This window comes from Elephas maximus, chromosome 3 (genome assembly GCF_024166365.1).
Source record: "Elephas maximus indicus isolate mEleMax1 chromosome 3, mEleMax1 primary haplotype, whole genome shotgun sequence".
NCBI classification, from domain to species: Eukaryota; Metazoa; Chordata; class Mammalia; order Proboscidea; family Elephantidae; genus Elephas; species Elephas maximus.
This window is the reverse complement of record NC_064821.1, coordinates 23704752-23776840: the sequence shown is the minus strand read 5'-3', so window position 1 is coordinate 23776840 and position 72089 is coordinate 23704752. Positions and strand designations below refer to the sequence as shown.

General features: G+C 39.5%; 1 protein-coding gene and 1 pseudogene across 1 annotated transcript; both read right to left on the bottom strand.

The window, feature by feature from the left end:
* Positions 1-20560: 20560 nt before the first annotated feature.
* On the bottom strand, positions 20561-21493 carry LOC126074094 (olfactory receptor 7E24-like). Its single transcript, XM_049881427.1, has one exon. It carries the CDS (start codon positions 21488-21490, stop codon positions 20561-20563), a length of 930 nt encoding a protein of 309 aa, XP_049737384.1. The 5' UTR covers positions 21491-21493.
* A 14457-nt stretch (positions 21494-35950) lies between these two features.
* LOC126071105 (olfactory receptor 18-like) lies at positions 35951-68904 on the bottom strand (annotated as a pseudogene).
* Positions 68905-72089: the final 3185 nt, after the last annotated feature.

Sequence of the window (72089 nt, the reverse complement as noted above, 5' to 3'; positions counted from 1 at the left end):
AAATCAGAAATTCAGAAGATTAACAATAAAATTACAGAATTAGACAACTCAATAGAAAGTCAGAGGAGCAGAATTGAGGAACTGGAAGTCAGAATTAGTGAAATTAAAGATAAAACACTTAGCTGCAATATAATAGAAGAAAAATCAGACAAAAGAATTTTAAAAAAGGAAGAAACCCTAAGAATCAGGTGGGACTCTATCAAGAAGAATAACTTGCGAGTGATTGAAATATGTGAACAGGAAGGGATAATAGAAAATACAGAGAGAATTGTTGAAGATTTGTTAGCAGAAAACGTCCCCAACATTTTGAAAGATGAAAGGCTATCTATCCAAAATGCTCATCGGCTCCCATACAAGATAGATCCCAAAAGAAAGTCACCAAGACATATTATAATCAAACCCGCCAAAACTAAGGATAACAGGAAAATCTTAAGAGTGCCAGGGATTAGTGAAAAGTCACCTACAAAGGAGAATCAATAAGAATAAGCTTGGACTACTCTGCAGAAACCATGCTGGCAAGAAGGCAATGGAATGATGTATATAAAGCATTGAAGGAGAAAAATTGCCAGCCAAGAATCATATATCCAGCAAAACTTTCTCTCAAATATGAAGGTGAAATTAAGACACTTCCAGATAAACAGAAGCTTAGGGAATTTGCAAGAACCAAACCAAAACCACAAGAAATACTAAAGGGAATTCTCTGCTTAGAAAAACAATAATATCAGACATCATCCCAACACTAGAACACAGGACAGAACAACCAGATATCAACCCAGTTAGGGAAATAACAAAAATAGATCAAGATTTAAAAAAATGCTCAAAGCAGGGAATCAGTGACGTCACTGTGTACAAGATGACAACATTAAATCGATAAAGAGGGACTAAATAAGGTAGGCATAGATCTTCCGTATGGAGAGGAAGTCAAGGCAATACAGGGAGATACAATTTGGGTTTAAACTTAGAAAAATAGGGGTAAGTATTAAGGTAGTCACAAAGAAGATTAATGATCCTACACATCAAAATAAAAAACATAAAGACTCAGCAAAAATGAAATCAACTACAATGAAAAGGAGGAACACACAATTTACAAAGAAAAACTACTCAGCACAAAAAAAGTGGAAAATGAAACTGTCAACAACACACAAAAAAAGGCGTCAAAATGACAGCACTAACCTCATACCTATCTATAAGCACGCTGAATATAAATGGACTAAATGCACCAATAAAGAGACAGAGAGTTGCAGAATGGATTAAAAAACCCTATCCGTCTATATACTACCTACATGAGATACACCTTAGACTTAAAGACAAAAACAAACTAAAACTCAAAGGATGGAAAAAAATATATCAAGCAAACAACAATCAAAAAAGAGCAGGAGTGGCTAAACTAATTTCTGACAAAATAGACTTCAAACTTAAATCTACCACAAAGGAAAGGAAGGACACTATATAATGATTAAAGGGACAATATACCAGGAGGATATTACCATATTAAATATTTATGCACCAATGACGGGGCTTCAAGATACATAAAACAAACTCTAACACCATTGAAAAGGAAGATAGATAGCTCCACAATAATAGTAGGAAACTTCAACACACCACTTTCAGTGAAGGACAGAGCATCCAGAAAGAAGCTCGATAAAGACACAGAAGAGCTAAATGCCGCAATTAACCAACCTGACCTCATAGACATATACAGAACACTCCACCCAACAGCATACAAGTATATTTTCTTTTCCAATGCATATGGTACATTCTCTAGAATAGACCACATACTAAGCCATAAAGCAAGCCTTAACAGAATCCAAATAACCAAAATATTACAAAGCATCTTCTCTGACCACAAAGACATAAAACTAGAAGTCAATAACAGAAAAATTAGAGAAAAGAAATCAAACACATGGAAACTGAACAACACTTTGCTCAAAAACTGTTAGATTATAGAACAAATTAAGGAGGAAATAAAGAAATTCATAGAATCCAATGAGAATGAAAACACTTCCTGTCAGAACCTTTGGGACACAGAAAAATCAGTGCTCAGGGGTCAATTTATATCAATAAATGCATACACACAAAAAGGAGAAAGGACCAAAACCAAAGAATTATCCCTACAACTTGAACAAACAGAAAGAGAGGGGAAAAAAAAAAAAAGAAATCTTCAGGCACCAGAAGAAAGCAAATAATAAAAATGAGAGCAGAATTGAAAGAAATAGAAAACAGAAAAACAATTTAAAGAGTTAACAAGACCAAAAGCTACTTCTTTGAAAATATTAACAAAATCAATAAACCATTGGCCAGACTGACAAAAGGAAAACGAAGCAAATAACCTAAATAAGAAATGAGATGGGCGATATCACAACAGATATCACCACTCTTATTCAACATTGTCCTGGAGGTCCAAGCCAGAGCAATTAGGCTAGATAAAGAAATAAAAGGCATCCAAATTGGCAAATAAGAAGTAGTAAAAGTATCTCTGTTTGCAGGTGACATGCTGTTATACACAGAAAAACCTAGTGAATCCTCAAGAAAACTACTGAAGCTAATAGAAAGTTTAGCAGAGTATCGGGATACTAGATAAACACACATAAGTCAGTTGGATTCCCTTACACCAAAAAAGAGAGCGCTGAAGAGGAAATCACCAAATCAATACCATTTAAAATAGCCCCCAAGAGGAAAAATACTTAGGAATGAATCTAACCAGAGATGTAAAGACCTATACAAAGAAAACTATAGGACACTACCACAAGAAACCAAACAAGATTTACATAAGTTGAAAAGTGTATGTTGCTCATGGATATGAAGACTCAACATTGTAAAAATGTCTATTCTACCGAAAGCCATCTATAGATACAATGAAATCATGATCCAAACACCAGTGACATTTTTTAACGAGATGGAGAAACAAATCACCAACTTCAAAAGGAAGGGAAAGAGGCCCTGGATAAGTAAAGCATTACTGAAAAAGAAGAACAAAGCGGGAGGCCTCACACCACCTGATTTTAGAAACTATTATACTGCCACAGTAGTCAAAACAGCCTGGTACTGGTACAACAACAGATATATAGACCAATGGAACAGAATTGAGAATCCAGACATAAATCCATCCACATATGAGCAGCTGATACTTTACAAAGCCCCAAAGTCTGTTAAATGGGGAAAAGACAGTCTCTTTAATAAATGGTGCTGGCATAACTGGGTATATCCATCTGCAAAAAAATGAAACAAGACCCATACCTCACACCATGCACAAAAACCAACTCAAAATGGATCAAAGACCTAAATATAAAAACCAAAATGATAAAAATCATGGGAAAAAAATAGGGACAACACTAGGAGCCCTAATACATGGCATGAACAGTATACAAAACATTACTAGAAATGTACAAACCCCAGAAGAGAAATTAGATAACTGGGAGCTCCTAAAAGTCAAACACATACGCTCATCCAAATACTTCACCAAAAGAGTAAAATGATTATCTACAGATTGGAAAAAAGTTTTTAGCTATGACATTTTCGATCAGCATCTGATCTCTAAAATCTACTTGTTACTGCAAAAACTCAACTACAAAAAGACAAATAACCCAATTAAAAAATGGGCAAAGGATATGAACAGGCACATTACTAAAGAAGACATTCAGGCAGCTAACAGATACATGAGGAAATGCTCACAATCATTACCCATTACAGAAATGCAAATCAAAACTATAATGAGATTCCATCTCACTCCAACAAGCCTGGCATTAATCCAAAAAAGACAAAATAATAAATGTTTGAGAGGTTGTGGAGAGACTGGAACTCATACACTGCTGGTGGGAATGTAAAATGGTACAACCATTTTGGAAATTGATCTGGCATTTCCTTAAAAAGCTAGAAATAGAACTACCATACGATCCAGCATTCCCACTCATTGGAAAATATCCTAGAGAAATAAGAGCCTTTACACGAACAGATGTATGCACACCCATGTTTTTTGCCTCCACGTGTCTGTCAGTTTGTCGTTCTGTGGGGGCTTGTGTGTTGCTGTGATGCTGGAAGCTATGCCACTGGTATTCAGATAGCAGCAGGGTCACCCATGGAGTACAGGTTTCAGTTGAGCTTCCAGACTAAGACACACTAGGAAGAAGAACCCGGCAGTCTACTTCTGAAATGCATTAGGCAGCGAAAACCTTATGAATAGCGGCAGAACATTGTCTGATACAGCGCTGGAAGATGAGTCCCCAGGTTGGAAGGCACTCAAAAGATGACTGGAGAAGAGCTGCCTCCTCAAAATAGAGTTGACCTTCATGATGTGGATGGAGTAAAGCTCCCGGGACCTTCATTTGCTGATGTGGCATGACTCAAAATGAGAAGAAACAGCTGCAAACATCCCTTAATAATTGGAACCTGGAATGTACGAAGTATGAATCTAGGAAAATTGGAAATTGTCAAAAATGAAATGGAACACATAAACATCGATATCCCAGGCACTAATGAGCTGAAATGGACTTGTATTGGCCATTTTGAATTGGACAATCATATAGTCTACTATGCTGGGAATGACAACTTGAAGAGGAACGGTGTTGCATTCATCATCAAAAAGAACGTTTCAAAATCTATTCTGAAGTACAATGCTGTCAGGGATAGGATAATATCCATACGCCTACAAGGAAGACCAGTTAATACTACTATTATTCAAATTTATGCACCAACCACTAGGGCCAAAGATGAATAGAAGATTTTTATCAGCTGCTACAGTCTGAAACTGATCAAACATGCAATCAAGATGCATTGATAATTACTGCCGATTGGAATGCAAAAGTTGGAAACAAATGAGAAGGATCAGTAGTTGGAAAATAAGGCCTTGGGGATAGAAACAATGCTGGAGATTGAATGATAGAATTTTGCAAAACCAGCGACTTCTTCATTGCAAATACCTTCTTTCACCAACATAAACGTTGACTATACACATGGACCTCGCCAGATGCAACACACAGAAATCAAATTGACTACATCTGTGGAAAGAGATGATGGAAAAGCTTAATCTCATCAGTCAGAACAAGGCCAGGGGCCAACTGTGGAATAGACCATCAATTGCTCATATGCAAGTTCAAACTGAAACTGAAGAAAATCAGAGCAAGTCCACAAGAGTCAAAATATGAACTTCAGTATATCCCAACTGAATGTAGAGACCATCTGAAGAACGGATTTGATGCATTGAACACTAGTGATCACAGACCAGACTAGTTGTGTAATGACATCGAGGACATCATCCATGAAGAAAGCAAGAGGTCATGGAAAAGACAGGAAAGAAAGAAAAGACCAAGATGGAAGTCAGAGGAGACTTTGAAACTTACTCTTGAGCGTCGAGCAGCTAAAGCAAAAGGAAGAACTGATGAAGTAAAAGAACTGAACAGAAGATTTCAAAGGGCCTCTCGAGAAGACAAAGTAAAGTATTATAATGACATGTGCAAAGAGCTAGAGATGGAAAACCAAAAGGGAAGAACACGCTCGGCATTTCTCAAGCTGAAAAAAAAAAAAAAAAGAACTGAAGAAAAAATTCAAGCCTTGAGTTGCAATACTGAAGGATTCCATGGGGAAAATATTAAATGATGCAGGAAGCATCAAAAGAAGATGGAAGGAATACACAGAGGCATTATGCCAAAAAGAATTAGTCGATATTCAACCATTTCAAGAAGTGGCATATGATCAGGAACCAATGGTACTGAAGGAAGAAGTCCAAGCTGCTCTGAAGGCATTGGCAAAAAACAAGGCCCCAGGAATTGATGGAATATCAACTGAGATGTTTCAACAAACAGATGCAGCACTGGAGGTGCTCACTCGTCTATGCCAAGAAACATGGAAGACAGCTTCCTGGCCAACTGACTAGACGAGATCCATATTTATGCCTAGTCCCAAGAAAGGTGATCCAACCAAATGTGGAAATTATACTACAATATCATTAATATCACACACAAGGGAAATTTTGCTGAATATCATTCAAAAACAGCTGTAGCAGTATATCAACAGGGAACTGCCAGAAATTCAGTCCGGTTTCAGAAGAGGACGTGGAACCAGGGATATCATTGCTGATGTCAGATGGATCCTGGCTGAAAGCAGAGAATACAAGAAGGATGTTTACCTGTGTTTTATTGACTATGCAAAGGCATTCGACTGTGTGGATCATAACAAACTGTCAATGGATAACACTGCAAAGAATGGGAATTCCAGAACACATAATTGTGCTCATGAGGAACCTTTACATGGATCAAGAGGCAGTTGTTCGGACAGAACAAAGGGATACTGATTGGTTTAAAGTCAGGAAAGGTGTGCGTCAGGGTTGTATTCTTTCACCATACCTATTTAATCTGTATGCTGAACAAATAATCCAAGAAGCTGGACTATATGAAGAAGAGCGGGGCATCAGGTTTGGAGGAAGACTCATTAACAAACTGCGTTATGCAGATGACACAGCCTTTCTTGCTGAAAGTGAAGAGGACTTGAAGTACTTACTAATGAAGATCAAAGACCACAGCCTTCAGTGTGGATTACACCTCAATAGAAAGAAAACAAAAACCCTCACAACTGGACCAATGAGCAACATCATGATAAATGGAGAAAAGATTGAAGTTGTCGAGGATTTCATTTTACTTGGATCCACAATCAACAACCATGGAAGCAGCAGTCAAGAAATCAAAAGACGCATTGCATTGGGTAAATCTGCTGCAAAGGACCTCTTCAAAGTGTTGAAGAGCAAAGATGCCACCCGGAAGACTAAGGTGCGCCTGACCCAAGCCAAGGTATTTTCAATTGCATCATATGTATGTGAAAGCTGGACAATGAATAAGGAAGACCAAAGAAGAGTTGATGCCTTTGAACTGTGGTGTTGGCGAAGAATATTGAATATACCATGGACTGCTAAAAGAACAAATAAATCTGTCTTAGAAGACGTGCGGCCAGAATGCTCCTTAGAGGTAAGGATGGTGAGACTGCGTCTTACATACTTTGGACATGTTGTCAGGAGGGATCAGTCCTTGGAGAAGGACATCATTCTTGGAAGAGTACAGGGTCAGTGGAAAAGAGGAAGACCCTCAACGAAGTGGATTGACACAGTGGCTGCAACAATGAGCTTAAGCATTAACAGCCGTTGTAAGGATGGTGCAGGACCGGGCAGTGTTTCGTTCTGTTGTGCACAGGTTTGCTATGAGTCGGAGCCAACTGGATGGCACCTAACAACAACAACCTGTTCATTGCAGCACTGTTTACAATAGCAAAAGGATGGAAGCAACCAAAATGCCCATCAATGGATGAATGGCTAAATAAATTATAGTATATTCACACTATGCAATTCTATGCATCGATAAAGAACAATGATGAATCTGTGAAACATTTCATAACATGCAGGAATCTGGAAAGCATTGTGCTGAGTGAAATTAGTCAGTTACAACAGGACAAATATTGTATGAGACCACTACTATAAGATCTTCAGAAATAGTTTAAACTGAGAACACATGCTTCTGTGGTTATGAGAGGGGGGAGGGAGCGAGGGTGGGGAGGGTTATTTACTGATTAGATAGTAGATAAGAACTACTTTAGGTGAAGGGAAGGACAGCACTCAATACAGGGGAGGTCAACACAACTGGACTAAACCAAAAGTAAAGAAGTTTCCTGAATAAACTGAATGCTTCAAAGGTCAGCAAAGCAGCGGCAGGGGTTTGGGGACTATGGCTTCAGGGGACATCTAAGTCAATTGGCAAAATGAAATCTATTAAGAAAATATTTTGCATCTCACTTTGAAGTGTGACATATGGGGTCTTAAAAGCTAGCAAGTGGCCATCTAAGATGCATCAAGGAGTCTCAACCTACCTGGATCAAAGGAGAATGAAGAACACCAAGCTCACAAGGTAACTTTGAGCCCAAGAGACAGAAACGGCTATATGAACTAGAGACTACATCATCCTGAGACCAGAAGAACTAGATGGTGCCCAGCTACAACCGATGACTGCCCTGACAGGGAACACAACAGAGAACCCCTGAGGGAGCAGGAGAACAGTGGGATGCAGACCCCAAAACCTCATAAAATAACCTGACTTAATGGTCTGACTGAGACTAGAAGGACCCCGGTGGTCATAGTTCCCAAACCTTCTGTTGGCCCAGGACAGGAACCTTTCCTGAAGCCAACTCATCAGACTTGGATTGGACTGGACAGTGGGTTGGAGAGAGATGCTGACAGGAGTGAGCTACTTGTATCAGGTGGACACTTGGGACTATGGTGGCATACCCTGTCCGGAGGGGTGATGGGAGGGTAGAGGGGGTTAGAAACTGGCAAAATGGTCATGAAAAGAGAGATTGGAAGGAGGGAGTGGGTTGACTCATTAAATGGGAGTGTGTAGTAAGGTGTATATAAGTTTATATGTGAGAGACTGACTTGATTTGTAAACTTTCACATAAAGCACAATAAAAATTATTTTTAAAAAAAGTCAGCTGTTTATGGTTTTTCCGTTATAGCAACACTAGGTAATTAAGACAACAAGCAAGGATATTTTCAGATAACGCATATATGAATGTAATATAATACAGCTTACCTTTAAGAAATTAAAATTGTTTTAACTGAAGACACTAAGACGCAGTCTTAGTATCCTTTAATTAAACACTTTTCTGTTTGTTTTTGGCTTTTTTTTGTTTGTTTTGGGATGTCAGAAAAGACTATGTAACTTGCTTTTTTAATATAATTTTTATTGTGCTTTAAGTGAAAGTTTACAAATCAAGTCAGTCTCTCAAACAAAAACCCATATACACCTTGCTACACACTCCCAATTACTCTCCTCCTAATGACACAGCCCGCTTTCTCCCTCCACTCTCTCTTTTCACGTCAATTTCGCCAGCTTCTAACCCCTTCCACCCTCTCATCTCCCCTCCGGGCAGGAGATGCCAACATTTTCTCAATTCTCCATCTGACCCAAGAAGCTCACTCCTCACCAGCATCCCTCTCCAACCCATTGTCCAGTCCAATCCATGTCTGAAGAGTTGTCTTTGGGAATGGTTCCTGTCCTGGGGCAACAGAAGGTCTGGAGGCCATGACCACTGGGGTCCTTCTAGTCTCAGTCAGACCATTAAGTCTGATCTTTTTATGAGAATTTGGGGTCTGCATCCCACTGCTCTCCTGCTTCCTCAGGGGTTCTCTGTTGTGTTCTCTGTCAGGGCAGTCATTGGTTGTAGCCAGGCACCATCTAGTTCTTCTGGTCTCAGGATATGTAGTCTCTGGTTCATGTAGCCCTTTCTGTCTCTTGGGCTTGTAATCGCCTTATGTCCTTGGTGTTCTTCATTCTCCTTTGATCCAGGTGGGTTGAGACCAATTGATGCATCTTAGATGGCTGCTTGCTAGCATTTAAGACCCCAGATGCCACCCTTCAAAGTGGGATGCAGAATGTTTTCTTAACAGATTTTATTATGCCAATTGACTTAGAAGTCCCCTGAAACTATGGTCCCCAGAACACTGACCCTGCTATGCTGGCCATCAAAGCATTCAGTTTATTCAGAAAACTTCTTTGCTTTTGGTTTAGTCCAATTGTGCTGACCTCCCCTGTATTGTGTACTGTCTTTCCCTTCACCTAAAGTAGTTCTTATCTACTAATTACTGAGTGCCCCTTTCCCACCCTGCCTCCCTCCCCCATCTCATAACCACAAAAGAATGCTGTCTTCTCAGTTTAAACCATTTCTTCAGTTCTTATAATAATGGTCTTATACAATATTTGTCCTTTTGCAACTGACTAATTTCACTTAGCATAATGCCTTCCAGATTCCTTCATGTTATGAAATGTTTCACAGATTCCTCCCTGTTCTTTATTGACCAGCATTATTCCATTGTAAAAGAATACAACCCTGACGCACACCTTTCCTGAATTTAAATCAATCAGTATTCCCTTGTTCTGTCCAAACGACTGCCTCTTGATCTATGTAAAGATTCCGCATGAGCACAATTAAGTGTTCTGGAATTCCCATTCTTCGCAGTGTTATCCATCCACAGTTTGTTATCCACACAGTCGAATGCCTTTGCATAGTCAAAGCACAGGTAAACATCCTTCTTGTATTCTCTGCTTTCAGCCAGGATCCATCTGACATTAGCAATGATATCCCTGGTTCCACATCCTCTTCTGAAACCGGCCTGAATTTCTGGCAGTTTATTTCTTTTTCTAGCCTAATTGCTCTGGCTAGGACTTCCAGCACAATGTTGAATAAGACTCATGATAAAGGGCATCCTTGTCTGGTTCCTGATCTCAGTGGGAATGTTTTCAGGCTCTCTCCGTTTAGGGTGATGTTGGCTGTTGGCTTTGTATAGATGCCCTTTATTATGTTGAGGAATTTTCCTTCTATTCCTTTTTGCTGAGAATTTTTATCATGACTGGGTGTTGAACTTTGTCAAATGCCTTTTCTGCATCAATTGATAAAATCATGTGATTCTTGTCTTTTGTTTTACTTATGTGGTGGATTACATTAATTGTTTTTCTAATTTTGAACCATCCCTGCATACCTGGTATGAATCCTACTTGGTCATGGTGAATTATTTTTTTGATGTATTGTTGAATTCTATTGGCTAGAATTTTGTTGACGATTTTTGCATCTACATTCATAAGGGGTATAGGTCTATAATTTTCTTTTCTGTGGTGTCTTTGCCTGGTTTTGGTATCAGGGATATGGTGGCTTCATAGAATGAGTTTGGTAGCATTCCGCCCTTTTCTATGCTCTGAAATACTTTTAGTAGTAGTGGTGTTACCTCTTCTCTGAAAGTTTGGTAGAACTCTGCAGTGAAGCCGTCTGGACCAGGGCTTTTTTTTGTTGGGAGTTTTTTATTACCTTTTCAATCTCTTCTTTTGTTATGGGTCTATTTAGTAGTTCTAGCTCTGTTTGTGTTAGTTTAGGTAGGTAGTATGTTTCTAGGAATTTGTCTATTTCTTCTAGGTTTTCAAATTTGTTTGAGTGCAGTTTTTCATAGTAATCTGATATGATTCTTTTAATTTCAGTTGGGTCTGTTGTAATATCGCCCATCTCATTCAGGTTATTTGCTTCCTCTCCTGTTTTTCTCTTGTCAGTTCGGTCAGTGGTTTATCAATTTTGTTGATTTTTCCAAAAAACCAACTTTTGGTTTGTTAATTCTTTCAATTGCTTTTCTGTTTTCTATTTCATTTAGTTCAGTTCTAATTTTTATTATTTGTTTTCTTCTGGTGCCTGAGGGTTTCTTTTGTTGCTCTCTTTCTATTTGTTCAAGTTGTAGGGATAATTCTTTGATTTTGGCCCTTTCTTCTTTTTGGATGTGTGCATTTATTGATATAAATTGGCCTCTGAGCACTGCTTTTCTGTGTCCCAAAGGTTCGGATAGGAAGTATTTTCATTCTCGTTGGATTCTCTGAATTTCTTTATTCCATCCTTAAGATCTTCTGTAATCCAGTCTTTTTTGAGCAGGGTATTGTTCAGTTTCCAAGTGTTTGATTTCTTTTCCCTGCTTTTCCTGTTATTGATTTCCACTTTTATGGCCTTATGGTCAGAGAAGATGCTCTGTAATATTTCAATGTTTTGGATTCTGCTAAGGCTTGCTTTATGACCTAAAATGTGGTCTATTCTAGAGAATGTTCCATGTGCACTAGAAAAGAAATTTTACTTGGAGTGTTCCGTATATGTCTATGAGGTCAATTTGGTTGATTGTGGCATTTAGATCTTCCGTGTCTTTATTGAGCTTCTTTCTGGATGTCCTGTCCTTCACTGAAAGTGGTGTGTTGAAGTCTCCTACTATTATTGTGGAGCTATCTCACTTTTCAATGCTGACAGAGTTTGTTTTATGTATGTTGCAGACCTGTCATTGGGTGCATAAATACTTAATATGGTTATGTCTTCTTGGTGTATTGTCTCTTTAATCATTATGTAGTGTCCTTCCTTATCCTTTCTGATGGATTTAACCTGGAAATCTATTTTGTCAGAAATTAATATTGCCACTCTTGCTCTTTTTTGATTGTTGTTTGCTTGATATATATTTTTTTCCATTCTTTGAGTTTTAGTTTGCTTGTGTCTCTAAGTCTAAGGTGTGTCTCTTGTAAGCATCATATAGATGTATCTTGTTTTTTAATCCATTCTTCCACTCTCTGTCTCTTTATTGGTGCATTTAGTCCATTTACATTCAAGGTAATTATGGATAGGTATGAAATTAGTGCTATCATTTTGATGTCTTTTTTCATGTGTTGATAGTTTCTTTTTCCCACTTGATTTTATGCGCTGAGTAGATTTTCTTTATATCTTGTCCTTTCCTCATATTTGTTGTTGTTGATTTTGTTTCTGCTGAGCCTGTATTTTTCCCTTGTATTTTATTTTGATGAGTACGATAGTTTGTCTCCTTTGTGGTTATCTTCTTATTCACCCCTATTTTTCTAAATTTAAAACTAACTTCTATTTCTTTGTATTGCCATGTTTTCCTCTCCATATGGAAGGTGTATGATTACATTTCTTAGTCCCTCTTTATTATTTTAATGTTGTCTTCTTTTATATAATAACATTGCTGTTACCCTGTTTCGGGCTTTTTTAAAAATAATCTTGCTTTCTTTTTTTGGATTTCCCTGTCTGAGTTGACTTCTGGTTGCTCTGCCCAGTGTTCTAGTCTTGGGTTGATACCTGATATTATTGATTTTCTAACCAAAGTACTCCCTTTAGTATTTCTTGTAGTTTTGGTTTGGTTTTTACGAATTTCTCAACTTGTGTTTATCTGGGAATGTCTTAATTTCACCTTCATATTTAAGAGATAGTTTTGCTGGATATATGATTTTTGGCAGGGTATTTTCTTCCTTCAGTTTTTTAAATATGTCATCCCATTGCCTTTTTCCTGCATGGTTTCTGCCGAGTAGTCCGAGTTCATTCTTATTGGCTCTGTTTTGTAGGTGACTTTTTGTTTATCCCTCGCTGCTCTTATAATTCTCTCCTTATGTTTGGTTTTGACAAGTTTGATTATAATATGTCTTTGTGACTTTCTTTTAAGATGTACCTTATGTGGAGTTTGATGAGCGTCTTGGATAGATATCTTCTCATCTTCCACAATATCAGGGAAGTTTTCTGCCAACAAATCTTCAACATTTTTCTCTGTATTTTCTGTTATCCCACCCTGTTCTGGTACTCTAATCACTCATAGGTTATTTCTCTTGATAGAGTCGCACATGATTCTTAAGGTTTCTTCATTTTTTTTAATTCTTTTATCTGGTTTTTCTTCAAATATATTAGAGCCAAGTGATTTATCTTCAAGTTCAGAAATTCTAGCTTCTACTTGCTCAATTTTGCTCCTCTGACTTTCTACTGAGTTATCTAATTCTGTAATTTTATTCTTAATCTTCTGAATTTCTGATTGGTGTCTGACTATGGATTTTTCCAGCTTATTAAACTTTTCATTATGTTCCTGAATAATCTTTCTAATTTCTTCAGTTGCTTTGTCTGGGTGTTCCTTGGCTTTTCTGCGTACTGCTCCCTTTCCTTCCTGATGTCTTGAAGGGTTTTGTATATTAAACTTTTGTATTTGGCATCTGGTAATTCCAGGAATGCACTTTCATCAGAAGATCCCTCAATTCTTTGTTTTGAGAGCCTGTTGAGGTGATCATGGTCTGTTTCTTTACATGACTTGATATTGACTGTTGTCTCCTAGCCATCTATAAGTTATTGTATTAGTTTTTGCTTGCTTACTGTGTTGTGGACACTTGCTTTGTTTTGTTTTGGTATACCCCTATGGGTTGCTTGAGTGAGCTAGCTTGATTATTTTTGCCTTTGGAGCTCAGGTGTCCTGTCCCCAGCTGACTAGAGCTGTTATCAGGTATATCAGTCTAGGAGTTCATTCAGTTTTCTTATATGAATTCAGCTCACATTTCCAGGTAGCTGATCATCAAATGTGTGCTACAGGCTCTGTCCTAGAGTTTTAGAGGGACAGGGGTGTTTGGTGTATATACCGATATCTGATTGCAGCAGGGGGTCACACTCTGAACAAGGTAGGGGGTTGAGAACTGACCCCAAAATATGTCTGAGGAAAACACATCTCTTCCCTAGAGTGTGCTGGTGGGTGGGTTCTGCAGAGGGACCATGGGCACTCAAAGTTTTTGGTTGTAAGTACTAGGAGCTACCAGTTATCTTTGAACCCCTGTCATGGGTTGCTGGGTAACCTGAGTTGAGCAACCAGTCCTTAGGTCCCTGATGTGGGTAGGTGAGGACCTTGTTTAATAGGCAAAGCAACGGCAAAGGTCAAACACCCATCTCTCCACCACACAGCTAAAATGGTTGAAGTTTGTCAACAAGGGCCTATTCTTCTGAAATAGGCCCACGGAGGTCCATGCAGAAGGAAAGGTGCTCAAAGTCCATGGACGGTTTATGCTGGGACAGGAGCTGCTTCTGTCCTGAGCTCCCCCAGTTAATGGAGCTAGCATATTATCTTTTCTCCCCACTTGCAATTTTTTTGCTTCCCCACAGCTGGGAGGATGGCTCTAGGTGCTCACCAGGGTCTATCTCAGGCCCAGGGATTCAGCTGCTGAAGCCGGCTTGGGGGTGGGGGTGGGGCGCAGTAAAATATACTCATGTACTTAGCTTTTGCCAAGAGCACAGTTCTCCTCAGGTTCCAGAGGTGTGAGTATGCCATGTGGTTAGCTGCTTCTCCCTGAGGAAACTGCAGCCGAATGCTAGTACCACTCCGCTGCCTCTGCCACTCCAGGAATGGTGCCTGAGGGCTCCCCGCGATTCAGTCCAGTAACTCCTCTCCACTTCTGAACTGTCTCTTCCTTCCCCTGCCCCTCAGTTCATTACCTAAGCTTTCCTTTGATGCTCAGGGCTCCCAGCTTGTCACAAATATACTCATTGCACTTGTTTTTTCAGGTCTTTGTTTTAAAGAGAGCTCGTTGGAAGCGTCTGTCTATTCCACCATCTTGGCTCTGCCTCTGAAACTTGCTTTTGAACATTGAGTAGCTAAAGCAAATGGAAGAAATGAGAAAATAAAAGAGCTGAACAGAACATTTCAAAGGATGGCTCAAGAAGATAAAGTATTATAATGAAAATGTGCAAAGACCTGGATTTAGGAAACCAAGAGAAGAATACTCTCAGCATTTCTCAAGCTGAAAGAGCTGAAGAAAAAATTCAAGCCTCAAGTTGCAGTAGTGAAAGATTCTAATATTGAATGATGCAGGAAGCATCTATAGAAAATAGAAGGAATACACGGAGTTACTGTAGCAAAAAGAATTGGCCGATGTTCAACTATTTCAGGAAGTAGCATATAATCAAGAACCTATCATATTGAAGGAAGAAGTCCAAGCTGCACAGAAGGCACTGGCAAAAAGAAGGCTCCATGATTTGTTGGAACACCAATTGAGATGTTTCAACAAACAGATGCAACATTGGAGGTGCTCACTTGTGTATACAAGAAATTTGGAAGACAGCTACCTGGCAAACCTACTGGAAGAGAACCATATTTGTGCCCATTCCAGACAAAGATGATCCAAAAGAATGTAGAAATTATTGAACAATATCATTAATATTACACACAAGTAAAATTTTGCTGAAGATCATTCAAAAGCTGTTGCAGCAGTACATTGACAGAGAGCTGCCACCAAATTCAAGCCAGATTTAGAAGAAGACATAGAAGAAAGGATGCCATTGCTGATGTCAGATGGTTCTTGGCTGAAAGCAGAGAATACCAGAAAGATGTTTACCTGAGTTTTATTCACTATGCAAAGACATTCAACTGTGTGGAACATAATAAATTACGGAAACAGTGTGAGGAATGGGAATTCCAGAACACTTAAGTGTGCTCATGCAGTACCTGTAGGTACAACAAGAAGCAGTCGTTGGAACAGAGTAAGAGAGGTGTGTGTCAGGGTTGTAGCCTTTCACCATGCTTATTCGATCTGTATGCTGAGCAAATAATCTGAGAAGCTGGATTATATGAAGAAGGAGGCATCAGGATTGAAAGGATCATTAACAACCTGCAATATGCAGATGACACAACTTTGCTGACTCACAGTGAAGAGGACTTGAAGCACTTACTTATGAAGATCAAAGACTACAGCTTTCACCTCAACATAAAGAAAACAAAAATCCTTACAACTGGTCTGATAAGCAGCGTCATGATAAATGGATTAAATATCAAAGTCATCAAGGATTTCGTTTTACGTCGATCCAAATTAATACCCATGGAGGCTAAAATCAAGAAATCAAACAATGTATTGCATCAGGCAAATCTACTGCAAAAAAGACCTCTTTAAAGTGTTAAAAAGCAAAGATGGCACTTTGAGGACTATTGTACACGTGACCCCAGCCATGGTATTTTCAACCAACTCATATGTATGTGAATGCTGGACAATGAATAAGGAAGACTGAAGAAGATCTGATGCCTTTGAATTATGGTGTCAGTGAAGAATATTTCCAGAAGAATGATCAAATCTGTCTTTGTACAGCCAGGAAGCTCTTTAGAAGCAAGGATGGTGTCTTAGTTATCTGTTGTTATTGTTAGGTACTTGGTTCTTGGTTGCTTGAGTCTCTTCAAATCACAATGGGATAAGGATAGAGGGGAGAAAAGAAAGGCATCAAACCAACCAAACCAAACCCAGTGCTGTTGAGTCGATTCCAACTCATAGCAACCCTATAGGAAGGAGTAGAACTGCCCCATAGAGTTTCCAAGGAACTCCTTGTGGATTTGAACTGCTGACCCTTTGGTTAGCAGCTGTAGCACTTAACCACTCCAACACAAGGGTTTCCTAAAGAAAGGTGTAAAAAAAAAAAAAAAGCAAGGAGCTCCTTGTGGATTTGAACTGCTGACCCTTTGGTTAGCAGCTGTAGCACTTAACCACTCCACCACCAGGGTTTCCTAAAGAAAGGCGTAAAAAAAAAAAAAAAGACATAGGCAATAATAAATAAGGAAATTCACCCTGATTCTGGAAATGAAGCCCTGCAGAAAGGGGCTTTGGTTCTGGCATGTTGTTGGACAGACTTCTCAGGCCCATCCCTAGACTGTGGCTAGCTGCTGCATAATGGAGAAGGCCAGACCCACACCCCTGCCCCATTTAATTCCAGCCTACTAAGGAAGGCCTCCTACAGGCTTCAATGCCCTGCTCACAGTTGAGTCTCCCCACCTTGAATTAACCCTGCCACACAAATTGTTCACCTTCCCAAGCTTTCTGAGTCTAGGTGAGGGTGCTGTGGGGGGTGGCAGGGAACTCCTTTCCCAGTTTTTAAGGAGCCCTGGAAACAATAAGAGATGTTATTGTTGTTGTTAGGTGCCATCAAGTCTGTTGTTATTGTACATAGAGACCTTATGTACAACAGAACGAAACACTCCCCAGTCCTGCGCCATTCTCACAATCGTTGTTATGCTTCAGCCCACTGTTGCAGCCACTGTGTCAATACATCTCATTGAGGGTCTTCCTCTTTTTGTTGACCCTCCATTTTACCAAGTATGATGTCCTTCCCCAGGGACTGATCCCTACTGACAATATGTCCAAAGAATGTGAGACAAAGCCTCACCATCCTTGCTTCTAAGGAGCATTCTGATTGTGCTTCTTCTGAGACAGATTTGTTCATTCTTTTGGCAGTCCATGGTATATTCAATATTCTTTGCCAACACCACAATTCAAAGGCATCAATTCTTCCTCAGTCTTCCGTATTCATTGTCCAACTTTTGCATGTATACTAGGTGATTGAAAACACAACAAGACATAGGACACAATAAAGACCTAACAAGAGATAGAACTGTATTTGCTGAATTCTAAATTAATATAAAATATTCATAATCAGAGACCATTTTTATATGCCAATTATCTTCATAAATTTTTGTCATTCTTTGGTTTTCTGACAACCACCTTCCTTGGAGAGAAGTGCTCACTCAAATATATGGGTTGTCTTTTAAAAGACTTTTCAAATATAAATTCTAACCTTGGCTGCAGTGAACATCAAATTTTGAGAAATATATTTTGTTAAGTATGAAAAATCATTCATCATTGTAGATTCCAAATATGGCATTAGTGTACAATGCCACCAATGGTTACACAGTAATTATCTTTTAAGAAACTCTCTGTTTCTCTTTTCCATTTTTTTGCAGAATTATTTGTATCAACATTATAAAATCTCAGAAAAATGTCTGGTGTTGAATTTGCTTCTTTTTTTGTCTCTATCTGCAACAGATTGGTAAAACCAAGCCCATTACCCTCTTGTTGATTCCAATTTATGACAACTTCACATGTTACAAAGTAGAGCTGCTTCACAGGATTTTCTTGGCTATAATCTTTACAGACTTTTCTTCTGCAGAACCACTGGGTAAGTTCGAACCACCAACCTTTAGCAGCTGATCAAAAACTGCTTGTGCCACCTGGAGACCTTAACGGCCTTGTGAAAACACTTAAATATGTTTCTAATCCTAATCATTTGTGAATGGGGCCTCATCAAATCCACTTCTTTTAAAAACAGGGAGATTCTAAAGCCAGCCATCTTATGCCCAGTTATGAAGAGCTTTTGTAAGTCAATCATTCCTGATAGGGAGATTGCAGTTCTACTAATACCAGCTCCTTGAAGACAACTCAGTTTCTCATTCTCTTGGCGGGTCCAATTTGATCTAATCTGGGAAAATGCACAGGTAAAATTAGTGGAATAATATGACTACATTTGGATGGTTTGTACATCTGTAAAATGTTATTAATTGAATCTATCTTATAGAATTGTGAGATACTAAATTAAATAATAATTACAAAGGGCTTAGAACAGTGGTTCTCAATCCTAATTTACCCTATAACTACTGTGGATCTTTTAAAACATACTGATGAGCTGGATATAGCCTAGAACAAATCAAATCCGATTCTCAACCTGTGAATCCCTTGGTCATCCTGAAGTACAGCCAGGGTTGATAACCATGGACTTATAATATGGCCAGGCACTTAGTAAATGCTCCACTAATATTACTGTGTTGCTTACCTAGTGGTGCAAAACAGAAATACCACAGTAGGAAGCTTTAATAAACAGAAATACATTTTCTCACACTTTAGGAGGCTACAATCTGAATTCAGTGTGCCAGCTCTAGGCGAAAGCTTTCCCTCTCTGTCAGCTCTGGAGAAATGTCCTTATCTCTTTGAGCTTCTGTTCCTGGACTATCTTTCCCCATCTGTGCTTCTTTCAATCGCTTGTTTACTCTCTTTTCTATCTCTGGAAAAGAGTATCATGCTTGGTAAAGCAGGGAGTCATAGAAAAAGAAGACCCTCAACCAGATGTATTGACACTGTGGCTACAACAATGCACTCAAAAACAGCAAGGATTATGAGCATGGCACAGGACCAGGCAGTGTTTTATTTTATTGCCCATAGCGTCACTATGATATGGAACTGATTCCACGGCACCTAACAACAATAGCAATGACTATTTGAGACACATGATAACATACCTTGATTCTTCATGTTACAATTCATTAGTCCAGGCTCAATGAAGACAAAAAAAAAAAAAAAAAACTAATTTCAATGAAGGTTGTTTAACATAGATAATTAGGTAAATATGTATAGAAAGACTGAAAGGCATAAAAGGAAAAAAAAAGGGATAACACTGAGCTATTACCTACAGGAGGTAGTGATCATGACAAAGAACAAGAAGTATAGTGAAAAGGTTGGATTACCGGGTTGCTTTTTTTTTTTATCTTTATAGAAAAATATTGGAAGAACATTGCAAGAAAGTCAAATGGAAATCAGAGCAGAGATGGGATGACTTGTACTCTGGCATCCCCAATAGTATGTAGAAAGGTGAGTTTGGAGCAGAGACACAAGAGCTTAATATCCAGCACATATGACGAGCTCTATGATATGAAGGGAGAAGATTTTTGAAGAACAATTTCCAGGAACATTGAAAAAAATCCCATTGCCTGAAGTTCTTTCATACCTTCTCCATTGTGAGCTCTGATTGCTTTCAGATCTTCAGCATCTCCTCATGAGGAATAAAGGACCCAAGGCATATTAGTCATTTTTGAACAATGGCCTTATTTAGATAGTCTCCAACCTTGTCTGCCCACTGGCACATCTTGAGGTACTTTGAAAAATCTCACCACACACCTCAATCTAAATAATCACCATCCCTAGTGGTACAACTCAGGCAAGAGTGTCTTTAAATTTCACCAGATGATTCCAATATGAAACCAACTCTGAGGACTAATAACAAACATTCTTACATCTAAACTATATAAATGAATAAGACAGATGCAGTTGTTGTATGGACATTAGTCATGAACTTTGGAAAAGGTTGTGGATTGCATTTTTTATTAAAGAAAGTTGTGTATTTTACCAGGATGTCTGTGTCATAGATGAGAAATACAGAAGGCTCTATAGGGGTGATAGGACTCAATTGGGTATATATTACCATGTATAATTTCAAAACATCCCTAACGTCCCCACAAATAGGCCATATAATCAATATTCTGATATGAAACATCAAGGGAATGAAAACAATGAGAGTTACAAAGATTATGTGACCAAAGGAGCATGCTTTCAAGCGCCACTTTTTGTTTTCTGCCTATTATAATCCACGGACCAAAAAAATGACACAGTTACTGACATTATGCTGGTCTGCTGAGGAGCCTCTGCAGGGCCTTCTTGATATCCCTGTTCCTCAGGCTGTAGATGAAGGGGTTCAGCATGGGGGTGACCACAGAGTACATCACTGTGGCCGCTGCACCACTCCTGAGAGAAGGTGAGACAGCTGAACTCAGGTACACTCCAATAGCTGTGCCATAAAATAAGCAAACGACTGACAGGTGAGAGCCACAGGTGGAAAAAGCTTTATACTTCCCCCTTGATGATGGAACTCTCAAAATGGAGAAAAAAATTCGAGTATAAGAGAAAAGGACTGCTGAAACTGGAACACCTCCAAGGATGGCACCAAGAATATACACTAGTATTTTTTTGGTGGTGGCAATAGAACAGACAAGATTGAGGAGTTGCGAAGGATCACAGAAGAAATGAGGAATTTCCACTTCCGTGCAGAAGGTAAGTTGTGACACCATCAAGCAGTGCAGCTGGGAGTCCAAAAGGCTGAGAAAAAAAGACACTAAAACCATCAAGCCACAGAGGTTAGGATTCATGATGATTGGATAGTGAAGTGGGTGACAGATGGCCACAAACCGATCATAGGCCATCACCCCCAGGAGAAGATTGTCCATACATCCAAAAAATATGAAAAAAGACAACTGAATCAGGCAGTCACCATAGGAGATGATTCTGTGGTGTGTATTGGTATCCATAAGCATCTTTGGGATTGTGACAGAGGTGAAACCAATGTCAGCCAAGGAGAGGTTGGAGAGGAAGAAGTACATGGGGGTGCGAAGGTGGAGGTCAGAGCTCACAACCAGGATAATGAGTAGGTTTCCAAGCATAGCAAGCAGGTACATGGACAAGAAAGGTCCAAAGAGCAGGGACTGCAGTTCTGGATCTTCTGAGAGGCCCAAGAGTACAAATTCAGATACACGTGTTAGATTCTGTGAGTCCATGTTGCAGAGACACCTTTGGGAAAGTAAAGAAAGGTCAGTAAAAGGAAATAAGAACATAGTTACCCAGCCCTTTGTCTATATTTGAATTCAGGAAATTCACACGTAAAGCATTCACACTTAAGACATACACCCCCTTCAGCAACTCTTCTCAATTGTGGTAAAATTATTCTTCCTAGAACTCTTTCCTCATTGATTTCTGTGCTATTCACCCTTTTCTATACAAACCCACTTTAGAGCCACTCAGCTAAAGCATGTTGAAGAATGTTAGAGGATCAAAGACATTTACAGATAACAAATTTGTAAAGACAGTAAAATCATTAAGTGTAGAAGAAAGACAAGACTTCAACAGACATAACATGTGAAGATACCAAAGCCATATCAAAAACCTCCCAAGACGGAAAAGTCCGGGACCAGACAGCTTCACTGGGGAATCCCACCAAGCATTTACAGAACAAAAGATGCCAATCCTTCTTAAAATGTCCGGAAACTGCAAGAGGACAGAACTCTCCCTAAGTAATTCTGTGAGGCTAGCATCACCCTGGTGACAAAACCAGACAAAGACCCCACAAAAAAAGAAAACTACAAACCAATATCTGTGATAAATATAGACACTAAAATCTCGAACAAAATTCTAGCAAACTGAATCCATCAGCATGTTAAAAGGATTATACACCATGATCAAATGGGATTTATCCCAGGAATGCAAGGTGGTTTCAACATTAGAAAATCAGTCAATATAATACACTACATCAATAGGACAAAGGTAAAGAACCACATAATCATGTCATTCAAGGCAGAAAAGGCTTTTGACAAAATTCAAACCCCCCACCCCGTGCCCCACGCCATTGTTACTCAGTATGGTACCGCAAGTTCTAACTAGAGCAATTCGGCAAGAAAAAGGAAAAAAAAAAAAAAAAAAACGCATCCAAATGGGGAAGGAAGGAGTAAAGCTATCTCTTTTTGCAGCTAGCTTTTCTATAGATAGAATACAGATGGTCCCCAGGTTACAAATGAGATCAGTTCCTGAGTATATCTTTAAAACGAATTTGTAGATAAGTCAGAACACGTGCATACAGTTCTTATTTAGCAATAAATGGTTCAAAGCTTTTCCGTGGTTTCAGAGATGCATGTGCACCAAGTGAAAGTGATTGTCATGAAGGATTTTTCCATAGGCGTTGGTTTGATTGTTTCAAAGTGAGAGCAGATTTACATAACATTAAAGGGCAGATAGGAGTTGTCCATCAGTCGTATATTTGTGAACTGGGAACTTTTTGTACTCCAGACAATCCACAATATATGAATTCAGGAAAGTGGAAGGATATAAGGTTATCACAGAAAACACAGTTATGTTTTTATACACCAAGAACAAATGATCTGAAAGGAAATAAAGGAAACAATTCTATCTACAATTGCATCTAAAAGAATAAAATGCCTATGAACAAATTTAACTATAGAGGTAAAAAACTTATGTACTGAAAACTAAAAACATTACCAAAAGAAGTTAAAGACCATCCAAATAAATGGGAGGGCATTCCATGCTTATGAATCAGAAGACTTAATATTGTCAAGATGTCAATACTACCTAAAGCAATCTATAGACTGAATGTGCTACCCATCAACATTCCAACATTTTTCTTTGAAGAAGTGGGAAAGCTGGTCCTAAATTTTATATAGAACTGCAAAGGGCCCAAAATAGCCACAGAAATATTGAAAAAGAACAGAGTAGGAGGACTCTCACTCCCTGGTCTCAAGACCTATTTTAAAGCTACAGTAATTAGAACAATCTGGTACCAGTATAATGATAGACATATAGACCAATGGAATAGCATTGATAGCCCAGAGATAAGCACACACATCTATGGTTGATTAATCTTTGAGAAGGTTACTAAATCCATCAAATTGGGAAAGAATAGTCTCTTTGATAAATGATGCTGGGAAAACTGGATTTACACATACAAAAGTCGAAGTTAGACCCATATTTCACACCATATATGAAAACTAGCTCAATATAGATCTAACACCTAAAAATTAGGCCTAAAACCATAAAACTCTCAGAAGAAAACATAGGGATAATTCTTCAGGACCTAGTCTTCAAAAACAGTTTGTTAGCTATGACACCAAAAGCACACTAACAAAACACAAAATAGATAAATGAGCTCTCATCAAAATTAAAATCCTTTGTACATCAAAGGACTTTATTAAACAAAGTGAAGAGATAACCTACAAACTGGGACAAAATTTTTAGAAACCATGTATCAGACAAGGACTTAAAAGCCAGAATATAAAAAGAAGTTAGCATTCAACTAGAAAAAGACAAACAACCCAATCATAAAATGGGCATAAGATTTGAATATAAAAATGGCTAACAAGAACATGAAAAGATGCTCAATTAGTCAATACTGTTGTTGTTGTTCGGTGTTGTCAAGTTGATTTCAACTCATAGTGACACCATGAGACAGAGGAGCACTGTCTTACGTGTTTTCTAGGCTATAATAGTTCAAGAAGCAGATTATTGAGTCTTTCTTCCTAGGAGACACTGGATGTGTTCGAACCACCAACCTTCAGGTTAGCAGCTGAATGCCTAAGCATCGTGCAACCAGATTTCTTTTCATTAGCCATTAACCAAAAAACCCTGTTGCCATCAAGTCAATTCCAACTCCTAGTGCCCCTATAGGACAGAGTAGAACTGTGCCACATGATTTCCAAGGAGCAAGTGGTGGATGTAAACTGCCAAACTTTTGGTTAGCAGCCAAGCTCTTTAACCACTGGTCCATACATTAGCCATTAACCTGATGCCGTCAAGTCGATTCATTAGCCACTGTTTTGGTTGTTAGGTGTCAGGGAGTTGGCTCCGACTCATAAAGACCATATGTACAACAGAACAAAACACTACCGTGTCGTGCACCATTCTCATGATCAGTGTTATACCTGAGCTCATTTTTGGAGCCACTGTGTCAATTCATCTCATTGTGTAGGTCTTCCCCTTTTTGGCTGACCCTTTTACTTTACCAAAAGTGAAGTCCTTGTCCAGGGACCAGTCCCTCCTGATAACATGTCCAAAGTATGTGAGCCAGAGTCTCTCCATTCTCGCTTCTAAGGAGCATTCTGGTTGTACTTCTTCCAAGACAGATTTGTTCCTTCTTTTGGCACTCCATGATATATTCAATATTTTTCGTCAACACCACAATTCAAAGGCATCAATTTTTCTTCGGTCTTCCTTATTCATTGTGCAGCATTCACATGCATATGATGCAATTGAAAATACCATGGCCTGGGTCAGACGCACCTTAGTCTTCAAGTGACATCTTTGCTCTTCAATACTTTAAAGATGTCTTTTGCAGCAGATTTGCCCAATGCAATGTGTCTTTTGATTTCTTGACTGCTGCTTCCATGGGTGTTGATTGTAGATCCAAGTAAAATGAAATCCTTGACAGCTTCAACCCTTTCTCCATTTATCATGATATTGGTTATTGGTCCAGTTGTGAGGATTTTTGTTTTCTTTATGTTAGGGTGTAACCCATACTGAAGGCTGTGGTCTTTGATCTTCATTAGTAAGGGCTTCAAGTCTTCTTCACTTTCAGCAAACAGTGTTGTGTCATCTGCATAACTCAGGTTGTTAATGAGTCTTCCTTTGATCCTGATGCCCCGTTCTTCTTCATATAGTCCAGCTTCTCGGATTGAATACATACAGATTGAATAGGTATGGTGAAAGGATACAACCCTGATGCACACCTTCCTTTACTTTAAGCCACTCAGTATCCTCTTGTTTTGTCTGAACAACTGCCTCTTGATCTATGTAAAGGTTCCTCACGAACACAGTTAAGTGTTCTGGAATTCCCATTCTTCGCAGTGTTGTCCATAATTTGTTATGATCCATACAGTCAAATGCCTTTGCATAGTCAATAAAACACAGGTGAACATCCGTCTGGTATTCTCTGCTTTCAGCCAGGATCCATCTGGCATCAGCAATGATATCCCTGGTTCCACATCCTCTTTTGAATCCAGCCTGAATTTCTGGTAGTTCTCTGTCAATACACGGCTGCAGCTGTTTTTGAATGATCTTCAGCAAAATTTTGCTTACGTGTGATATTAATGATAATCGTTCTGTAATTTCCACATTCGGTTGGATCACCTTTCTAGGGAATAGGCATAAATATGGATCTCTTCCAGTCAGTTGGCCAGGAACCTGTCTTCCATATTTCTTGGTATAGACTAATGAGCACTTCTAGTGCTGCATCAGTTTGTTGAAACATCTCAATTGATATTCTGTCAATTCCTGGAGCCTTGGTTTTCAGCAGTCCCCTCAATGCAGCTTGGACTTCTTTCTTCAGTACCATCAGTTCCTGATCATATGCTGCCTCTTGAAATGCTTGAACTTTGACTAATTGTTTTTGGCATAATGACTCCGTATATTCCTTCTATCTTCTTTTGGTGCTTCCTGGGTCCATTAATATTTTCCCCATAGAAACCTTCACTACTGAAATTCGAGTCTTGAATTTTTTATTCAGTTCTTGTAGCTTGAGAAATGCTGAGCACGTTCTTCCCTTTTGGCTTTCTATCTTCAGGTTTTCGCACATTTCATTATAGTACTTTGTCTTTTCCAACTGCCCTTTGAAATCTTCTGTTCAGCTCTTTTACTCATTATTTCTTTCTTTTGCTTAGGAACTCGACGTTCAAGAACAAGTTTCAGAGTCTCTTTGGACATTCATTTTGGTATTTTCTTTCTTTTGTGCCTTTTTAATGACCTTGGCTTTCTTCATACACGATGTCCTTGATGCCATTCCACAACTTGCCTGGCGTTCAGTCATTAGTGTTCATTGCCTCAAATCTGTTCTTGAGGTGGTCTCTAATTAGATGGTCTTTAACTATCTATTTTGGCTATCATGGGCTTGTTCTTATTTTTTTCAACTTGAAGTTGAACTTGCATATTATCAACTGATGGTCTGTTCCACAATCAGCCCCTGGCTTTGTTCTGACTGATGATATTGAGCTTTGCCATTGTGTTTTTCCGCAGATGTTCTTGATTTGAGTCCTATATATTCTATCTGGTGAGGTCCATGTGTTTAGTCGCCATTTTCTGTTGTTGAAAAAAAATATTTGCAATGAAGAAATTGTTGGTCTTGCAAAATTCTATCATGTGATCTTCGGCATCATTTCTATCACCAAGGCCATCATAGTTTCTAACTACCAATCCTTCTTCTTTGTTTCCAACTTTCACATTCCAGTCGCCCATAATTTTGACTGCATCTTGATTACGTGTTAGATCAATTTCAGACTGCTTAAGTTGGTAAAAATCTTCAATTTCTTCATCTTTGGCCTTAGTGGTTTTTGTGTAAATTTGAATAAAATCATATTAACTGGTGTTCCTTGGAGGCATAAGGATATTATCCTATCACTGACAGTGTTGTACTTCAGGATATATCTTGAAATGTTCTTTTTGATGATGAATACTACACGATTCCTCTTCAATTTGTCATTCTCAGCATAGTAGACCATATGATTGTCTGATTCAGAATGGCCCATACCAGTCCATCTCAGCTCACTAATGCTTAGGATATCAATGTTTATGCGTTCCATTTATTTTTTGACAACTTCCAATTTTCCTAGATTCATACTTTGTACATTCCACAGTCCACTTATTAATTGATATATGCAGCTGTTTCATCTCATTTTGAGTTGTGTCACATCAGCAAATGAAGGTCCCGAAAGCGTGACTCCATCCCCATCATTAAGGTCAGTTCCACTTTGAGAAAGCAGCTCTTCCCCAGTCATATTTGGACTGCCTTCCAACCTGAGGAGCTCATCTTCTGGCACTGAATCAGAAAATGTTCTGCTGCTACCCATAAGGTTTTCATTGGCCAATGTTTTCAGAATTAGACTGCCAGATCCATAGACTGCCAGATCTTTCTTCCTAGTCTGTCTTAGTCTGGAAGCTCCACTGAAACCTGTCCACCAAGGGTGACCCTGCTGATATTTGAAATACTGGTGGCAAAGCTTCCAGTATCACAGCAACACACAAGCCACCACAGTATGTGGTGGAGCCACAGCCTAAAAGTAGTTAAATCAGAATCCCAACACATGAGACCCTTGGTGATCCTAATATACAACAAGTGTGAATCACTGCCTTAGGATATTGCCATGCACTTAGTAAATGCTCCATTAAGGTTAGCTATTATTATTATCATTAATACCCAGTACCTCTATTAAATATGTAAATGTTTAATAATATTTGCTTTAGGACTCATACTTTACAAATATTTAAAATATCCCCATTAACATTTAATTTTTCTCCAATCCGTGCTGATCCTATTCTCCAGAATACCCATCCCCAAAGGCAACCACTGACATGAATTTAGGGGGAATATTTACCTGACAATATTTCCATAATGTTAGCATTGATTTACATATCCCTAAATAGTTTTCTTAAAAACTTACCTAACTAGTATCACAGTATGAGTATTGTTCTTGAAATGTCATTTCCCACAACATTGTATTTTAAGTCTCTGTGTGAAGCACATTCCTCTTGCTAAAACCTAGTTTAAATAAAGCATAGTATTACTTGGGGGAGGAACTTCATTTTATTTTTTGATTTCTTATTAGGACAATCCTACAAAAATTCTTATGCCTCTGTCCATTCACACAAGTGAGAATTTCTATAAGATATATGAATAAAGGATAGTTGTTTGAGTCGTGACAATCAATGTGTATTCATTTTTTCTACTAATTGTTAACATTTGCTTTCCCAATAGAAAAATCAACCACACGCTCTTATTATCAAGGTATAACTATTGCTGTTGAGTTGATTCCAACTCAAAGGGATCCTATAAGACAGAGTAAAACTACCCCATATGGCTTCCAATGGTGCAGTCTTTACGAAAGCAAATTGCCACAACTTTCTCCTGTGGAGCAGCTGGTGAGTTCAAACCACCAGCCTTTTGTTTAGAAGTTAAGTGCATAACCACTGCACCACAAAGTATAGAATCATAAGTATCCCTGAAGTCTAGGTAATAATAGTCATCATTCCAGGATAGCTCGACGTGAAATCTCCATTTCTACAGGAAATAATGTTTCCATGTCTCAGATTTCCAAAGTGTTCTGCAAAATAAATTGCTAATCATAGAAAAGCCTGTGACCACAATATTCATGCCACAAAGACTCCTATAAACCATGGCCTTATTCAACTAATTTTGGATGAACTCCTCAAATCCCAAGAAGAGGAACAGATTCTTCTGCTTCTGTCTGGTATTTTGAACCAAAGAAGGTGCAAAAAAAAAAAAAAAAAAAAATTCAGCTCTCCTGTAGGGGACAGAGCCTGGGAAAAGGTCTGAGTCCCATATCCTTCATCCACTGGAATTTTGACACTTAATGCTCAATTATGATTTTCTAATCAGAGTTGGAATCATTATTGAAGTTGCCAGTTTATTGTTGAAATACAACTCCATAAAATATTCAGTCATTGTACTCTCAATTACATGGCAGAGAGGTTAAAGTGAAACTTATGTGAAGAAACTCAAGCATGAATAAACGGAATATTCTAAAAGATGTCTCAGTCCACACAGTAAAATTTTTCTTCCCCTACTCTTTCTCCCTCTTCTTTTTCTGTTTTCCGTTTTATGAAAATCTATCCAATTTTTAAATAGAATGTTGTCAATCCTATTAAATGGAAAATAACATGTAGCAGAGAAAAGTCTTGATATAGACCCATACAAGCCCTATTTTATCTTATTTATGTATCTGAGTGGTGAGACTCCATTCACAAGCAACTAGCCAATACTCTAACCTTCCATTTTTTCTTCCTGGTGATCCAGGCAGAGAGATTGGAGGGAAACAACTGAGTCTCATTCCTCTCTCTAATCCTATTGGACATCCCAGGAAGGGAGAAAAGTACAGGCAGAAAAGCACCCAGTGTGTGGAAGCCACAGAGACTACACTTTGTTCCTGTGAATTAAAAGAAATAATAATTAAGAGTTTTTTTTTTTTTTTTTGGTGGCATCTGCTGTGCCAAGTTAGTGTAGGCTCTAGAGGAGTAGGTATGAATGAGATTTGATCATTTTTTTTTTCTCTGATCACTTCAACTGGAGCGACACAGGAAGAAAAATAGCACTGGGATGACAGTTTAGAATTTCAGGTAGGTGCCCAGTGATAAGAAGCCCTGGTACTGCAGTGGTTAAGCACTTGACTGCTAACCAGAAGTCAGCCGTTTAAGCCTACCAGCCATTCCACAGGAGAAAAAAGGGGCAGTCTGCTTCCTTAAAGATGGCAGCCTTGGGAAGCCTAAAAAAAAAAAAATGGAAAAGTTCTACGTTATTCTACAGTGTCGCTATGAGTTGGAATCAACTTGATACCATCGGGTTTGGTTTTCTTTTTTTTTTTTTTTTTTGCCCAGTGATAAGGGGCAGTGGTGGTTCAGTGATAGAATTCTTACTTTTTGTGCAGAAGATTGGATTTGATTCTCATCCAGTGCACCTCGTGTACATCAACCACCCATCCCTGGGTGGAGCCTTGTGTGTTGCTATGATGTTGGACAGGTTTCAGTGGAGGATCCAAAAACCAGGCAGTGAAAACCCTATGGATCACCGTGGCCTGATCCACAACTGATTGGGGCACCATGCAAATGGAATCTCACTGCCCAGATTCAAGCCTTGATTCACCCCTTTCTGCACCTAATAAAATACATAAAATCACTCTGCTCCATTTCTCACTTATAAAATTATACTAATCTCTGCACATATATCTTGGGGGTGATTGTGCAGACGAAATGAAGAAAAGCTACATAACCCACAGCTCAGAGCTTGACACTAGGAAACCCTCAATATGATTTGGTGATATTGTAGTTAATTGTCCTTATCATCACCAATATCATCATCCTCAACATCAAGATCATTTTGGAGTGCTTAGGGGACAGCTTAGAGGGACTTATTCCCTGCCGTGATGGTGGCAATGCCTTTGGAAGCTAGAAGTGATGTTAGAGAAGAACAGACCTCTGAATGAAAGTTCTCAGGCATCCACAGTACTAAGAACATAAACTTTATAAGCCACTTAGCTGAAACACTTTATTCTAGGCCCTCCATCCTGACTATCCCAAATGTGTTGTTGGTCCCGATGATGAAAAACAATGCCCTTGACAGTTACTCCTGTGTCCCTGTCTCCCTCAGCACTGACTGGGCTGCATAGTCTCTCTGCTGAGGCATGACCAAGGAGTGTGAATCCATTGTTCCTCCCGTGCCCGGTGGGTGATGAAGGCTGAGGATCCTTCTTCAGAACTGACAGGAAGACACACCCAAGCATGGGCACCCTAATGTGGATGATGACTCTGGGAGGAAGAGACACACTTATGTAGCCTGCTAGACTGTGATGGGTACTCTGAAGGGCTGGAGACACAGGCTAATAATTGGTAGCCAAATGGTATTGAGAATGCAACCCACAGAGCTTGTAATTAGCCTATCTGATCTATGTTCTCCTATTCTCTGAGGGCTTATTAAGTGAAGGGATGAGACAGGAAAAAAATGAATGTCCTGGAAGGGTCAGGGCCCTTCCTCTTCTCAGGAGGAATCAAACCTATATAGTCACTTCTGTCTGGTAATTTGCAGGGATCTTAACATGAAGTTCAGATTCTCTTTTTTCTAATTTGAAGAATCAGTGAGTGACTTTCATATCAAAAAACACAGTGAGTTAATGGAATCATTTAGAGAGAATAAGGATTTCTATTATGAAAATCTGTTACAACTCCCATCTCTTTTAAAATTTCTACCTCTAAAGAGGACATCCTAGCTGAGACAGCTTTGGGAAAAGAAAAGACGGTTGTGAAAAATAAGTGTACAGGAACCCAACAGTGGGTCTATATTTTGGATTTAAGCAATTCACAAGTAAAGTCCTCAAGTTTGATGACCATATTCTTCTTCAGCAATATTTCTCAGTTGTGACAAACCTATCCTCAAAACTGTTTTGTCATTGGTTTCTGCGCTGTTCTTTTTTTTGGACACACCCACTTTAGGGACACTGGGCCAAAGAATATTAGAATTCTAAGGACATTTTAAGATAACAAATCCAGAAAGAAAGTAATATATCTTTATGAAGGAAACATATGGAATATTTAATATTCTTCAGTTTTTAAGGAAAAAAATCATTTGAATTGGAGGACATTATGAAGCACTCAAGGAGGGCAGTGGTAGAACTATCACTTCCCATGTGGTGGACCTGGGCGAAATTCCCCACCAAGGAACCTTATGTGCAGCCCCCACCCATCTGTGGAAGCTTGCATATTGCTATGATGCTGAACAGAATTCACTGAAGCTTCCAGACTAAGACAGAGGAAGAAGAAAGGCCTGGAAATATACTTCTGAAAAGCAGCTAATAAAAATTCTTTGGTTCAAAAGTCAAGTAATTTGGGCCAGAGGTTTTAATCAAAGTATAGCAAAGGCACATCTTTTATCTGATTCCAGTTTCCCAACTAGAAATGGAATCCAATACTCTGAGTTGTCTCTCTTTGAGATTAAGAGGAGCTAAATTACAAGAAGTAGACATGGACAGCAGAAATAAAACCCAGGTGTAGGAGCATGAGAGAGTTCTGCCCAGTATTATTATCATCTGCCAACTATTTATGTGATTCTTACCTGCGATCTCAGCTATACACCTGGTAGTTGATACAGGAAGTGGCAACCACTGGAAGCACACAATGAATAGCTCGCAGTGACCAGAGAAGAGAAATGGTAGGGTAGGTTGGCAGGAAAGAATATTGGCTAGGTGCCCAGTGTCTGTAGCCAGACTGCCCAGATTCAAACCTGGGTTCATTCCTTTGTAGGTCATGACCTCGTGCAAGTTACATTAAAAGGCCGTACTCCTGTTATAATCCATATAATGGCATTAATGTGTGTTGCTCTTTTTGGAAGGTGGTGTCACAGATGTAGCAAAACAAGTTACATGGAATTTTTAGCTCAGAGACTGGCACCAGGAGGCCTTCAATAAAGGTTCCTGATAGTGTAGTTACATCATCATTATTACCTTTATCCTCACAATTCTTACTATCACCCCTCTTATGATCATTTTGGAGTCTGTGGGTAGTGCAAATGGTTGACATGCTCGGCTGGTAATCAAAAGGTTGGAAGTTCAAGTCCACCTAGCAGTGCCTTGGAAGAGAGGCCTGGTGATCTGCTTCTGAAAAATCAACCATTGAGAACTCTATGGATCACAGGCCTACTCTCAGACACATGGGGTCATATCATGAGTTGCAATCAAATCAATAGCAACTGGTAGTGATGCTGGTGTTATTTGTATGACTTATCAGAATCCATCATTATTTGATGATTCTTAATCTTGCATATTCTATTAAATGTTCATAATAATAAAAACAAAGCATACACTTATTCTCTCAGTAGTTAATAGAAATCTATACAGAAGGTCTAGTAGTCCATCTGATACTCGATGTATTGATATCAAAATGTCCTCACTTTTTCTTGAGTCAGTGAATAATATATTCGACAATAAACAAAGTGGAGATTACCAAATCTTATGTATATTTTGAGTATATAAACTAATGTTATTCAGTCCTACCTTTAAACTGCATAAGGACTCGTTTTTTTTTTTTTAATTGAACTTTAGATGAAGGTTTACAGAACAAACTAGTTTCTCATCAATCTGTTAGTACCCGCATTGTTGTATGACACTGGATATCAGCACCACGACATGTCAACGCTGTCCCTTCTCAACCCTGGGTTCCCTATTACCAGCTTTCCTGTTCCCTCCTACTTTCCAGTCCCCGCCCCAGGGCTGGTGCACCCCTTTAGTCTTGTTTTGTTCAATGGGCCTGTTCAATCTTTGGCTGAAGGATGAACCTCAAAAGTGACCTCATTACTGAGCTGAAAGGTGGTCCTGGTCCATACTTTCAGGGTTTCTTCAGTCTCTGTCAGGCCAGCAAGTCTGGTCTTTCTTTTGGAGTTAGAATTTTGTTCTACATTTTTCTCCAGCTCTGTCTAGGACCCTGTATTGTGATACCTGTCAGAGCAGTCAGTGGTAGTAGTCGGGTACCATCTCATTGTACTGGACTCAGTCTAGTGAAGGCCATGGTAGATGTGGTCCATTAGTCTGCATAAGTACTCATTTTGTAAGGATGAAATTGTAAGGTCTTCTGTCATCCATTTAGGTCAAATCGCACATTGGGTATCAATGTTCCTTGTCAGTGAAGTTGGTTGAAGATTAAGCTTAGGGATAAAAGAGTAATTTAAACAAGTTACTGCATAGGTTTTCAAAGCCCACATTGCTGCATTAGGAACTACATGTAGCATCTCTAAACGACAGGTGGACACCCATGTAGTGAAAGACAGAAGTATCTCCGAGACAGATTTATCATGACGGAAGAAAGGGAAGCATGGTTACAAAGTGGATTCCCAATGAAGCTGTTACTAGAGAAAGGAATGAGCCTCCTTTTGCTTAGGATATGGCTTTTTGCTACCCTAGAATAATGAAAAGAAAGATGAAAATTTATTCACAATGACTTGAGTGACTTTTAATGATCTTAGGTACCATTATAGTCACACAGCAACTGGAAATATGATACCATCACCTTAGCTCCAACTGTACACTCTTGAGTAAGGTATATGATCCTCAACCAACTTTTTTGGGAACACATTTGTAAACTTCCATTGCACACAGATTTCAAAGGATTGATCGAAAAGACAAATTAAAGAATTATAATAAAATGTGCAGAGACCTGGAGTAAGAACACTTAAGGGGAAGAACACTTTGGACATTTATCAAGACGAAAGAACTGAAGGAAAAATTCAAGCCTCAAGTTGCAATATTAAAAGATTCTATGGAGCATCAAATGAATATGGAAGGAATAAACAGAGTTAATATACCAAGAATAATTTCTTGACTTTCAACCATTTCAGGAGGTAGCATATGATCTACAATGTTTTGTTCACAGTGCAATGGGTTTTGACTGTGTGGATCATCACATTACAAATAATATTGCAAAGAATGGGAATTCCAGGACACTTAATAGTGTTCACGCAGAAGCTGTACATAGACCAAAAGGCAATCTCACATACTTTGAATATATTATTATAATGGACCAGACTCTGAAGAAGGACATCACACTTGGTAAAGTAGAGGGTCAGAGAAAAAGAGGAAGACCTTCAACAAGAAGGATTGTCAGAGTGGCTGCAACAATGGGCTGAAACATAGTAATGATTGCAAGGACGGTGCAGGATCAAGCAGTGTTTTGTTCTGTTGTGCAAAGAGTCAACACGAGTTGGAACTGACTTGGAACCCAACAAAAACAAGTACAGACATCATAACATACTTTGCTTCTCCTCATTAAAATTTATTAGTCAAGGCTCAAACAAGAAAAAAGAAAACACACTCGTAATTTTAAAGAACATTGTTTGTATAGGAATTACGCAAATAAGTATTGAAAGGCTGAAAGGTATAAAATATGGGAGGAGGGTAACACTGAGCTAGTATCTACAGGAAGTAGTGACCATGCCAAAGGATAAGAATATAGTGAAAAGATTGGCTTATTGGGGCTGGTGATCTCGTTGGACAACTATCAGAGGAACACTGCAAGAGAGTCAGATGGAAAACGAGAGTAAGAATGGGAAGATTCTACTCTGGCATCTCAAAGTACAATGCAAAAAGGTGAATTTGGAGCAGAGACACAGAGCTTAATGTCCAGCACATATGACCAGCTCTATGGTAGGGAGGGAGAAGATATTTGAAGAAATAATACCAGGAACATTGAGAAAAATCACATTGCCTGAAATTCTTTCATATCTTCCCCACTGTGAGCTCTGATCATTTTAAGATCTTCAGTATCTGCTCATGAGGACTAAAGGAGTTAAGACATATTAGTCTTTTCTGAACAATGGTCTTATTTAGATAAGTAGTCTCCAAACTTGCCAGCCCACTGGTACACCCTGGGGTGTTCTGAAAAATTTTCTGGCTGACCACACACCTCAGTGTAAATAAATAAGAATTTCTGGTGGTACAACTTCGGCATGAGTGTCTTTAAACTTCACCAGATGATTCCAATATGAAGCCAAGTTTGAGGACTAATAACAAGCAGTATTATACCTAAATTGCCTAACTAGATAAGATAGATAAAAATGTCGTATGGGCAACAGGCATGAAGTGTGGACAGGATGGGGATTGTATCTGAATATAAAGAAAGTTGTGCATTTCACCAGGATGGCTATGTCATAGATGACAAATATAGAAGGCTCCTTAGGTGTTATAGGAGTCAATGCGGGTGTATGTTATGATGTAACACAGATTCTAGAATATCCCCCAACTCACTAAAAATGGGCCAAATAATCAGTGTTCTGATATTAAACATAAAAAAGGATTGAAAACAATGAGATCTGCAAAAATTATGAGACCAAAGGAGCATAATTCCCAGCTCCACACGTTTGGTTTTCAGCAATTCTAATCCACAGATCATAAAAGATGGCACAGGTATTAACACTATGCTTGTCTAGTGAGGAGCCTCTGCAGGGCCCTCTTGATATCCCTGTTCCTCAGGCTGTAGATGAAGGGGTTCTACATGGGGGTGACCACGGAGTACATCACTGCAGCTGCTGCACCACTCCTAGGAGCAGGTGAGACAGCTGAACTCAGGTACACTCCAATACCTGTTCCATAAAATAAGCAAATGACTGACAGGTGAGAGCCACAGGTGGAAAAGGCTTTATACTTCCCACCTGATGATGGGACTCTCCAGAACAGAGAAAACAATTGGAGTATAAGAGAAAAGGATTGCTGAGACAGGAACACCACGAAAGATGGCACCAATAAAATATACTAGTATGTTTTTTATAGTGGTGTCAGAGCAGGTAAGGTTGAAGAGTTGAGAAGGATCACAGAAAAAATGAGGAATTTCCACACCCGTGCAGAAGGCGAGCTGTGACACCATCAAGCAGTGCAGCTGGGAGTACAAGAGGCTGAGAAAAAAAGACACCAAAACAAACAAGCCACAGAGGTGGAGGTTCATGATGACTGGGTAGTGAAGTGGTTGACAGATGGCCACAAACCGGTCATAGGCCATCACTGTCAGGAGTACATTGTCCATACATCCAAAAAAACTAAAAAAAGACAACTGAATCAGGCAGTTGACATACGATATGATTCTCTGGTGTATGTGGATATTCATAAGCATCTTTGGGATTGTGGCAGAGGTAAAACCAATGTCAGCCAAGGAAAGGTTGGAGAGGAAGAAGTACATGGGGGTATGGAGGTGGGGGTCAGAACTCACAGCTAGGATGAAGACCAGACTCCCCAGCACTGTGAGCAGGTATATGGACAGAAACATTCCAAAGAGGAGGGGCTGCAGTTCTGGATCTTCTGAGAGGCCCAGCAGGAGGAATTTAGAGACATGTATTAGATTCTGTGGGTCCATGTTGCAGAGATACCTTTGAAAAAGTAAAAAAAAAATCAGTGAAGGACCCAAGAACACAGGTTTGCAGCCCTATGCCTATATTTTTAACTCGGGAAATTCACAAATAAAGCATTCACTTTTAAGAACATACACCCCCTTCAGCAACACTTCTCAACGCTGGCAAAACTATCCTTCCTAGAACCTTTTTCTCATTGGTTTCTGTGCTATTCACCCTTTTCTATAGAAACTCACTTTAGAGGCACTCATCTGAAGAATGTTGGAGGATCGAAGACAACTACAGATAAAAATTCATAAAGACAGCAAAATAATTAACTCTAGGAGAAAGAGAAGACTTGAACAGACACGTAACATGAAGATATCAAAGCAGTATCAAAAACCTCCCAACAGAGAAACGTCCAGAACCAGATGGCTTCATTGGGGAATTCTACCAAACATTTACAGAACAAGTTATGCCAATCTTTCTTAAGCATTTCCAAAAAATGAAGAGGTGAGAACTGCTCCTAATTTATTCTGTGGGGCTAGCATCACCCTGGTACCTAAACCAGACAAGGACTCCATAAGAAGAGAAAACTAAAGACTAATACCAAACCAAACCCCTTGTCCTCTAGTTGATTCCAACTCCTAGCAACCTTAGAGGACAGAGTGGAAGTGCCACATAGGGTTTCCATGGAGTGGCTGGTGGATTTGCATTACAAAATTTTTGGTTAGCAGCTGAGCTCTTAACCACTGCACCACCAAGGCTCCCACAGACCAATATCTCTGATAATTGTTGTTGTTGTTGTTGTTGTTAAGTGTTGATAATATGTCTTGGTGTTTTTCTTTTTGGATCAATCTTAAATGGGGTTCGATGAGCATCTTGGATAGATATCCTTTCGTCTTTCATGATGTCAGGGAAGTTTTGTGTCAGGAGTTCTTCAACTATTTTCTCTGTGTTTTCTGTCCCCCTCCCTGTTCTGGGACTCCAATCACTCACAAGTTATCCTTCTTGATAGAGTCCCACATGACTCTTAGGGTTTCTTCATTTTTTTTAATTCTTTTATCTGATTTTTTTTCAGCTATGTTGGTGTTGATTCCCTGGTCCTCCAGATGTCCCAGTCTACATTCTAATTGCTCGAGTCTGCTCCTCTGACTTCCTATTGCATTGTCTAATTCTGTAATTTTATTGTTAATCTTTTGGATTTCTACATGCTGGCTCTCTATGGATTCTTGCAACTTATTAATTTTTCCGCTATGTTCTTGAATAATCTTTTTGAGTTCTTCAACAGTTTTATCAGTGTGTTCCTTGGCTTTTTCTGCAGTTTGCCTTATTTCATTTGTGATGTCTTTAAGCATTCTGTAAATTAGTTTTTATATTCTGTATCTGATAATTCCAAGATTGTATCTTCATTTGGGAAAGATTTTGATTCTTTTGTTTGGGGGGTTGGAGAAGCTGTCATGGTCTGCTTCTCTATGTGGTTTGATTTGGACTGCTGTCTCCGAGCCATCGCTGGGAAACTAGTTTTTCCAGAAAATCCGCTAAAAAAAAATGCAGTCAGATCCCTATCAGAGTTCTCCCTCTGGCTCAGGCTATTCGGATGTTAATGGAGCCGCCTGGGGACGGTGGAGGAGGGACCAGAGAGCTAGGAGAATAGCACCTCAGAATATAGCCAGAGTTGCTTGTCTTAATTGGAATGACTATTATATCTGAGATTTCCGCGGCACGTCGCCTATATGTACTGGGTGTGTGGAGATTGCCCCCCGGGGGGTCTGGCCCGCTGGCGTCACGGTCAGATCCTCCGCTGTCAGCCCCACTCCCAAGGTTAAGGCTCCCCTACTGGGACGGTGCACTCCCTACTCCAAAATCAGTCGCTGCCTCCCGGGGACTCCCCGTCCCACCAGCTGCGTCGCGCGCCGCCCCCGTGAACCGTGTGGACTCCTCCCAGGGGTCAGCTCAGGAGAGTGGAGCAGCTCCCTGCACATGCGCCGCGATTGCGTGTCCCGGCTGGAATGCCGCTCTCCCCGCTCCAAGACCAGCCACTGCCTCCCGGGGACTTCTCCCACGCGCTGTGGCGCCACGCCGCCTGCGTGAACCGGCTGGGACCGCCCCGGGGTCAATTCAGGGAGATGGAGCTGCACCCTGTGCTCACGCCCCGCCCGCGCCCACCAAAATCCCGGGAAACTCAAAATGGGAAGAAACAGCTGCAAACATCTCAACATAAAGAAAACAAAAACCCTCACAACTGGACCAATAAGCAACATCATGATAAACAGAGAAAGATCAAATTAGTCAAGGATTTTATTTTATTTGGACCCATAATCAATGTCCATGGAAGCAGCAGTCAAGAAATCAAAGGATGCGTTGCATTGGGCAAATCTGCAGGAATGTCCTTTTTCAAGTGTTAAAAAGCAAAGATGTGGGGGGCGGAGCCAAGATGGCGGACTAGGCAGACGCTACCTCGGATCCCTCTTACAACAAAGACACGGAAAAACAAGTGAATCGATCACATACATAACAATCTACGAACCCTGAACAACAAACACAGATTTAGAGACGGAGAACGAACTAATACGGGGAAGCAGCGATTGTTTCCAGAGCCTGGAGCCAGCGTACCAGTCAGGTACGGCACAAGCACAGAGACCTGCTCCACCCTCCTGAACCAACCCAGGGAGGGGGTCCAGCCGGTTCCACGGGCGGCGTGGGACGCAGCCGGTAGGAGAAGTCCCCGGGAGGCAGTGACTGGTTTTGGAGCAGAAAGAGCAGCATCCGAGCCTGGGAACCGTCCCGCAGGGATTTGGACTGGACGCAGGTACGCCATAAACACGGAGAGTTGCTCCACCCCCCTGAACTAACCCCGGGAAGAGGACCAGCCAGGTCGCACGGGCGGCGTGGGACGCAGCCGGTAGGAGAAGTCCCCGGGAGGCAGCGACTGGTATTGGAGCAGGGAGAACAGCGTCCCAGCCGGGACACTCGGTCACGGCACAAGCATGGGGACCTGCTCCACCCATCTGAACTAACCTCGGGAGGAGGCTCAACTGGTCATCGGAGCGGCACGGCCACGCCGGCTGGAGGGACGAGAAGTCCCCGGGAGGCAGCGACTGATTTTGGAGTCGAGAGTGCACCGTCCCAGTAGGGAAGCCTTGACGCTGGGCGTGGGGCTGGAAGCGGAGGATCTGACCGTGACTCCAGCGGGCCAGACCCCCCGGGGGCAATCTCCACACAGCCAGCACACATAGGCGACGCGCCCGCGGGAATCTCAGATATAATAGTCATTCCAAGTAAGACAAGCAACTCTGGCTATATTCTGAGGTGCTACTCTCCTATCTCTCTGTTCCCTCCCCCACCCTCCCCAGGCGGCTTCATTAACATCTGAATAGCCTGAGCCAGAGGGAGAACTCTGATAGGGATCTGACTGCATTTTTTTTTTAGCGGATTTTCTGGAAAAACTAGTTTCCCAGTGATGGCTCGGAGACAACAATCCATATCAAACCACTTAAAGAAGCAGACCGTGACAGCTTCTCCAACCCCCCAAACAAAAGAATCAAAATCTTTCCCAAATGAAGATACAATCTTGGAATTATCAGATACAGAATATAAAAAACTAATTTACAGAATGCTTAATGATATCACAAATGAAATTAGGATAACTGCAGAAAAAGCCAAGAAACACCCTGATAAAACTGTTGAAGAACTCAAAAAGATTATTCAAGATCATAGCGGAAAAATTAATAAGTTGCAAGAATCCATAGAGAGACAACATGTAGAAATCCAAAAGATTAACAATAAAATAACAGAATTAGACAACGCACTAGGAAGTCAGAGGAGCAGACTCGAGCAATTAGAATGCAGACTGGGACATCTGGAGGACCAGGGAATCAACACCAACATAGCTGAAAAAAAATCAGATAAAAGAATTAGAAAAAATGAAGAAACCCTAAGAATCATGTGGGACTCTATCAAGAAGGATAACCTGCGGGTGATGGCAGTCCCAGAACAGGGAGGGGGGACAGAAAACACAGAGAAAATAGTTGAAGAACTCCTGACACAAAACTTCCCTGACATCATGAAAGACGAAAGGATATCTATCCAAGATGCCCATCGAACCCCGTTTAAGATTGATCCAAAAAGAAAAACACCAAGACATATTATCATCAAACTCACCAAAACCAAAGATAAACAGAAAATTTTAAAAGCAGCCAGGGAGAAAAGAAAGGTTTCCTTCAAGGGAGAATCAATAAGAATATGTTCTGACTACTCAGCAGAAACCATGCAGGCAAGAAGGGAATGGGACGACATATACAGAACACTGAAGGAGAAAAACTGCCAGCCAAGGATCATATATCCAGCAAAACTCTCTCTCAAATATGAAGGCGAAATTAAGATATTTACAGACAAACACAAGTTTAGAGAATTTGCAAAAACCAAACCAAAGCTACAAGAAATACTAAAGGATATTGTTTGGTCAGAGAACCAATAATATCAGATATCAGCACAACACAAGGTCACAAAACAGAACGTCCTGATATCAACTCAAATAGGGAAATCACAAAAACAAACAAATTAAGATTAATTTAAAAAAATAAATAAAAATACACATAACAGGGAATCATGGAAGTCAATAGGTAAAAGATCACAATAATCAAAAAGAGGGACTAAATACAGGAGACATTGAACTGCCATATGGAGAGTGATACAAGGCGATATAGAACAATACAAGTGAGGTTTTTACTTAGAAAAATAGGGGTAAATAATAAGGTAACCACAAAAAGGTATAACAACTCTATAACTCAAGATAAAAACCAAGAAAAACGTAACGACTCAACTAACATAAAGTCAAGCACTATGAAAATGAGGATCTCACAATTTTCTAAGAAAAACGCCTCAGCACAAAAAAGTACGTGGAAAAATGAAATTGTCAACAACACACATAAAAAGGCATCAAAATGACAGCACTAAAAACTTATTTATCTATAATTACCCTGAATGTAAATGGACTAAATGCACCAATAAAGAGACAGAGAGTCACAGACTGGATAAAGAAACACGATCCATCTATATGCTGCCTACAAGAGACACACCTTAGACTTAGAGACACAAACAAACTAAAACTCAAAGGATGGAAAAAAGTATATCAAGCAAACAATAAGCAAAAAAGAAGAGGAGTAGCAATATTAATTTCTGACAAAATAGACTTTAGACTTAAATCCACCACAAAGAATAAAGAAGGACACTATATAATGATAAAAGGGACAATGGATCAGGAAGACATAACCATATTAAATATTTATGCACCCAATGACAGGGCTGCAAGATACATAAATCAAATTTTAACAGAATTGAAAAGCGAGATAGATACCTCCACAATTATAGTAGGAGACTTCAACACACCACTTTCGGAGAAGGACAGGACATCCAGTAAGAAGCTCAACAGAGACACGGAAGATCTAATTACAACAATCAACCAACTTGACCTCATTGACTTATACAGAACTCTCCACCCAACTGCTGCAAAATATACTTTTTTTTCTAGCGCACATGGAACATTCTCTAGAATAGACCACATATTAGGTCATAAAACAAACCTTTGCAGAGTCCAAAACATCGAAATATTACAAAGCATCTTCTCAGACCAGAAGCAATAAAACTAGAGATCAATAACAGAAAAACTAGGGAAAAGAAATCAAATACTTGGAAAATGAACAATACCCTCCTGAAAAAAGACTGGGTTATAGAAGACATCAAGGAGGGAATAAGGAAATTCATAGAAAGCAACGAGAATGAAAATACTTCCTATCAAAACCTCTGGGACACAGCAAAAGCAGTGCTCAGAGGCCAATTTATATCAATAAATGCACACATACAAAAAGAAGAAACAGCCAAAATCAGAGAACTGTCCCGACAACTTGAACAAATAGAAAGTGAGCAACAAAAGAATCCATCAGGCACCAGAAGAAAACAAATAATAAAAATTAGAGCTGAACTAAATGAATTAGAGAACAGAAAAACAATTGAAAGAATTAACAAAGCCAAAAGCTGGTTCTTTGAAAAAATTAACAAAATTGATAAACCATTGGCTAGACGGACTAAAGAAATACAGGAAAGGAAACAAATAACCCAAATAAGAAATGAGAAGGACCACATCACAACAGAACCAAATGAAATTAAAAGAATCATTTCAGATTATTATGAAAAATTGTACTCTAACAAATTTGAAAACCTAGAAGAAATGGATGAATTCCTGGAAAAACACTACCTACCTAAACTAACACATTCAGAAGTAGAACAACTAAATAGACCCATAACAAAAAAAGAGATTGAAACGGTAATCAAAAAACTCCCAACAAAAAAAAGCCCTGGCCCAGACGGCTTCACTGCAGAGTTCTACCAAACTTTCAGAGAAGAATTAACACCACTACTACTAAAGGTATTCCAAAGCATAGAAAATGACGGAATACTACCCAACTCATTCTATGAAGCCACCATCTCCCTGATACCAAAACCAGGTAAAGACATTACAAAAAAAGAAAATTATAGACCTATATCCCTCATGAACATTGATGCAAAAATCCTCAACAAAATTCTAGCCAATAGAATCCAACAACACATCAAAAAAATAATTCACCCTGATCAAGTGGGATTTATACCAGGTATGCAAGGCTGGTTTAATATCAGAAAAACCATTAATGTAATCCATCACATAAATAAAACAAAAGACAAAAACCACATGATCTTATCAATTGATGCAGAAAAGGCATTTGACAAAGTCCAACACCCATTCATGATAAAAACTCTTACCAAAATAGGAATTGAAGGAAAATTGCTCAACATAATAAAGGGCATCTATGCAAAGCCAACAGCCAATATCACTCTAAATGGAGAGAACCTGAAAGCATTTCCCTTGAGAACGGGAACCAGACAAGGATGCCCTTTATCACCGCTCTTATTCAACATCGTGTTGGAAGTCTTAGCCAGGGCAATTAGGCTAGACAAAGAAATAAAAGGTATCCGGATTGGCAAGGAAGAAGTAAAGTTATCACTATTTGCAGATGACATGATTATATACACAGAAAACCCTAAGGAATCCTCCAGAAAACTACTGAAACTAATAGAAGAGTTTGGCAGAGTCTCAGGTTATAAAATAAACATACAAAAATCACTTGGATTCCTCTACATCAACAAAAAGAACACCGAAGAGGAAATAACCAAATCAATACCATTCACAGTAGCCCCCAAGAAGATAAGATACTTAGGAATAAATCTTACCAAGGATGTAAAAGACCTATACAAAGAAAACTACAAAGCTCTACTACAAGAAATTCAAAAGGACATACTTAAGTGGAAAAACATACCCTGCTCATGGATAGGAAGACTTAACATAGTAAAAATGTCTATTCTACCAAAAGCCATCTATACATTTAACGCACTTCCGATCCAAATTCCAATGTCATATTTTAAGGGGATAGAGAAACAAATCACCAATTTCATATGGAAGGGAAAGAAGCCCCAGATAAGCAAAGCACTACTGAAAAAGAAGAAGAAAGTGGGAGGCCTCACCTTACCTGACTTCAGAACCTATTATACAGCCACAGTAGTCAAAACAGCCTGGTATTGGTACAACAACAGACACATAGACCAATGGAACAGAATTGAGAACCCAGACATAGATACATCCACGTATGAGCAGCTGATATTTGACAAAGGACCAGTGTCAATTAACTGGGGAAAAGATAGCCTTTTTAACAAATGGTGCTGGCATAACTGGATATCCATTTGCAAAAAAATGAAACAGGACCCATACCTCACACCATGCACAAAAACTAACTCCAAGTGGATCAAAGACCTAAACATAAAGACTAAAACGATAAAGATCATGGAAGAAAAAATTGGGACAACCCTAGAAGCCCTAATACAAGGTATAAACAGAATACAAAACATTACCAAAAATGATGAAGAGAAACCCGATAACTGGGAGCTCCTAAAAATCAAACACCTATGCTCATCTAAAGACTTCACCAAAAGAGTAAAAAGACCACCTACAGATTGGGAAAGAATTTTCAGCTATGACATCTCCGACCAGCGCCTGATCTCTAAAATCTACATGATTCTGTCAAAACTCAACCACAAAAAGACAAACAACCCAATCAAGAAGTGGGCAAAGGATATGAACACACATTTCACTAAAGAAGATATTCAGGCAACCAACAGATACATGAGAAAATGCTCTCAATCATTAGCCATTAGAGAAATGCAAATTAAAACTAGGATGAGATTCCATCTCACACCAACTAGACTGGCATTAATCCAAAAAACACAAAATAATAAATGTTGGAGAGGCTGCGGAGAGATTGGAACTCTCGTACACTGCTGGTGGGAATGTAAAATGGTACAACCACTTTGGAAATCTATCTGGTGTTATCTTAAACAGTTAGAAATAGAACTACCATACAACCCAGAAATCCCACTCCTAGGAATATACCCTAGAGATACAAGAGCCTTCATACAAACAGATATATGCACACCCATGTTTATTGCAGCTCTGTTTACAATAGCAAAAAGTTGGAAGCAACCAAGGTGTCCATCAACGGATGAATGGGTAAATAAATTGTGGTATATTCACACAATGGAATACTACGCATCGATAAAGAACAGTGACGAATCTCTGAAACATTTCATAACATGGAGGAACCTGGAAGGCATTATGCTGGGCGAAATGAGTCAGAGGCAAAAGGACAAATATTGTATAAGACCACTATTATAAGATCTTGAGTAATAGTAAACCTGAGAAGAACACATACTTTTGTGGTTACGAGGGGGGGAGGGAGGGAGGGTGGGAGAGGGTTTCTTATTGATTAATCAGTAGATAAGAACTGCTTTAGGTGAAGGGAAAGACAACACTCAATACATGGAAGGTCAGCTCAATTGGACTGGACCAAAAGCAAAGAAGTTTCCGGGATAAAATGAATGCTTCAAAGGTCAGCGGAGCAAGCGCTGGGGTCTGGGGAACATGGTTTGCGGGGACTTCTAAGTCAATTGGCAAAATAATTCTATTATGAAATCATTCTGCATCCCACTTTGAAATGTGGTGTCTGGGGTCTTAAATGCTAACAAGCGGCCATCTAAGATGCAGCAATTGGTCTCAACCCACCTGGAGCAAAGGAAAATGAAGAACACCAAGGCCACACGACAACTAAGAGCCCAAGAGACAGAAAGGGCCACATGAACCAGAGACCTACATCATCCGGAGACCAGAAGAACTAGTTGGTGCCCGGCCACAATCGATGACTGCCCTGACAGGGAGCACAGCAGAGGACCCCTGAGGGAGCAGGAGATCAGTGGGATGCAGACCCCAAATTCTCATAAAAAGACCAAACTTAATGGTCTGACTGAGACTAGAGGAATCCTGGTGGCCATGCTCCCTAGACCTTCTGTTGACACAGGACAGGAACCATCCCCGAAGACAACTCATCAGACATGAAAGGGACTGGTCAGCGGGTGGGAGAGAGATGCTGATGAAGAGTGAGCTAATTATATCAGGTGGACACTTGAGATTGTGTTGGCAACTCTTGTCTGGAGGGGGGATGGGAGGATAGAGAGAGAGGGAAGCAGGCAAAATTGTCAAGAAAGGAGAGACTGAAAGGGCTGACTCAAGAGGGGGAGAGTAAGTGGGAGTAGGGAGTGAGATGTATGTAAACTTATATGTGACAGACTGATTGGATTTGTAAACGTTCACTTGAAGTTTAATAAAAGTTATAAAAAAAAAAAAAGCAAAGATGTTATTTTAAGGACTAAGGTCCTCTTGACCCAAGCCATGGTGTCTTCAATGGGCTCACATACATGTGAAATATGGGCACTAAATAAGGAAGACTAAAGAGGAATTGATGTCTTTGAATTGTGGTGTTAGCAAAGAATATTGACTATTCTATGGACTGCCAGAACTAACAAATCTGTCTTGGAAGAAGTACAGCCAGAATGCTCCTTAGAAGCAAGGATGGAGTGACTTCGTCTAACATACTTTGGAGATGTTATCAGGAGAGACCAGTCCCTGAGAAAAACATCATCTTTGGTCAAGTAGAGGCTCAGCAAAGAAGAGGAAGACCCTCAGTGAGATTGACCAACACAGTGGCTGCAACAATGGGCTCAAGGATAACAGCGATTGTGAGGATGGCATAGGACCAGGCAGCGTTTTGTTGTGTTGTACATAACGTCACTATGAGTTGGAACCGACTTAAAGGCACCTAAGAACAACAACAATTTAAAATCAAAATTCTTAATCAGATACACCAAAAACCAAACCTGTTCCCCAATTCCAACTCACAGCAATTCCATGTGTTACAGAGTGGAACTGCTCCAAAGGGTCTCCTTGTCTTTACAGGACATTGCCAGATCTCTTGTCCAATGTGCCCCTGTGTGGGTTGGAATTACCAACCTTTCAGTTGGTTGTAGCTGTTAGGTGCCGTCAAGTGGAATTCGACTCATAGCAACATCATGTGACAAAGTAGTACTGCCCCATAAAGTTTCCTAGGCTATAAGCATTACAAGAGCAGATCACCAGGTGTTTGTCCTGTGGAGTCACTTGAGGGCTGAACGACAAGCATCTGAGAGTTTAACCATTTTTGCCACCCAGGGACTTTCTTAATGAAATTGCATTTTTATATGCATTTTATTAGAAGCATTTTATTTTTCGTGAGTTTTTGCCATTGTTTCCTATTCCGACATACATTCTCCTTGGAAGTAAATGTTTACTTGAGTGTGTGGATTATCTTTGGAAAATCTTTTCAACTATAAATCCTAACCTTTGGCTTTAGTGGCCTTCACTTTTGGTAAATATGATTTTTTTTTAATGCACAAAAACATATCACATTGCTGATTCAAAATGAAATTCAGTATAATTCCCCCTTCAATGATTGAACAGTAATTAACTGTTAACACTCTATTCTCATTTGTTCATTTCATTTTCATTTTATGCAGGGTTGTTTGTATTAACTCTACACGTCAGGAAAACAACTATCTTTGAGGTTACTTTGCTCTGTTGTCACCATTTTTAGAGGTTTGATAAAAGTGCTTAACTCTGTTTCTAATCTTAAACATTTAAAGCATTTGTTTTTTCATCAAATCCAACCCAGTACATTTACAGTTGAAGAATTCAGGACCATGAGAAATCTAAAAGCTGGCCTGAAACCCAGCCATCTTATGCCTAGCTCACAGCTTTCCAAGTTAATCCTCCCTGGTACAGAGATTGCAATTTTAAGTTCAGATCTCTGAAAGTAACTCAGGTCTTCAACTCTATTGGTAAGTAACAGTGTGATATAATTTGGGAAAAATGGCAAATGAAAAAAGTGCAAAGAATGATATCATAAATACTTAAGCAGTTTTTTCAGCCATAAAATAGCAATAATAAAGGAACTTACCTTATAGGCAGGGTTGTAAGAAATCACATTAAATAATATACATATATTATTGGATGGTGCAAAAGGTTAATACTCTCAGCTCTTAATCAAAAGGTTGGATTTCTAATCCACCCAGAGAAACCTCAGAAGAAAATCCAATTTTACGTCTAAAAAGTCTGCCACTGAAAACACTTTGGAGCATAGTTCTACTGACACACATGGAGCCACCATGAGTTGGAGTCACTTTGGCAGAAACTTAGTTTATGTGTGTGTGTCTGTAGTAGTAGTAGTTCTCACTCCTGGTTGATAATTCTAATTACCTTTGGGTCTCTTAAAATATCCAGACTCTCTAGCCACAGCCTAGAACCAGTTAAATCAGAATCCCAGTACATGAGACCCTTGGTGATCCTAATGTACATTACAGCAAGTGTGAATCACTGTCTTAGAGCATTGCTATATACTTAGTACATGCTCCATTAAGGTTATCTAACATTATTACCATTAATACTCACTGCCCCTATCAAATATGTAAATGTTTAATAATATTTACTTCAGAACTTCTACTTTATAAAGTATATAAATATAAAATATTTCCATTAACATTTATGTTTTCTCCTATCCCTGCAGATCCCATTCTCCAGAATATTCATCCCAAAAGGCTACCACTAACATGAATTTAGGGGAGATATTTACCTGGCAATGTTTCCATAATGTTAGCATTGATTTATATATCCAAAAACAGTTTTTCCTAAAACTTACCTAAATATTATATCGTACCATGCATGTTGTCCTTGAAATGTCATTTACCACTACATAGTATTTTAAGTTTCTCTGTGAAGTACATTCATCTGGTTAAAATCTAGTTTAAATAATACATAGTGTTACCTGGGGGATGAACTTCATTTTATTTCTCAATTTCTTATTAGGACAGTCCCATGAAAATTTCTTATGCCACTCTCCATTCACACAAGTGAGAATTTCTATAAGATACATAAATGATGGATAGTTGTTTGAGTTGTGATAATTAATGTGTGTTCACTCTTTCTATTAATTGTCAACATTTGCTTTCCCAGTAGAAAAATCAACTACATGCTTTCATTGTTAAGATAACACATAGTGACCCTATAGGACAGAGTATAACCACTCCATATGGTTTTCAAAGCTGTAATTTTATGAAAGCAGGCAGCCACAACTTTCTCCTACAGAGCAGCTGGTGGGTTCAAACCACCAACCTTTCAGTTAGCAGCCAAGTGCATAACGACTGTGCCACAAGGTATAGAATCACAAATATCACTGAATTCTGGGTAGTAATAATCATCATCCCATGATAGCTCCACATGAAATCCCAATTACAATAGGAAATAACATTTCCATATATGAGATTTCCAAAGTGGGCTGTAAAATGAGTTGCTACGCATGGAACACACTGTGATCACAGTATCCATGCCACAAAGACTCCTATAAACCAAGGCTTTATTCACCTTTTTCCTGATGAACTCTTCAAATCCCAAGAGGAGGAACTGATGCTTCTGCCTCTTTTTGGTATTTTGAACCAAAGCAGGTGCAACCAGAAAAACACTCATTCAGCTCTGATGGAGGGGACAGAGCCTGGGAACAAGGCTGAGTGCCATATCCTTCGTTCACTGGAAGGTTGGCACCTAATATTCAATTATGGTTTTCTAACCAGAGTTGGAATCATTATGGGAGTAGCAGGTTAATTGATGCAATACAACACCATGAAAGAGTCAGTCACTTTATTTTCAATTAATGGCAGACAGGTTAAAGCCTATCTTATCTCAAGAAACTTGAACATGAATAAATGGAAACCCTAAAACGTGTCTCAGTCCACATAGTAAGAATTTTCTTTTCCTTCTCTTTCTCCCTCTTCTTTTCTGTTTTCATTTAATGAAAATCTACTCAATTATTAAATATAATGTCGATTCCATTAAATGGAAAATAATAGGTACAGCAGAAAATTTATGACATAGACACACACGAGCCCCGTTTTATCTTATTTATGTACTCAAGCAATGAGACTCCATTCATAGAGAACCTAGCCTGTGATACTCTAACCTTCCATTTCTCTTTCCTGGTGATCCAGGCAGAGCTTGGAGGGAAACAACTGAGTCCCATTCATCTCTCTAGTCCTTCTGGACATCACAGGAAGGAAGGAAAGCACAGACAGAAAAGCACTCAGTGTGTGAAAACCACAGTGAGTATACTTTGTTCCTGTGAACTAATAACAATAATCAATATTTACAGAGATACTTTGTTTTGGTGGCCTATGATGTCACAAGTTGGTGTCGGCTCTAACCAAAAAAAAAAAAAGAAAAAAAAAAACCTGTTGTTGTTGAGTCAATTCAAACTCATTGTGGTCCTATAGGACAGAGTAGAACTGCCCCATAGAGTTTCCAACTAGCACCTGGTGGATTCGAACTGTCAACCTTTTGGTTAGCAGCCATAGCATTAACCACTTCACCACCAGGGTTTCCATGTAGGCTCTAGGGAAGTAGAAATGAATGAGACTCCATCATTTTTCCTCTGAGCATTTCAACTGGAGTGATCCCCGAAGAGAAATAGCAGGCTGGGATGATAAGTTAGAATATTGGATAGGTGCCCAGTGATAAGGAAGCCTGGTGATGCAGGGGTTAACACTCAGCTACTAAACAAAATGTCGGTTGTTTAAACCCACCAGCCATTTTGCAGGAGAATAGTGTGGCTGTCTGTTTCTGTAAAGATTCCAGCCTTGGAAACCCTAGGGGACAGTTCTACTCTGTCCTATAGTGTCGCTATGAGTTGGAATCAACTTGATAGCAACGGCTTTGGTTTTTAGCCCAGTGATAAGGGGCAGTGGTGGTTCAGGGATAGAATTCTTACTTTTCATGCAGAAAACGGGGTTTGATTCTCAGCCAATGCACCTCATGCACCTCAACCACCCATCACTGGGTGGAGCCTTGTGTGTTGCTATGATGTTGAAAAGGTTTCAGTGGAGGATCCAAAAATTAGCCAGTGAAAACCCTATGGATCACCTTGGTCTGATCCACAGCTGATGGTGGCACCCTTGAATGGAATCTCACTGCCCAGAGTCAAACCTAGATTCACCCCATTCTACACCTAAAATAGATTAAAATACATAAAATTGCTGTGCTCCATTCCTCACCCATAAAATAATAATAATCTCTGCACGTGTATCTTGGGGGTGATTGTGCAGATGAAATGAAAAAAGCTATATAACACATAGCTCAGAGCTTGGCACCAGGAAACCCTCAATACAGTTTGGTCATGGTGTAGTTATTGACATCATCACCATCATTATCATAATCCTCAACTTCATAACCATTTAGGAGTTCTTAGGTGTCAGTTTAGAGGGACTTATTTCCTGCTGTGATGGTGGCAATGCCTATGGAATCAAGAAATGGTATTACAGAGAGCAGAAGTCTCAATGAAAGTCCTCAGAAACCCACAGTGCTAAGAACATAAACTTCAAAAACCATTTAGCTGTAGTAATTTATTCTGGGCCCTACATCCTAACTGGAAACGCCGGTGCGTAGTGGTTAAAGGCTGTGGTTTCTAACCAAAAGGCCGGAAGTTCAAATCCACTGGGCTCACCTAAGACACCCTATGGGGCAGTTCTACTCTGTCCTTTAGGGTCGCTATGAGTTGGAATCAACTCTAAGGCAATTTTTTTTTTTTTCTTAATGGGACTTCCTAACAATCCCAATTGTGCTGTTGGTCCTCATGATTTAAAACAATGACCTCAATAGTCCCTGCTGAGTTCCTTTCTCCCTCAGCACTCACTGGGCTGCATGGTGTCTCCTCTGGGGCAAGGCCAAGGAGTGTGAATCCATTGCTATTCCAATGCCTGGCAGTCGATAAGGGCTGAGGCTTCTTCCTCAGGACTGGCAGGAAGACAGACTCAGGCTGGGCGTCCTGATGTGGATGAAGACTCTAGGAAGAAGACACACACGCCTGAAACTTGCTGGACTAGGATGCGCACTATAAATGGCTGGAGAAACAGGCTAATAATTTATATTTGAGCTGTATTGAGAATGCAATCCACAGAGCTCATAATTAGCCTAACTGATCTATGTTCTCCCAGTCTCTGAGGGCTTGTTACATTAACGGATGAGGCAGGAAAAAAGGGTCGGGGCCCTTACCCTTCACAGGAGGAATCAAACCTATATTCTCACTTCTGTCTGGTAAATTGGAGGGTTCTTAATATGAAGTTCAGACTCCTTTTTCTTTCGCATTTAAAGAATCAGTGGGTGACTTTGATGTCAACAAATGCAGTGAATTAATCAAGCAATTCAGTGAGAATGAGAATTTCTATACCGAGAGTCTGATACTATTTCCGTATCTCATTTAAGATTTATGTTTCTAAAAAGAACATCAGCTGAGATACCTTTAGGAAAATAATAGAGGGTTTTAAAAAAGGAAGCAAGTATACAGGAAGCCAGCAATTCAGTCTATACTTTGGATTCAAGCACTTCCCAAGCAAAGCCCTCGAATTTGATGACGATAATCTCCTTCAGCAATATTTCTCAGTTATGACGAACCCACTCTTCTCAGACCTCTTTCCTCATTGGCTTCAGGTAACAAATCCATAAAGACAGTAATATATCTTTATGAAGGAAACATACGGAACATTTAATAACCTTTTCTTTTCAAGAAAAAACAAATCAATTAGAGGACACTATGAAGAAGTCAAGGAGGGCATTGGCAGTTAAGTGGTCGAATTCTCAGTTCCTACGCCAATGCACCTCCTGCGAAGCCACTACCCAAATGAAAGTGGAAGCTTGCATGGTGCTATGATGCTGAACAGATTTCCCTGGTCTTCCAGACTAAGACAAAGGAGGAAGGATATCCAGGCAATCAACTTCCAAAATCAGCCAGTGGAAATCCTATGGATCACAATAGTCTGATCTACAGCTGATCATGGCGAGGATGCAGGACTAGGCAGCATTTCCTTCTGTTATGGGCGGGATGGCCATGCGACGGGAGCTAACGACAACAACAACACAATCAAACGTGTTTTATTTTATCCAAATGCAACACAATATATTTTCTGATTTGGAATATATTTTAAATAAACACCCAGATAGTACCACATTAACTGGATTCTAAATTAAAATAAGTGTTCCTAAGCAGAGATAATTTTTGTATGTCAATTATCTTCACGGGTTTGAGCAGGCAGTCCTTTGGATGAGCCTGGCACTATAGTCTTCCCTGTTCCTCCCCTATTAGCATCTTTGGGCTTCAGGAACAAACCATCACACCACCAACACTCAAGCATAAAGCTTTGTCTAAATGCCAGCAGAATTAAAGAGATACAGTCCTGGGTGAGGTGTCGGAGCACCTCCTCCTTGAATGGTCAGGTATGAAAAATCTCCATGCTACAGGTTGTGTAGGCTAGTGGTATCAAATAGCTGGGGAGGGATTTTTCTCTGTCTCCTCGGTTATGATGCTAACGTGCAGCATGTGTAGCATTAAGCTTATAGGCCACCTAAGTGGACATAACTCTCCAAGGCAAGAGCAGCAGAGGGGAGGCTCCCATTGTGTTTCACATCTATAATGCCAAGTTGGGGGCCAGGTGGAAGGCAGGCATGGAAGAATGAATACACACTGGGACAATTTCCAGAAGACGGGAGTGGGGGGATAGGCTTGTCATATTATATCCTATTTATTTGTCTCACCCATAACACAAAATCGAATGTGCATGGAAAAATTGTTATCTCTGCCTGGACAGCTTTTGAGCCAAAAGTGACTGCTGTCATGTTGTATACTGTCTCCTTCTTATTGGATGTAATAAAATCTACTTTCCATGTGCTATCGTGTGTTCAGGCTCTAATGGGAAGGATGTGATATTTATGGAGCAATCCATATTAGTTATTGGTGCCCTTTTTCTAATGGCCTCCTGGGTCTCAGAACCAGGTACAACCTGGAATTGCATTGCACATTTGCCATGTTGTGCTTCAGTTATGGCTCAGCAGAACAAGGTCTGATGATGTTGTCCCTCATGGGTTTTCATACTCTGGTTTTCTGACATCCATCTTCAATAGAGTAAGTGCTCACTCAAATATGTGGGTTGTCTTAAAAAAAAACTTTCAAATACAAACCCTACTCCTTGGCTTTGGTGGACATCAAATTTTGATAAATGCACAAAATCATAACATCAATGAACACAAAATGACATTAATGTACAATAAGTCATCAGTAAACAATAACCTTTAAGAAACACTGTTTTCTTTTATTCATTTTATAAAATTTATTTCTATCAATTCTAAACCATCTCAGGGAAGTCTGGTGCTAAGTTCACTATAGCTTTATTTTGTTTCCATTCTATATTGGCTTCAGGAAGTATATTAAATGTATTTATCATTCGAAGTATTTCCAAAGCTTTGTTTTCTTATCAAACCAACCCTCTTATTTACCGTTGAGGTATTTAGGATAGGGGAGGTCACAAAGCCATATCTGAAATCCAGCAATCTTGCGCCTACTTAAGAGCTTTTCAAGCCAATCCTTCCTGATAGGGAGATTGCACTTCTCCTCATTTCAGCTCCCTGATGGCAATGCAGTTCTTCATTTTTCTTGAAATGTCATAATGTGATTTAATTTGGGGAAGTGAAAATAGTAGAGAATAATATGGAAAACATACAAGTAGTTTGCACGTTTATAAAAATGTAAATCTTAATTGAACTTAACTTTTGGGGTTGTTGTAAGTAATTAAATCAAATAATACATAAAAAGTGCTTAGACCTGTGGCTCTCAATGCTAGTTTATCATTATAATTACCTATGGATCTTTTAAAATATACTAATGAACGAGCCACAGCCAAGAACCAATTAAATCAGGAGAGGCGGAGCCAAGACAGACGAATAGACAGACGCTGCCGGCAAGCCGTCTTTACAACAAAGACCCGAAAAAACAAATGAAACGAGTATATTTGTGACAAGCTGGGAGCCCTGAGCATCAAAGGCAAGCTTTGACAACAAACTGAAGGACGGGGGAGGAAGAGACCGTTCAGAAGTGGAGAGGAGTTACCGGACCTGAATCACAGGGAACCCTCAGGCACCATTCCAGGAGCGCCATCCACAGCAGTGGCAGGCTGGTACAAGCATTTGGCCACAGTTTCCTCAGGGAGAAGCAGCCAGCCACACGGCCTACTCGCACCTCCGGAACCTGAGGAGAATGGCACTCTTGGCAAAAGCTAAGCACTTGCGTATATTTCACCAAGCCTCCCCCACCCCCAAGCCGGCTTCAGCGGCTGAATCCCTGGGCCTGTCATAGACCCTGGTGAGCACCTAGAGACATCCTCCTGGCCTTGGGGAAGGAAAAGATTTGCAATGGGGGGAAAAAGATAATTTGCTAGCTCCATTAACTGGGGGAGATCAGGACAGAAGCGGCTCCTGTCCAGGCATAAACTGTCCATGGACCTTGAGCACCTTTCCCTTCTGCATGGACCTGTGTGGGCCTATTTTAGGAGAATAGGTCTTTGTTGGCAAACTCCAACCATTTTAGCTGTATGGTAGAGAGGTGGGTGTTTGACGTTTGCCTTTGCTTTGCCTGTTAAACAAGATCCTCACCTACTCACATCAGGGACCTAAAAACTGGTAGTTCCACTTAGGTGACTTAGCCGCCCGAGACAGGGGTCCAAACATAACTGGTACCTCCCAGTCCTTACAACCCAAAACTTTGGGTGCCCATGGTACCTGGGCAGAACCCACCCACCAGCACGCTCTAGGGAACAGAGATGTGTTTTCTTCAGAGACACTTGGGGGCCGCTTCTAAGCCCCATGCCTTGTTCAGAGCGAGAACCCCTGCTGCAATCACATACCGGTATATATGCCAATCACCTCTTCCCCTCTAAGACTCTAGGACAGAGCCTATACCACACACTTGATGATCAGCTACCTGGAAACCTGAGCTGAATTCATACAAGAAAACTGAATGGTCTCCGAGACTGAGATAACTGATAACAGCTCTAGCCAGCTGGGGACAGGACACCAGAGCTCCAAAGGTGAAAATAATCAAGCTAGCTCACTCAAGCAACCCATAGGGGTATACCAAAACAAAACAAAGCAAGCAGCTATGACACAGTAAGCAAGCAAAAACTAATACAATAACTTATAGATGGCTAGGAGACAACAGTCAATATCAAGTCACATAAAGAAACAGACCATGATCACCTCAACAGGCTCTCAGAACAAAGAATCCAGGGATCTTCTACATGAAAGTACATTCCTGGAATTACCAGATGCAGAATACAAAAGTTGAATATACAGAACCCTTCAAGACATCAGAAAGGAAATGAGGCAATACGCAGAACAAGCCAAGGAACACACAGATAAAGCAACTGAAGAAATCAGAAAGATTATTCAGGAACATAATGAAAAGTTTAACAATCTGGAAAAATCCATAGACAGACAGCAATCAGAAATTCAGAAGAATAACAATAAAGTTACAGAATTAGACAACTCAATAGAAAGTCTGAGAAGCAGAATTGAGCAAGTAGAATCTAGAATTTCTGAACTCAAAGATAAAGCACTTGGCACTAATATATTTGAAAAAAAATCAGATAAAAGAATTAAAAAACCGAAGAAACCTTAAGAATCATGTGGGACTCTATCAAAAGAAATAAACTACGAGTGACTGGAGTACCAGAACAGGGTGGGATAACAGGAAATACAGAGAAAATTGTTGAAGATTTGTTGGCAGAAAATTTCCCTGATATCGTGAAAGATGATAAGATATCTATCCAAGATGCTCATCAAACTCCACATAAGGTAGATCTTAAAAGAAAGTCACCAAGACATATTAGAATCAAACTTGCCAAAACCAAACATTAAGAGAGAATTATAAGAGCAGCAAGGGATAAATGAAAAGTCACCTACAAAGGAGAGCCAATAAGAATAAGCTCAGACTACGTGGCAGAAACCATGCAGGCATGAAGGCAATTGGATGACATATTTTAAAAATTGAAGGAAAAAAATTGTCTGCCAAGAATCATACATCCAGCAAAACTGTCTCTTAAATATGAAGGTGAAAAAGACATTTCCAGATAAACAGAAGTTCAGGGAATTTGTAAAAACCAAACCAAAAATAAAAGACATACTAAAGGGAGTTCTTTGGTTAGAAAATCAATAATATCAGGTATCAACCCAAGATTAGAACACTGGACAGAGCAACCAGAAGTCAACCCAAACAGGGAAATCGAAAAAAAACACACCAAGATTATTTAAAAAAAAAAGCCTAAAACAGGGTAAGAGCAATGTTATTATATAAAAGAAAAAAAAAAAAAGAAGACAACATTAAAATAATAAAGAGGGACTAAGAAATGTAATCAAACACCTTCCAAATGGAGAGGAAGATACGGCGATACAAAGAAATAAAAGTTAGTTTTAAATTTACAAAAATAGGGGTAAATAATAAGGTAACCACAAAGGAGACAAACTATCTTACTCATCAAAATAAAATACGAGGGAAAAATACAGACTCAGCAGAAACAAAATCAACAACCACAAATACCAGAAAAAGACAATATATAAACAAAATCTACTCAGCACATAAAATCAAGTGGGAAAAAGAAACAGTCAACACACAAAAAAAGACATCAAAATGATAGCACTAAATTCATACCTATCCATAATTACGCTGAATGGAAATGGACTAAATGCACCAATAAGGAGACAGAGAGTGGCAGAATGGATTAAATAACAAGATCCATCTATATGCTGACTACAACAGAAACACCTTAGGCTTAGAGACACAATCAAACTAAAATTCAAAGGATGGAAAAAAAATATATCAAGCAAACAACAATCAAAAAAAAAGCAAGAGTGGCAATATTAATTTCTGACAAAATAGACTTTAAAGTTAAATCCATTAAAAAGGATAAGGAAGGACACTATATAATGATTAAAGGGACAATACACCAAGAAGATATAACCATATTAAATATTTATGCACCCAATGACAGGGCTGCAACATACATAAAACAAACTCTATCACCATTGAAAAGTGAGATAGACAGCTCCACAATAATACTAGGAGACTTCAACACACCACTTTTGGTGCAGCATAGGACATCCAAAAAGAAGCTCAATAAAGACACGGAAATTCTAAATGCCACAATCAACCAACTTGACCTCATAGACATATACAGAACACTCCACACAACAGCAACCAAGTATACTTTCTTTTCTAGTGCACATGGAACATTCTCTATCGTAGACCACATATTAGGGCATAAAGCAAGCCTTAGCAGAATCCAAAACATTGAAATATTACAAAGCATCTTCTCTGACCATAAGGCCATAAAAGTGGAAATCAATAACAGGAAGAGCAGGGAAAAGAAATCAAACACTTGGAAACTGAGCAATACCCTGCTCAAAAAAGACTGGATTATAGAAGACATTAACGATAGAATAAAGAAATTCAGAGAATCCAAGGAGAATGAAATCACTTCCTAACAGAACTTTTGGGACACAGCAAAAGCGGTACTCAGAAGCCAGTTTATATCAATAAATGCTCACACCCAAGAAGAAGAAAGGGCCAAAATCAAAGAATTATCCCTACAACTTGAACAAATAGAAAGAGAGCAACAAAAGAAACCCACAGGAACCAGAAGAAAGCAAATAATAAAAATTAGAGCTGAACTAAATGAAATAGAAAACAGAAAAACAACTGAAAGAATTAATAAGACCAAAAGCTGGTTTTTTTAAAAAATCAACAAAATGGATAAACCACTGGCCACACTGACAAAAGAAAAACGGGACAGGAACAAATAAGCCAAAAAAAGAAATGAGAGGGGCGATGTTACAACAGACTCAACTGAAATTAAAAGAATCATATCAGATTACTATGAAAAACTATACTCAAATCTGAAACCCTAGAAGAAATGGATGAATTCCTAGAAACACACTACCTACCTAAACTAACACAAACAGGTAAAACAACTAAATAGACCCATAACAAAGGAAGAGATTAAAAAGGTAATCAAAAAACTCCCAACAAAAAAAAAGCCCTGGTCAGGATGGTTTCAGTTTGAGTTCTACCAAACTTTCAGAGAATAGTTAACACCACCACTACTAAAGGTATTTCAGATTATAGAAAAGGACGGAATACTACCAAACTCATTCTATGAAGCCAACATATCCCTGATACCAAAACCAGGTAAAAACACCAAAAAAATAGAAAATTATAGACTTATATCCCTCATGAATGTAGATAGAAAAATTCTCAACAAAATTCTAGCCAATAGAATTCAACAACATATAAAAAAAACATCTCTATGACCAAGTGGGATTCACACCAGGTATGCAGGGATGGTTCAACATTAGTAAAACAATTAATGTAATCCACCACATAGATAAAACAAAAGACAAGAATCACATGATTTTATAAATTGATGCAGAAAAGGCATTTGACAAAGTTCAACACCCATTCATGATAAAAACTCTCAGCAAAATAGGAGTAGAAGGAAAATTCCTCAACATAATAAAGGACATTTATAAAAAGCCAACAGCCAACACCACCCTAAATGGAGAGAGCCTGAAAGCATTCCCATTGAGATCGGGAACCAGACAAGCGTGCCCTTTATCACCACTCTTACTCAACATTGTGCTGGAAGTCCTAGCCAGAGCAATTAGGCAAGATAAAGAAATAAAGGGCACCCAGATTGGCAAGGAAGAAGTCAAAGTATCTCTATTTGATGATGACATGATCTTATACACAGAAACCCTAAGGAATCCTCCAGAAAACTACTGAAACTAATAGAAGAGTTCAGCAGTGTATCGGGATGCAAGATAAACATACAAAAATCAGTTGGATTCCTCTATACCAACAAAAAGAACATGGAAGAGGAAATCAAATCAATGCCATTTACAGTAGCCCCCAAGAAGATAAAATACTTAGGAATAAATCTTACCAGAGATGTAAATGACTTATACAAAGAAAACTACAGTACACTTCTGCAGGAAACCAAAAGAGACTTACGTAAGTGGAAGAGCATACCTTGCTCATGGATAGGAAGACTTAATGTTATAAAAATGTCTATTCTACCAAAAGCAATCTATACATTTAATGCAATTCTGATCCAAATCCCAAGGACATTCTTTAATGAGATGAAGAAACAAATCACCAACTTCATATGGAAGGGAAAGAGGCCCCGGATAAATAAGGCATGACTGAAAAAGAAGAACAAAGTGGGAGGCCTTACCTTACCTGATTTTAGAACCTATTATACCGCCACAGTAGTCAAAACAGCCTGGTACTGGTACAATAACAGATACATGGACCAGTGGAACAGAATTGAGAATCCAGACATAAATCCATCCACATATGAGCAGTTGATATTTGACAAAGTCCCCAAAACAGTTAACTGGGGAAAAGACAGTCTTTTTAACAAATGGTGCTGGCTTAACTGGATATCCATCTGCAAAACAATGAAACAAGACCCATACCTCACTCCATCACAAAAACTAACTCAAAATGGATCAAAGACCTAAATATAAAATCTAAAGCTATAAAGATCATGGAAGAAAAAATAGGGACAACTTTAGGAGACCTGATACATGACATAAACAGTATACAAAACATTATAAAGAATGTAGAAGAAAAACTAGATAAGTGGGAACTCCTAAATATCAAACACCTATGCTCATCCAAAGACTTCAACAAAAGAGTAAAAAGGCTACCTACAGACTGGGAAAAAGTTTTTAGCTATGACATTTCTGAGCAGCACCTGATCTCTAAAATCTACATGATACAGCAAAACCTCAACTGCAAAAAGACAAATAACCCAATTAAAAAGGGGGCAAAAGATATGAATAGACACTTCGCTAAAGAAGACATTCAGGTAGCTAACAGATGTATGAGGAAATGTTCACTATCATTAGCCATTAGAGAAATGCAGATCAAAACTACAATGAGATTTCATCTCACTCCAACAAGGCTGGCATTAATCCAAAAAACACAAAATAATAAATGTTGGAGAGGCTGTGGCGAGATTGAAACACTTCTACACTGCTGGTAGGAATGCAAAATGGTACAACCACTTTGGAAATCAATTTGGTGCTTCCTTAAAAAGCTAGAAATAGAACTACCATGGGATCCAGCAATCCCACTACTTTGAATATATCCTAGAGAGATAAGAGCCTTTACATGAACAGATACACGCACACCCATGTTTATTACAGCACTGTCTACAATAGTAAAAATGGAAGCAACCAAGGTACCCATCAACGGATGAATGGATAAATTATGGTATATACATGCAGTGGAACACTAGGCGTGGATCAAGAACAGTGATGAATCTATGAAACATTTCATAACATGGAGGAACCTGGAAGGCATTATACGGACTGAAATCAGTCAGTTACAAAAGGGCAAATATTGTATAAGACCACTAGCATAAGAACTTGAGAAATAGTTTAAACTGAGAAGAAAACATTCTTTTGTGGTTATGAAAGGGGGGAGGGAGGAGGGTGTGAGAGGGGAATTCACTAATTAGATGGTAGATAAGAATTACTTTAGGTGAAGGGAAAGACAGCACACAATACAGGGAGGTCAGCACGATTGGACTAAACCAAAAGCAAAGAAGTTTCCAGAATAAACTGAATGCTTCGAAGGCCAGCGTAGCAGGGGCAGGGGTCTGGGGACCATGGTTTCAGGGAACATCTAAGTCAATTGGCATAATAAAGTCTATTAAGAAAACATTCTGCATCCCACTTTGAAGAGTGGCATCTAGGGTCTTAAACGCTGGCAAGTAGCCTTCTAAGATGATCGAATGGTCTTAACCCACCTGGATCAAAGGAGAATGAAGAACACCAAGGACACAAGGTAATTACGAGCCCAGGAGACAGAAAGGGCCACATGAACCAGAGATTACATCATCGTGAGACCAAAAGAACTAGATGGTGCCCGGCTACAACCAGTGACTGCCCTGACAGGGAACACAACAGAGAACCCCTGAGGGAGCAGGAGAGCAGTGGGATGCAGACCCCAAATTCTCATAAGGCCAGACTTAATGGTCTGACTGAGACTGGAAGGACCCCAGTGGCCATGGCCCCCAGACCTCCTGTTGGCCCAGGACAGGAACCATTACTGAAGCCAACTCTTCAGACATGGATTGGAGTGGACAATGGGTTGGAGAAGGATGCTGGTGAGGAGTGAGCTTCTTGGATCAGGTGGACACTTGAGACTATGTTGGCATCTCTGGCCTGGAGGGGAGATAAGAGGGTGGAGGAAGTTAGAAGCTGGTGAAATGGACAGGAAAAGAGAGAGTGGAGGGAGAGAGCAGGCTGTCTCAGTAGGGGGAGAGTAATTGGGAGTGTGTAGCAATGTGTATATGAGTTTTTGTGTGAGAGACTGACTTGATTTGTAAACTTTCACTTAAAGCACAATAAAAATTATTAAAAAAAAAAAAATGAACCAATTAAATCAGATTCTCTGCATGTGAATCCCTTGGTCATCGCAAAGTCCAGCCAGGACTGAGAACCATTATTTTAGAATATTAACAGGCACTTAATAGCACTCCAATAATGTTACCTGTTATTTTTATCATTAATACCCACACCACATATTAAATTAAGGAGTTATATTAAAAATAGAAACATTGACTAGTATTTGTTTCAGAGTCCAAATCTCATAGACACTTTAAATATTACCCATAAAAACTTGAATATTCTAGCTACACCTGCATAATCCCATTCCTCAGTACAGTTGTCCGTCAAACGCAAGCACTGTCACACACTTGGTGGGTATATTTCCATTCAAAGTTTCCATAACATTAGCATTGCCTTATATATCTATAAACATTTTTCTTGAAAATGTGCCTAAATAGTATCATACCACACATGTAGTCTCCCAAGAGTCCTCATTTATTACAACATTGGGTTTTAAGTGTCCCAGTGAAGTACACACATCTCTTTCAAACACTTTAAATGATGCATGGTATTATCTTAGAGAGGGACTTCATTCTATTTGTCTATCTCTTATTGTAACAATCCTATGAAAATTCTTGTGCTACTCTTCACATCACGTGTGAGAATTTCTATATGATGTGTGCTTGGAGCATATAGTTGTTTGGGTGTAAAAATCAATGCATGTCTAAATTTCCTATCAGTTTTTAAAATTTAGTTACCTAAAAGAAAAATAAGACCATCGACTACATGTTCTTTTTGTCAAGGCATAGAATCACAAATATTCTTGAAGTTAGCCTACTAATGGTCATTTCATATAGTTCCAAATGAAAATATCATCCTGTATAGAGAGTAATATTCGCATATCTCAGATTTTCAAAGTATGAATTACTATTTTCAGAAAACCCTACAACCTACAGAATTTGAGCTGTAAAGTAACCTGTAAAACATTTAGCCCATTCCCTTAATTCATCAACCAACTCTCCAAGTTTTAAGAAGAAGAATCATTCATTCAGCCTCCATTTACTCATCTGGAACGAAAGCAGGTTTGAAAAGAAATGCAGTCATTCTGCTCTGGTTAGGGGAACAGAGGACTGCAATAGGAATCTGGAGACCAAGATCTGAGTCCAGATATTTCAGACATTACATATGGAATGCATGTAAATCTCCCAACCTCTCTGAGCTGGATATGGGGAGAATAACAACCATTTCTAGGAAAGATGTGGCAGCTAACGAAGGTTTATCACTTAATACATATTTGGTCATTGTTTATTTAATTAGAATTGGAGTCATCATGGAAGTTGCGTATTTATTGATGAAATACAATGCCACAAAATATTTGATGTCCTTTTATTTGATTCTATGAGAGTGGTGGATGCCTAGCATGTTCCAGGAAACTTGACCATAGAATGCTTTGGAATCTTAAAACATGCTCAGGTCCACACTATAAGTTATTTTCTCCTTCTCTTCCTTCTTTTTTTTTTTCCCCCTCCATTTTTGTGAAAATCTGCACAATTTTCAGAAAATAATTGAATATTGTACATTCTATTAAATGGACAGTAATAAGTCCAACAGTAAGTCCATAATGTAGACACATTCATGGCCTAGTTCATCTTGTCACTAGTCTTATGGGACATCCTTGGAGGGATGAAAGCTCAGTGTATGAGCTCCATACAGCCTACCCTCTGTTTCTGTGAACGAAGGAAGAATCTATTCCATATTTAACACAGTTGTGTTGTTGTCGTTATCGTAGCCTACTCTGTGCCAAACATGGGATAGGCTTTGCGGATCACAAATTAATTCAAAACTAAGTTGTCAATCTCTGAGGCACATGCGCTAAGTTTCACTCTGTTGCCCTGCACTCCCGGAAGTTTTAAGCATAATTCCAGAGATTTTAACCAAAGATATACCTAGGGTATACCTTTTAACTGATTCTAGTTTCCTACTAGAAATGGAATCTAAGACTCAGATATGTCTGCCTTTGAGATTGAGAGGGGCTAAATTTAAAGAATTTAAATTTGAATTTAAAGAAAGAGTGGATAGCTAAGACAAAAGTCAGGAGCAGGGGCAAGAAAGAGGCCTTCCCAGAATTATCACCTGCCAACTCTTTCTGTGATTCCCTCCTATGATCTCACATATCCTTCCTATAGTTGATATAGCAAGGGGCACCCTCTGGAAGAGCACAAAGAATAGCTTACAGTGACCAGGAAAGAGAGATGACAGGGCAGGTTGACAGGGGAGAATATGGTCAGGTGCTCTGTGTCTGGAGTCAGACTGTACAGACTGAAGCCTGGCTTCACCCCTTCCTAGCCCAAAACCTGGTACAAGTTACATAAAAAGGCTGTGCTCCTGTCCTCATTTGTAAAATGACAATAATGTTTGTTGACCTTTTTGGAAACTGGTGGCGCAGCTGCAAGTAATAAGTTACGTGGAACTTTTAGCTCAGAGCCTGGCACTGTGAAGCCCTCAGTGAAAAGGCTCCTGATATTGTACTAACATCCTCCTCCTCAAATTATTATTATCAGTCCCCCTTATGATCATTTTGGAGCCCTTGGGTGGTACAAACAGTTGATGTTCTCAGTTGTCAACTTAAAGGTTGGAAGTTCAATGTCACCCAGAGGTGCCTCAGAAGAAAGGCCTGGTGATCTACTTCCAAAAAATCAGCTATTGAAATCCTTATGAACCACAGTTGGGCTCTGAGACACACATGTCACCATGAGCCAGAATCAACCCAGTGGCAACTGGTGGTGGTGGTGTTATTTGCAGAAATTCTCAAAATCTACCCATTATTCTATGGTTTTTAATCTTATTTAATCTTAATATACTATTAAATTGAAGAAAATCGATGTCATTGAATGTTAATAATCATAAAAACATAAACCATACAATCATTCTCTCGGGAGTTAATAGAAATCTATATAGAAGGACGAGTAGACCACGCAATACTGGGTGTATTGATATCAAAATGTCTTCACTTTTTCTTCCAAGTCAGTGAATAACTTATTCAAAATTAAACAAAGAGTAGATATAACAAATGTACGCCCTAACTAAGCTAGCTTTTGAGTATAGAGACCAATGATCTTCAGACCCTGCCCTAAAACTGCTCAAGATCTCACTGTGCAAGGATAAAATTGTAAGGTCTTCTGTCAGGCATCCAGCTTAAAGCACACTTTGAATATCAAAGGTCCTCATCAGTGAGGTTGACTGGAGATTGACCTCAGTAGTAAAAGGCAGAGTAATTGAAACTAGCTAGTGCACAGGTTTTCAGAGCCCACACTACTGCAGCAGGAGCTATGTGTGGCATCTCTAAAAGAAAGATGGATATCTGTGTAGTGAAAGACAGAAGGAGCCCAAGGACACATTCAATAAGACAGAAGACAGTGAAGCATGGTTACAAAGCGGAATTCCAAGGCCCCCCTTTGCTGAAGACATGAACTTTTGCTATCTTAGAGTAATGAAAAACAGATAAAGTTAAATTTCCTCATAAGGACTTGGGTGACTTAATGATCCTCAGGTACCATTAGAGTCACACAACAACTGAAACTCCAACGTCAACTTCAACTGTACACCCTTTCCAAGGTATATGATCTACAACCAACCTTTTTCCTGAGAACATTTGTAAACTTCCATTTGCAGACACATGACAATATATCTTTATTCTCCACGTTATATCAGTCAGGGTTCAATCAAGAAGAAAGAAACAACACTAGTTATTTTTGATGAAGATGATTTAGTATGGGTAAGTAGTTAAACAGTCATTGAAAGACTAAAAGGCATAAAAGAAAAAAAGTGGTAACAGAGAGATACAACCTGCAGGCAGCAGCAACCACACCAATGAAGAAGGTGGATAGTGAAAACGTTAGGCTTATTGGGGATGGGAGGAGGGTGGTGATCATTACAGACAATTGGAAAAACCTGACAAGAAAGCCAGACGGAAAATCAGAGCAGTGATGTGAGAATTTCCACACTGGCATTACAAAGTATAATATAGAAAGGGGAATTGGGAGCAGAGACACAAGAGCTAAATAACTAGCACATATGATTTGCTCTACGGTGTATGGTCTCTGTGAGTTAAAACCGACTCAACGGCACCTAATAACAACAACAGCATGCTATAGCGAGAGGAGACATATGAAGAAATATTACCAAGAATATTGAGAAAAATCATATTGCCTGTTGCTAGAGTAAGTTCTCTCATATCTTCTCCCTTGTGAGCTCTGATGACCATAAGATCTTCAGCATCTTCTCAAAGTCGTCATTTTCTTAACAATGATTTCACTGAGATCAGTACTCTTCAACCTTGGCTGCCTACTAGTACCTGCTGGGGTGCTTTAAAAAACTTATCCCATACCCCACTCTAAATAAATCATTCTCTCTGGTGTTGGAACTCCGGTATGAGTATTTTTTTTTCACATTTTATTGTGTGTTAGGTAAATGTTTACATACTAAATTTGGATTCTATCTAAAAATTTATATACAACTTGTTCATGATATCAGTTATATTTTTCTTAATATTTCAACATTCTCATTATTTCCATTATTTTTGTTCTGTTTCCACTGATATAGCTTCTCTTCTCTCCTTTATCTTCCCAACATTCTTTTAGAGTAAATAGTGACCATTTGGCCTCACATAGTTAAGCCACAGGTCTTTAAATTAAGATATTCTGCTGAGGAGTCTCTGCAGGGCTCTCTTGAAGTCTGTATTCCTCAGACTGTAGATGAAGGGGTTCAGCATGGAGGTGACAACAGTGAACATCAATGAGGCTACTGTACTCATCCTGAGAGAAGGTGAGACAGCTGAACTCAGGTATAATCCAACACCTGTTCCATAAAATAAGCATATGCCTGACAGGTGAGAGCCACAAGTGAAAAAAGCTTTAGACTTTCCACCGGATGATGGGACTCTCAGAATGGAGGAAAAAATTCGAATATAAGAGAAAAGGATCCCTGAGATTGGAACGCCACCAAAGATGGCACCAACCAAATGCATTAATATGGTATTGGTAGAAGCATCAGAACAGACAAGGTTGAAAAGTTGAGGAGGGTCACAGAAGAAACTAGGGATTTCCACATCTGTGCAGAAGGTAAGTTGTGACACCATCATGCAGTGTAGCTGGGAGTCAAAAAAGCTGATGAAAATTGACACCAGAACCAGCAAGCCACATAGACGTGGGTTCATGATGACTGGGAGATGCAGGGGATGACAGATGGCCACAAACCAGTCATAGGCCATCACTTTCAGGAGTAGATTGTCCAGACATGCAAAAAAATATAAAAAAGACAACTGAATCAGACAGCCTACATAAGGGATGTCTCTTTGGTGTGTGTGAGTATTCACAGGCACCTTTGGGACTGTGGTGGAGGTACAGCCAATGTCAGCTAAGGACGGGTTGGAGAGGAAGAAGTACATGGGGGTGTGGAGATGGTGGTCGGAGTTCACAGCCAGGATAATAAGCAGGTTCCCAGCCATTGTGACCAGGTACATGGACAGGAGCATTCCAAAGGGGAGGGGCTGCTGTCTCGGATCCTCCAAAATGCCCAGCAGGAGGAGTTCAGAGACGTGTAAGATTCTGTGGTCCCATGTAGCAGAGACACCTTTTGGGAAAGAAAATACAGGATTAGTAAAAGGAAACAAGTAAATGGGCACCCAGCTCTGTGTTTCTGTTTTTAATTCAGGTAATTCACAAGGAAAGCATTCACACTTAAGGACCATACACCACATTCAGCAACATTTCTCAGTTGTGGCAAACCCATTCTTCGTAGGACTCTTTCTCCTTGGTTTCCCTGCTATTCATCCTTTTGTATCCATACCCACGTTAGAGACACACAGCTGAAGAAAGTTAGAGAAGCAGGAATATTTAGGGACACCAAATCCATACAGGGCAGCAAAATATCTTCCCCTCTTAATGAAACACATGGATTAAGAAATATTTTTTTCTTTTAAGAATAAAATCAGTCTAATCAAAGGACACTAAAATGCTTTAAAATGTATTATATTTTATCAAAATTCAGTGCAATAAACTCCTTTGACTTATTTTAAGCTTTCAAAACATACTGTATTTACTTTTTTTATTGACACCGAAAATATATTAAACATTTTCCCCCATGGGGGGTAAATGCCTTCGATGGGACTATTTATAAACACCTTATGAGAGCTATGCAATAAAAAGTCTGCCTCTGTTTCGTTGTTTGACTGCTGTCAGCTCTTAAACCTAACCCTCCCTACCTTCTGCCCACATCTGGGCAAGCTGATAAGACAGTCCAGGTGCTCCCTCTTTTGGTGATGGCAATAGATTCAAACCAGGCGAGCCTCTACCGATGTGCTAGAACCCTCAGACCAGATCTACCTCTTAACTACAAAAAAAATTCCCTGCCAGGCACTTTCTTTGCTCTTTCAAGACACATTTGGACCATCTTGGGAGCCTGCCAAGGTCTCCCTAGACAGTCTTCTTTTTGAGTAATAAGGCTTTTCATCCACTCTTGGTTGCAGGGGCGGGGGTGGTGGTGGGGCAGGCAGGTCTCATCGGCCTCAACATTGGAGCCAAATTCTTGGTGGATGAGAGTCCATCCTGACGCTCTAGAGTGCTGAGTCTCATTCATCTCTCTAGTCCTACTGGGCACCCCCGAAAGGGAGGAAAGTAGAGGCAGGAAAGCACCCAGTATGTGGACAACAGATTGACTACACTTTGCTCCCCAGAACTAAAAAAGAGAATCAATATTGAACAAAAATTTCTTGTTCGATTGCCTATGCTTTGCCAAGCATGGTGTAGGCTATGTTGTTAGATGCCATTGAGTTGGTCCCAACTCATCATGACCTTATACACAACAGAACAAAGCACTGCCCATTCCTGTGCCATCCTCACAATTATTGCTATGTTTGAGCCCAGTGTTGCAGCCACGGTGCTGATCCATCCCACTGGGGGTTTTTGTAGGTTCTAGGAAAGCAGAAAAGAATGAGGCTCTGTCATTTTCCTACAAGCACTCCACCTGGGTGACCCAAGTAGAGAAATAGCAGATTGTGTTAACAGGTTAGAATATTGGCTAGGTGCCCTGTGAATGGGGTTTCACTGCCCAGATTCAAACCGGGATTCACTCCGTTCTCCACCAAAACTTGATTAAAATATATAAAATTGCTGTGCTTCGTTTCTCACCTATAAAATAATAGTAATCTATACTCTTATATTTGGGGAGTAAATTTTGCAGATGAAATTTTAAAAGTCCTAAAACATATAACTCAGAGCCTGGCATTAGGAAACCCTCAACACAGTTTGCCATTGTTATAGTTACTGGCATCATCATCATCACTGTCATCATCCTCAATTTCATAATAATTTAGAAGTTCTTAGGGGACAGTTTAAAACCAAAAAAAAAAAAAACCATTGTAGGCGTGTTGATTCCAACGCATAGCGACCCTATAGGACAGAGTAGAACCGTCCCATAGGGTTTCCAAGGAGCAGCTGGTGGATTCAAACTGCCGACCTTTTGGTTAGCAGCCAAGCTCTTACCACTGGCTGTTTAGAGGGATTAATTTCCTGCTCTGGTGGGAACAATGTCCATGGAAGCTAGAAATAGTGGTAGAGGACAACAGAACTCGTGAAGGTGAGTCCTCAGATTCCTGCCAGTACAAAGAACGAAACTTCATAAACCTCTTAATTAAAATTTTCCATTTTGGTTTCCCTTCTTGCTATCCCAACTCTATTTTTGGTCCTGATGATGAGGAAACAATGGTCTTGACAGTCCCTCCTGTGTTCCTGTCTCCCTCAACACTCACTGGGTTTCACGGTGTCTCTGATGGGTCATAGTCAAAGAATGTGAATCCACTGCCCCCCTCCTGCCTGGTGAGAGATGAAGGCTGAGGTTCCTTCATCAGGAATGGCAGGAAGACAGGCTCAAGCATGGACGTCAAGAGGTGAATGATGACAATGGGGGGAAGAGACACACATAAGTAGTCTGCTGGGCTGGGACAGACACTCTGAAGGGCTGGAGGAGACACAGGCTCATAATTTGTAATTTTATTGCTTTGAGAGTGCAACTCAGAGAGCACATTATTAGCCTAATTGGTCTATGTTATCCCAGTCTCTGAGGCTTGTTAAATTAACAGATGAGGTAGGAGAAAAATGAGTGTCCTACAATGGTCTGGGCATTCCTAATCTCAGGAGGAAAAATACAAATTCTCAGCTCTGACTTGTAAATTGCAGGAATTTTAATTTGAAATTCAGTTTTTTGTAGTTGAAAGAATCAATGAGTAACTTTGATATCAGCAAAATCAGTGAATTGATCAGGAAATTTAGGGAGAATTACAATGTCTATACCAAGAATGGAAACCCTGGTGACGTAGTGGTTAAGTGCTATGGCTGCTAAGCAAAGGGTCGGCAGTTCAAATCTGCCAGGTGCTCCTTGGAAACTCTATGGGGCAGTTCTACTCTGTCCTACAGGGTTGCTATGAGTCGGAGTTGACTCGGCGGCACTGGGTTTACACCAAGAATCTGATACTATTTCCATATCACTTTTAAGATTTGTGTCTCTAAGTAGAATATCCTACTTTCCTTCCCATAGCCTTTTCTTGGGGTTTGGGAATTTACGCATTGAAAATTTATTTATTTTTGTGGGTGTGTGTGAATTTGAATGACAGTAATAGCTCTGATTTTTCTCTTTAGTTGATGCATGTTCCTATAATAGAAAACAAATTTTTTGAATACTTGTTTGGTTACTTCATACTTTGTGTGATATCTCAGGGTTCTACTAGGCTGCAATCAATGCGTTTCCCAGGGGACTTCAGTCAACTTAATGCTTGATAGGGTTGTTGTTTTTGTCGTTGTTAGGTGCTGTCTAATCAGTTTCAACTCACAGCGACCCTATGCACAACAGAATGAAACACTGCCCAGTCCTGAGCCATCCTTACAATCGTTGTTATTCTTGAGATCATTGGTGTCAATCCTCCTCGTTGAGGGTCTTCCTCTTTTCCGCTGACCCTGTACTCTGCCAAGCATGATGTCCTTCTGCAGGGACTGGTTGCTCCTGACAACATGTCCAAAGTATGTAAGACGCAGTCTCGCCATCCTTGCCTCTTAGGAGCATTCTGGTTGTACTTCTAAGACAGATTTGTTTGTTCTTTTGGCAGTCCATGGTGTATTCAATATTCTTTGTCAATACCACAATTTAAAGGTGTCATTTCTTCTTCAGTCTTGCTTATTCATTGTCCAACTTTTGCATTCATATGAGGTGATTGAAAACACAACAAGACATAGGACACAATAAAGACCTAAAAAGAAGTAGAACCATATTTGCGGAATTCTAAATTAATATAAAATATTCATAATCAGAGACCATTTTTATATGCCAATTATCCTCATAAATTTTTGTCATTCTTTGGTTTTCTGACATCCATCTTCGTTGCAGAGAAGTGCTCACTCAAATATATGGG

What these genes read in the sequence shown, in the direction of transcription:
- LOC126074094 (XM_049881427.1), bottom strand. Translation starts at nt 21,490, where the DNA reads ATGGACTCACAGAATCTAACACGTGTATCTGAATTTGTACTCTTGGGC.